Here is a 70,817-nt window from a genome sequence, read left to right on the forward strand (position 1 = left end):
AGGGGGAAATAAGTATGATATCAAGCGGGGATACATATTTGATGGACATAAAAAAGTATCTATAGTGAGATTAGTCTAATATATCAAGGGGCATACATATTTGATGGCCATAGAAAAAATATCTAGGGGGAGATTAGTCGATTATCAAGGGGGATACATATTTGATGGCTATAGAAAAATATCTAGGGGGAGATTAGTCGATTATCAAGGGGGATACATATTTGATGGTCATAGGAAAAGTATCTAGAGTAAGACAAGTCTAATATCTAGGGGGTATACATATTTGAAGGCCATAGAAAAAGTATCTAGAGTGAGATAAGTCTAATATCTAGGGGGTATACATATTTGATGGCCATCGAAAAGTATCTAGGGGGAAATAAGTATGATATCAAGCGGGGATACATATTTGATGGCCATAAAAAAGTATCTAGAGTGAGATTAGTCTAATATATCAAGGGGCATACATATTTGATGGCCATAGAAAAAATATCTAGGGGGAGATTAGTCGATTATCAAGGGGGATACATATTTGATGGCCATAGAAAAATATCTAGGGGGAGATTAGTCGATTATCAAGGGGGATACATATTTGATGGCCATAGAAAAAATATCTAGGGGGAGATTAGTCGATTATCAAGGGGGATACATATTTGATGGCCATAGAAAAAATATCGAGGGGGAGATTAGTCGATTATCAAGGGGGATACATATTTGATGGCCATAGGAAAAGTATCTAGAGTAAGACAAGTCTAATATCTAGGAGGTATACATATTTGATGGCCATTGAAAATGTATCTTGGGGGAAATAAGTATGATATCAAGCGGGGATACATATTTGATGGCCATAAAAAAGTATCTAGAGTGAGATTAGTCTAATATATCAAGGGGCATACATATTTGATGGCCATAGAAAAAATATCTAGGGGGAGATTAGTCGATTATCAAGGGGGATACATATTTGATGGCCATAGAAAAAGTATCTAGAGTGAGATAAGTCTAATATCTAGGGGGTATACATATTTGATGGCCATCGAAAAGTATCTAGGGGGAAATAAGTATGATATCAAGCGGGGATACATATTTGATGGCCATAAAAAAGTATCTAGAGGGAGATTACTCTAATATCTTAAGGGTATACATATGTGATGGCCATATAAACATTATCCAGGGGGAGATTAGTCTAATATCAAGGGGGATACATATTTGAGGCCATCGAAAAAGCATCTAGGGGGAGATTAGTGTAATATCTAGGGGAAGGGGTATACATATTTGATGGCCATAGAAAAACAAGAGGCCCAGAGGGCCTGTATCGCTAACCTGGTTTGTATTGCCATGTAATGTTCTGAATACAGGATCATTGTTTCACTTCTGAAGGAATTTAAAGATTTACCTTTAAATGCTCTACTCTTTCTACTCCAGAGGGTCAGAGCCAAAATTGATACAAACTCTGTTCCCATTCCCTCAAGGATGTTTCTGGCCAAATTTGGTTACATTCCATGTACAATTCTATGACTAGTAGTGATTAACAGGAAATGTTGACGGATGGACTGACGGGCGACGGAAGCCGCGCCATGACATAAGTTCAACAGACCTTCGGATCAGGTGAGCTAATTATCTAGGGGGAGATTCGTGTAATATCTAGGGGGGATACATATTTGGTGGCCATAGAAAAAGTATCTAGGAGATTAGTCTAATATCTAGGGGGACACATATTTGATAGCGATAGAAGAAGTACCTAGGGTGAGATTAGTGTAATATCTAGGGGGATACATATTTGATGGCCATAGAAAAAGTATCAAGGGGGATATTAGTCCAATATCTAAAGGGGGTACATATTTGATGGTCATAGAAAAAGCATCTTTTTCTATTTTGAACTCTTAATTATTATTTGTACACGTAATTAAGGATTGATTGTCAATTTTGTTGCTTGCATTGACTGATGAAGAAAGTTAATCTCGTGCAAATGAAGTGAACTGCGAAGCAGTTCATGTAACATTTGCACGAGATTAACTTTCTTCATCAGTCAATGCAAGCAACAAAATTGATAATCAATCCTTATATTTACGTTAACCAATTTAAATATCCCGCTTTTGAAAAAAGTCAAATTATATGTATTCGGTATAAGATTATTATACAATTTGCAACATTGTAGCAGTTATCGTACATGTATGTACAGCTACGGAACAGCCGCCAGTCAGTTCTTTTCGTCACCAAGGCAACATAAAATGTAGTTCCGAAAATAACTTCATTCTTTGCGCGTTGTTACAATTAAAAACGGCGATTTTGAAATATTGTTTTTATGTACAAGAATTAATGGCTTAAATTTTATCATAAAAACATGATCATGTAGCTTCAAATAAAAAAAATACTGCGCAGTACTAGCAGTGCAGTCAACGTGTAATCCGGTTGCTCGATTTAGCAGGGGTCCGGTTTTGAAGAAAATGACGTTTGTGGTGAAAATGCTGAATAGTTGGTATCTAAACATAATCAAATCTTTTAAAAATCAATTGCGATTGTTGTGGAATGTACCTGAATGTTGTATTTCCGTCTGGTAATTGTTTGTAGCTGGCAGTTAAATGTTTATTAACTAAACCTGTTGTGAAATCCAACCCCTGTGTCTATGGTATGCGATGCAGTCCAAGAACCATGCTTCAGGGGCTCAATAAAACGTGTTAAAATGTGGGATTTAGTCGCAGATCACTGGAAGACTTGTGTGTTATTCTTAAAATGTGATAACTTCTCTGTCAACTGGAGTTTTAGGATTAAAATTCTGTATAAAGTAAGTAGAGAAACATTGATTTGAAATGTTTGTGGTTTCCAACGACCCTCGAATGCCGTGGGTTTTTACACTCGCAGAATCGTTTCGTTAGGCTTATGTCACTGAAATCAGCCTGTTTGGTATTTGAGCGTATTTTTATGGAATCTATCGTTTCTAAGCTTACATGTATGTCACCGTTTCACATATAGATCTATATATTGTACACATTATCCTAACTATTTGCGTTCGATTATGCCTACTTCGATGAGTGATGAACATCGCTGCGCTCAGTAGCCTATGTTCAGCATTTTCCGGGGCTTGAGCCTAAGTCATCGTTTCTTCAAAATACGTGTAAAATATCTGTAATATCATATTACTAACAATTTCTAATATCACTTTATCAAATATTTCTGTCTGTGTTTCTAAATGTACAGCGATAGGCCACATCCCAGAAAGTTCATTCAAAACTGAAGCGGCGTAAAACTAGGTTAAAATGTAAACAATGTCAAAATGTATTCTCACGCCGGTCAGAGGTCAGCGCGTGACCAAGCATCATCATTGGGAAATGAAGTGATCGGAGTTTACTAGTTTCATTGAGGCGGAGCGAAGTGAAAATGTAAATATATTATGATAAATGCATTCCATAATTCTCAAAATATTGTTAACTTTTGGTGGTGAAAAACATATTAAAAGCTCTTCTTGATTCGTCAGTATGGAAAATCACAGCACATTTTTAAAGATATTTACTTTATTATCTCCTTAGGATATTTTATGAGCACCATACATGCATGTACAGTAGTATTTTAGTTTAAAGAGGATTTCATTGAAAAATGATAATGATTGAATATAATTAATTTTCAAATTCATTTATATATTATAGTAGATTGTCGGATGTTGACGCATCAAACACAAAAGACGCTGAATAATGTTATAAAAATTTGTAATTTTTAAAAACTCATATTGGCAGCTCAATGTTTAACGCCAATATCTTCTGTCTGCCTCTGTGTCTGCATCCATAAAATGCTAAAACATCATCAGGTCCCCACCTATTGTACTAAATGTTGTGTGGATGAAGATATCATACATCTATTTTGTATTTATGAAAATAAAATACTAGATATAGTCCTAAGCTAATCGCTGATAATTATATCCTTTCTTCTACATGCGTATTTCAAATTATATCAGTTATTGATCATGGTATTTTATTATGTATTTTATCTTGATCAATGCCTGACACTTTAACAAACTAATTGATCATTAAAACTATATACATCACATTGTATACACCATTTACTTGTTGGAAAATATTAGGTTTCCAATTTGCAATAACATTTATATCTGCATGCATGTTAATAATGCTTCATATTACATTAATGATCGAATCATATTGGAACATATATATCAGCATACCATGATATTAAAAAAAGTTTATGATTGTATTTAATTTAATTGTGTATTATTCTGTGACCACATTAAATTAGTTAAAGAATTTCAAACATTAGTTTTTAGATATTATCAATTCGCTTTAATCATTATTATTTTCTTAATTACTATATTACACTTATTGATAGAGCATGCAGTTAGTATGCACAGCTGTCACTTTAATTGTGCATACATGTACATAAAATGCAAGTTTCACAAAACATCTGTACACTAAAATGTATAATAATTATATTTTCAAAACAAATTTTATCTCATAGTTTGGTTTTGGATTGATGTTTATTCTCACTGTTGTGATTATGTGGTAGATACACACAGGTAATTTTTATAGGTGCCCTCTACCTGTATCAGTGTCAGGTGTGACTCCCACGGTGCTGTTATGTAATACAGGTAAACTAGGTGTAATTTACTACCTGTACAGTCACATTGTCACCTATATAGGCATATACTGCTGATTTTCTGGTTATTTTCTTATAACCTTACCCATCTTTATTTGGAAAGCATAAACAGACAATAGGGGATACTTTTTTGATAGAGGGGTGGGGTGACTTTTTTGGTATCCGGATACTTTTTTGATGGGGGATACTTTTTGATATGACACCGGGATAAAACCAAACAAGTTCAGGATGCCCTGAGATACCTATCAATGACCCATGACCTGCAAACTTGAGGCCTGCATACAGGGAATTTTCGAATATGGTTATTATGGCATACCAAATATACAGTTACCACTGTACTTCTAACTACAACACACACACACACAAACACACACACTTACCAATCCACGCAGCCACACACACACACACACACACACACACACACACTCACTAACACCCTATCAAACACACATTTATCAATAATTTAAAACTACAACATTCAACACCTCAAGATACTTACAATAAAATATGACTCCTCATCATGAACACACGACACCCGCGACCAATCGTGACGACACACACAGTGACGGTACTTACTTGTTGTATGAGTTATGTGATCTGTGGTATGGAAGGCAGTACTCTGCGATCGTGTCCAATGTCAATAGTCGATGTTGAATGTTCACGCCCTTGAATTACTTGTAAACCATAGAATAACACATCAACAGATTGACAATAAATATTTATTTAAGATGTTTGTAGTAATAAACAATAGACAAAATGGTTGGATTCTTTTTCATTCTGCGTTACAGCCAATCACTCTTCAGCTTTTTGTAATACACGTACGGCTCACTTCATAATAGGAACTATAGAAACATTTTTTTAATAAACATAGATACACGGTATATAAACATCAGTGCATTTTATCACAGGGACCTGGCACGAAAATTTTTAACCATTAGTATACATATATATATTATAGTATCAAGGGTATGAACTCGGCGGTCGAGAAAAACCGACCTATTTTTTTTAAAATCGTGATTATTTTAATAAATAGGTTTTATACAACATTGACGGATATCTTACCTTAAAGAGAAATAATTTATCTTTCCATTCAGTGTTTGATGAACAAAATTGGTCAAGTATTGACGAAGTTATGGCTTGATGAATCGGGAAATTTACGATAAATATGCTAGGTAGATATTTCCTTGTCCGGTAGAAATGTCGTCTCGGCTCTAATGGGTACCTCAAAAACCAAGCCAAAATCACAAAATCTACGCTTGTGGTGGTAAACAGTACCCATAACTGTGTTCATCCACAATCTCCTTTGGAGGTGTCATGACGTATCGTGACTACATTATGCAAATTATGTAGTGTTGTGCTTGTGAGTAAACTCGAGAAGCGTTCCGAAGAACAAATGAACATGGCGGTGACGGTTAAAGTAAGAGAGCTACACGATGTTTAAATGGTGTTTCTACAAAGTACGGATGATGACACCTGCAAAGGAGATTGTGGATGAACACAGTTATGGGTACTGTTTACCACCACAAGCGTAGATTTTGTGATTTTGGCTTGGTTTTTTAGGTACCCATTAGAGCCGAGACGACATTTCGACCGGACAGGGAAATGTCTACCTAGCATATTTGTCGTAAATTTCCCGATTCATCAAGCCATAACTTCGTCAATTCTTGGCCAATTTTGTTCATCAAGCACTCAATGGAAAGATAAATTATTTCTCTTTAAGGTAAGATATCTGTCAATATTGCACAGAACCAATTTATTAAAATAATCACGGTTTTAAAAAATAGATCCGTTTTTCTCGACCGCCGAGTTCATACCCTTGATACTATAATATATATATATGTATACTGTTAGTTTTAAAAAATCGTGCCAGGTCCCTGTGCATTTTATATAAATAGCAAGACAAGTATAATAAATAACATACATCATAACAAAGTGCCCTCCTGATACTGTGTGACGATCCTTCTCGATACTCCAGGGGATTCTATCACTGACATTATATCCACCCCTGGATTATATATCATAGTCAAACTGGAGGCAGTTCAGAGACTGACCAATTACATGCCTGCAGAGACTTCATTTAAGGACTCAAGAGAGAGACAGAGAGAGATATATAGAGTGACGCAATTTTTATGTATATCAAAAGACAAAATAACCTCTGTTTTTGTTTTTTTGTTGTTGTTTTGTTTTGTTGCCTACAGATTTACTATAAGTTAGTCCAGGGGTAGATAACACGATAGTGATAGTAACCTCACCAGGAGTATTTTTATGTAACATAATTAGTGTACCCACCACCCGCGGGTGCTTTGATAAGTTAAAAACTACATACCGAGGTTTATACCTACATACACACATAACGATACCTAACTATAGAAACACCTTTTACAACAACATTTATTTGTGCAGGTTTCTCCCCTATCACAAGCAATGCATCACAACAAATAGGTATCTACTAAATTAAATAAATATGAACCCCTATAGAACCAGTACACATCCCGTTGTCCGTACCCGGGTTTCTGTGGGTTTTTTTTTATAATTGTTTTATTTGTTTACAAATATATTAAGGTTTCTGTGTTAATGGCTGTGCCGTGTACGTTCATTTTGAGTTTTGGTTATAGTTAAACAATGACTGTATTCGTTCGCTCGCGGTGTTTGTGAATACAATACATTGACTGAACTCGTCATACAATAAACAATAAATGTCATCTCACTGTTTATGGTTTGAACGAACGATTGCAGACAAACAAAGGCACTGGATAAGCGTCAGTATAATACTTTCTCAAACGATTAATAAATGAAAATATATCGAACAATCAAGACAGCAAAACGACGTTAATTCACTGCCATTACCATTCTCACATAAAATGGTTAGATAAAACGACGTCAATCCACTCTCATGACCTTCTCACATGAAATGGTTACATAAAACGACGTCAATTCACTCTCATGACCTTCTCATAAAATGGTTACATAAAACGACGTCAATTCACTGTTATGGCCTTCTCACATAAAATGGTTACATAAAACGACGTCAATTCACTCTCATGGCCTTCTCACATAAAATCGTTACCTAAAACGACGTCAATTCACTCTCATGGCCTTCCCACATAAAATCGTTACCTAAAACGACGTCAATTCACTCTCATGGCCTTCTCACATAAAATCGTTACATAAAACGACATCAATTCACTGTTATGGCTTTCTAACATAAATTGGTTACATAAAACGATGTCAATTCACTGTTATGGCCTTCTCACATAAAATGGTTACATAAAACGACGTCAATTCACTCTCATGGCCTTCTCACATAAAATGGTTACATAAAACGACGTCAATTCACTCTCATGGCCTTCTCACATAAAATGGTTACATAAAACGACGTAAATTCACTGTTATGGCCTTCTCACAAAAATAGTTACATAAAATGACGTCAATTCAACGTCATGGCCTTCTCACATAAAATGGTTACATAAAACAGCGTCAATTCACTATCATGACCTTTTCACATAAACTGGTTACATAAAACGACGTCAATTCACTGTTATGGCTTTCTAACATAAATTGGTTACATAAAACGATGTCAATTCACTGTCGTGACCTTCTCATATCAAATGGTTACATTAAAAAGCGTCAATCCACTCTCATGGCCTTCTCACATAAAATGGTTAAATCATAAGACACAACATTTGGTACATGATGAGGAGGGAGGGACTCCCGGTCGCTGGTACTCCATAAATGTGTCATGGTTTGTGGACAGCAGTGAATATTCATCATTTTGCAATATCATCTGGGTCCATGAAAGTGCAGGATTTTCTAATTTCTGTGTTGGTTCCAGTTTTACCAACCAACCAAAACGTTCGCATCAGACCTTTCCCCTAAAAGCGAAAAAGAAGGTTGATAATCATATCGTGTTACTATTGTCAATAAAACGGACGTAATATCAAAGAGGATATAAGTGATCTATTAAAATGTAACAGAGATATTCCTCAAAAAAGTTTTGGGTCCTACCTAGGTATGCATTTTATACCTATCCTCAAAAGATAATAAAATGATTTTTAAGGAATTATATGAAATGTGCTTTAAAGGCTACTAAGGAGACAAAACCCTGACGCCCTTTATTTCTACTTCTCCCCTCTCCTCAATGTACTGACCTTTACCTCTACTTCTCCCCTCTCCTCAATGTACTGACCTTTATTTCTACTTCTCCCCTCTCCTCAATGTTCTCACCTTTATATCTACTTCTCCCCTCTCCTCAATGTTCTCACCTTTATATCTACTTCTCCCCTCTCCTCAATGTACTCACCTTTATATCTACTTCTCCCCTGTCCTCAATGTTCTCACCTTTATTTCTATTTCTCCCCTCTCCTCAATGTTCTCACCTTTATATCTACTTCTCCCCTGTCCTCAATGTTCTCACCTTTATTTCTACTTCTCCCCTCTCCTCAATGTTCTCACCTTTATATCTACTTCTCCCCTGTCCTCAATGTTCTCACCTTTATTTCTACTTCTCCCCTCTCCTCAATGTTCTCACCTTTATATCTACTTCTCCCCTCTCCTCTATGTACTAACCTTTATTTCTACTTCTCCCCTCTCCTCAATGTTCTCACCTTTATATCTACTTCTCCCCTCTCCTCAATGTTCTCACCTTTATTTCTACTTCTCCCCTCTCCTCAATGTTCTCACCTTTATATCTACTTCTCCCCTCTCCTCTATGTACTAACCTTTATTTCTACTTCTCCCCTCTCCTCAATGTTCTCACCTTTATATCTACTTCTCCCCTCTCCTCAATGTTCTCACCTTTATATCTACTTCTCCCCTCTCCTCAATGTACTAACCTTTATATCTACTTCTCCCCTGTCCTCAATGTTCTCACCTTTATTTCTACTTCACCCCTCTCCTCAATGTTCTCACCTTTATATCTACTTCTCCCCTCTCCTCAATGTTCTTACGTTTATTTCTACTTCTCCCCTCTCCTCAATGTACTCACCTTTATTTCTACTTCTCCCCTCTCCTCTATGTACTAACCTTTATTTCTACTTCTCCCCTCTCCTCAATGTACTCAACTTTATTTCTACTTCTCCCCTCTCCTCAATGTTCTCACCTTTATTTCTATTTCTCCCCTCTCCTCAATGTTCTCACCTTTATTTCTACTTCTCCTCTCTCCTCAATGTACTAACCTTTATTTCTACTTCTCCCCTCTCCTCAATGTCTCACCTTTATTTCTACTTCTCCCCTCTCCTCAATGTTCTCACCTTTATTTCTACTTCTCCCCTCTCCTCAATGTTCTCACCTTTATTTCTACTTCTCCCCTCTCCTCAATGTTCTCACCTTTATTTCTACTTCTCCCTCTCCTCAATGTACTAACCTTTATTTCTACTTCTCCCCTCTCCTCAATGTACTAACCTTTATTTCTACTTCTCCCCTCTCCTCTGCTCAATGTACTCACCTTTATTTCTACTTCTCCCCTCTCCTCAATGTACTGACCTTTATTTCTACCTCTCCTCAATGTACTAACCTTTATATCTACTTCTCCCCTCTCCTCTATGTTCTCACCTTTATATCTACTTCTCCCCTCTCCTCTATGTACTAACCTTTATTTCTACTTCTCCCCTCTCCTCAATGTTCTCACCTTTAATTTCTATTTCTCCCCTCTCCTCAATGTTCTCACCTTTATTTCTACTTCTCTACTTCTCCCTCTCCTCAATGTTCTCACCTTTATTTCTACTTCTCCCCTCTCCTCAATGTTCTCACCTTTATTTCTACTTCTCCCCTCTCCTCAATGTACTAACCTTTATTTCTACTTCTCCCCTCTCCTCAATGTTCTCACCTTTATTTCTACTTCTCCCCTCTCCTCAATGTACTAACCTTTATATCTACTTCTCCCCTCTCCTCTATGTACTAACCTTTATTTCTACTTCTCCCCTCTCCTCAATGTTCTCACCTTTATATCTACTTCTCCCCTCTCCTCTATGTACTACTAACCTTTATTTCTACTTCTCCCCTCTCCTCTATGTACTAACCTTTATTTCTACTTCTCCCCTCTCCTCAATGTACTGAACTTTATTTCTACTTCTCCCTTCTCCTCAATGTTCTCAACTTCATTTCTACTTCTCCCCTCTCCTCAATGTACTAACCTTTATTTCTACTTCTCCCCTCTCCTCAATGTTCTCACCTTTATTTCTTACTTCTCCCCTCTCCTCAATGTACTAACCTTTATTTCTACTTCTCCCCTCTCCTCAATGTACTGAACTTTATTTCTACTTCTCCCTCTCCTCAATGTTCTCAACTTCATTTCTACTTCTCCCCTCTCCTCAATGTTCTCACCTTTATATCTACTTCTCCCCTCTCCTCAATGTACTGACCTTTATTTCTACTTCTCCCCTCTCCTCAATGTACTCACCTTTATTTCTACTTCTCCCCTCTCCTCAATGTACTAACCTTTATGTCTACTTCTCAACTCTCTTCAATGTTCTCACCTTTATTTCTACTTCTCCCCTCTCCTCAATGTTCTCACCTTTATTTCTACTTCTCCCCTCTCCTCAATGTACTGACCTATACTCTATTTCTACTTCTCCCCTCCCCTCTCCTCAATGTACTGACCTTTATTTCTACTTCTCCCCTCTCCTCAATGTTCTCACCTTTATTTCTACTTCTCCCCTCTCCTCAATGTTCTCACCTTTATTTCTACTTCTCCCCTCTCCTCAATGTACTCACCTTTATTTCTACTTCTCCCCTCTCCTCAATGTACTCACCTTTATATCTACTTCTCCCCTCTCCTCAATGTTCTCACCTTTATTTCTACTTCTCCCCTCTCCTCAATGTTCTCACCTTTATATCTACTTCTCCCCTCTCCTCAATGTACTAACCTTTATTTCTACTTCTCCCCTCTCCTCAATGTTCTCACCTTTATATCTACTTCTCCCCTCTCCTCAATGTTCTCACCTTTATTTCTACTTCTCCCCTCTCCTCAATGTACTAACCTTTATTTCTACTTCTCCCCTCTCCTCAATGTTCTCACCTTTATATCTACTTCTCCCCTCTCCTCAATGTACTAACCTTTATTTCTACTTCTCCCCTCTCCTCAATGTTCTCACCTTTATATCTACTTCTCCCCTCTCCTCAATGTACTAACCTTTATTTCTACTTCTCCCCTCTCCTCAATGTTCTCACCTTTATATCTACTTCTCCCCTCTCCTCAATGTACTCACCTTTATATCTACTTCTCCCCTGTCCTCAATGTTCTCACCTTTATTTCTACTTCTCCCCTCTCCTCAATGTTCTCACGTTTATTTCTACTTCTCCCCTCTCCTCAATGTACTCACCTTTATTTCTACTTCTCCCCTCTCCTCAATGTACTAACCTTTATTTCTACTTCTCCCCTCTCCTCAATGTACTCACCTTTATTTCTACTTCTCCCCTCTCCTCAATGTTCTCACCTTTATATCTACTTCTCCCCTCTCCTCAATGTTCTCACCTTTATTTCTACTTCTCCCCTCTCCTCAATGTACTCACCTTTATTTCTACTTCTCCCCTCTCCTCAATGTACTAACCTTTATTTCTACTTCTCCCCTCTCCTCAATGTTCTCACCTTTATATCTACTTCTCCCCTCTCCTCAATGTTCTCACCTTTATATCTACTTCTCCCCTCTCCTCAATGTTCTCACCTTTATTCTACTTCTCCCTCTCCTCAATGTTCTCACCTTTATTTCTACTTCTCCCCTCTCCTCAATGTTCTCACCTTTATTTCTACTTCTCCCCTCTCCTCAATGTTCTCACCTTTATATCTACTTCTCCCCTCTCCTCAATGTACTAACCTTTATTTCTACTTCTCCCCTCTCCTCAATGTTCTCACCTTTATTTCTACTTCTCCCCTCTCCTCAATGTTCTCACCTTTATTTCTACTTCTTCCCCTCTCCTCAATGTTCTCACCTTTATATCTACTTCTCCCCTCTCCTCAATGTACTCACCTTTATATCTACTTCTCCCCTCTCCTCAATGTTCTCACCTTTATTTCTACTTCTCCCCTCTCCTCAATGTTCTCACCTTTATTTCTACTTCTCCCCTCTCCTCAATGTTCTCACCTTTATTTCTACTTTCCCCCTCTCCTCAATGTTTACTTTACCTTTATTTCTTTTCCCTCTCCTCAATGTACTAACTTTATTTCTACTTCTCCCCTCTCCTCAATGTTCTCACCTTTATTTTACTTCTCCCCTCTCCTCAATGTTCTCACCTTTATTTCTACTTCTCCCCTCTCCTCAATGTACTAACCTTTATTTCTACTTCTCCCCTCTCCTCAATGTTCTCACCTTTATTTCTACTTCTCCCCTCTCCTCAATGTACTAACCTTTATTTCTACTTCTCCCCTCTCCTCAATGTTCTCACCTTTATTTCTACTTCTCCCCTCTCCTCAATGTACTGACCTTCCTCTCCTCAATGTACTAACCTTTATTTCTACTTCTCCCCTCTCCTCAATGTACTAACCTTTATTTCTACTTCTCCCCTCTCCTCAATGTACTCACCTTTATTTCTACTTCTCCCCTCTCCTCAATGTACTCACCTTTATTTCTACTTCTCCCCTCTCTCCTCAATGTACTAACCTTTATATCTACTTCTCCCTCTCCTCAATGTACTAACCTTTATTTCTACTTTCTCCCCCTCTCCTCAATGTTCTCACCTTTATTTCTACTTCTCCCCTCTCCTCAATGTACTAACCTTTATTTCTACTTCTCCCCTCTCCTCAATGTACTCACCTTTATTTCTACTTCTCCCCTCTCCTCAATGTTCTCACCTTTATTTCTACTTCTCCCCTCTCCTCAATGTACTCACCTTTATTTCTACTTCTCCCCTCTCCTCAATGTACTAACCTTTATTTCTACTTCTCCCCTCTCCTCAATGTACTCACCTTTATTTCTACTTCTCCCCTCTCCTCAATGTACTCACCTTTATATTCTACTTCTCACCTCTCCTCAATGTACTCACCTTTATTTCTACTTCTCCTCTCTCCTCAATGTTCTCACCTTTATTTCTACTTCTCCCCTCTCCTCAATGTCTGACCTTTATCTACTTCTCCCCTCTCCTCAATGTCTACCTTTATTTCTACTTCTCCCCTCTCCTCAATGTACTAACCTTTATTTCTACTTCTCCCCTCTCCTCAATGTACTCACCTTTATTTCTACTTCTCCCCTCTCCTCAATGTACTCACCTTTATTTCTACTTCTCCCTCTCCTCAATGTTCTCACCTTTTATTTCTACTTCTCCCTCTCCTCAATGTTCTCACCTTTATTTCTACTTCTCCCCTCTCCTCAATGTTCTCACCTTTATATCTACTTCTCCCCTCTCCTCAATGTAATAACCTTTATTTCTACTTCTCCCCTCTCCTCAATGTACTGACCTTTATATCTACTTCTCCCCTCTCCTCAATGTACTCACCTTTATTTCTACTTCTCCCCTCTCCTCAATGTACTAACCTTTATTTCTACTTCTCCCCTCTCCTCAATGTTCTCACCTTTATTTCTACTTCTCCCCTCTCCTCAATGTTCTCACCTTTATTTCTACTTCTCCCCTCTCCTCAATGTACTCACCTTTATTTCTACTTCTCCCCTCTCCTCAATGTTCTCACCTTTATTTCTACTTCTCCCCTCTCCTCAATGTACTGACCTTTATTTCTACTTCTCCCCCTCTCCTCAATGTTCTCACCTTTATATCTAAATCTCCCTCCCCTCTCTTCAATGTTCTCACCTTTATTTCTACTTCTCCCCTCTCCTCAATGTACTCACCTTTATATCTACTTCTCCCCTCTCCTCAATGTACTCACCTTTATTTCTACTTCTCCCCTCTCCTCAATGTTCTCACCTTTATATCTACTTCTCCCCTCTCCTCAATGTACTAACCTTTATTTCTACTTCTCCCCTCTCCTCAATGTTCTCACCTTTATTTCTACTTCTCCCCTCTCCTCAATGTACTCACCTTTATTTCTACTTCTCCCCTCTCCTCAATGTTCTCACCTTTATTTCTACTTCTCCCCTCTCCTCAATGTACTAACCTTTATTTCTACTTCTCCCCTCTCCTCAATGTTCTCACCTTTATTTCTACTTCTCCCCTCTCCTCAATGTTCTCACTTTATTTTACTTTTTCTACTTCTCCCCTCTCCTCAATGTTCTCACCTTTATTTCTACTTCTCCCCTCTCCTCAATGTACTAACCTTTATTTCTACTTCTCCCCTCTCCTCAATGTTCTCACCTTTATTTCTACTTCTCCCCTCTCCTCAATGTTCTCACCTTTATTTCTACTTCTCCCCTCTCCTCAATGTACTCACCTTTATTTCTACTTCTCCCCTCTCCTCAATGTTCTCACCTTTATTTCTACTTCTCCCCTCTCCTCAATGTTCTCACCTTTATTTCTACTTCTCCCCTCTCCTCAATGTTCTCACCTTTATTTCTACTTCTCCCCTCTCCTCAATGTTCTCACCTTTATTTCTACTTCTCCCCTCTCCTCAATGTTCTCACCTTTATTTCTACTTCTACTTCTCCCCTCTCCTCAATGTTCTCACCTTTATTTCTACTTCTCCCTCTCCTCAATGTACTAACCTTTATTTCTACTTCTCCCCTCTCCTCAATGTACTAACCTTTATTTCTACTTCTCCCCTCTCCTCAATGTACTCACCTTTATTTCTACTTCTCCCCTCTCCTCAATGTACTCACCTTTATATCTACTTCTCCCCTCTCCTCAATGTACTAACCTTTATTTCTACTTCTCCCCTCTCCTCAATGTACTCACCTTTATTTCTACTTCTCCCCTCTCCTCAATGTACTAACCTTTATTTCTACTTCTCCCCTCTCCTCAATGTTCTCACCTTTATATCTACTTCTCCCCTCTCCTCAATGTACTAACCTTTATTTCTACTTCTCCCCTCTCCTCAATGTTCTCACCTTTATTTCTACTTCTCCCCTCTCCTCAATGTACTCACCTTTATTTCTACTTCTCCCCTCTCCTCAATGTACTCACCTTTATATCTACTTCTCCCCTCTCCTCAATGTACTCACCTTTATTTCTACTTCTCCCCTCTCCTCAATGTTCTCACCTTTATTTCTACTTCTCCCCTCTCCTCAATGTTACTCACCTTTATTTCTACTTCTCCCCTCTCCTCAATGTACTCACCTTTATTTCTACTTCTCCCTCTCCTCAATGTTCTCACCTTTATTTCTACTTCTCCCCTCTCAATGTTAACCTTTATTTCTACTTCTCCCTCTCCTCAATGTTTCACCTTTATTTCTACTTCTCCCCTCTCCTCAATGTACTCACCTTTATTTCTACTTCTCCCCTCTCCTCAATGTTACTCACCTTTATTTCTACTTCTCCCCTCTCTCAATGTTCTCACCTTTATTTCTACTTCTCCCCTCTCCTCAATGTTCTCACCTTTATTTCTACTTCTCCCCTCTCCTCAATGTACTAACCTTTATTTCTACTTCTCCCCTCTCCTCAATGTTCTACCTTTATTTCTACTTCTCCCCTCTCCTCAATGTTTCTAACCTTTATTTCTACTTCTCCCCTCTCCTCAATGTTACTCAACCTTTATTTCTACTTCTCCCCTCTCCTCAATGTTCTCACCTTTATTTCTACTTCTCCCCCTCTCCTCAATGTCTAACCTTTATTTCTACTTCTCCCCTCTCCTCAATGTTCTAACCTTTATTTCTACTTCTCCCCTCTCCTCAATGTTCTCACCTTTATTTCTACTTCTCCCCTCTCCTCAATGTTCTCACCTTTATTTCTACTTCTCCCCTCTCCTCAATGTACTCACCTTTATTTCTACTTCTCCCCTCTCCTCAATGTTCTCACCTTTATTTCTACTTCTCCCCTCTCCTCAATGTCTCACCTTTATTTCTACTTCTCCCCTCTCCTCAATGTACTAACCTTTATTCTACTTCTCCCCTCTCCTCAATGTACTCACCTTTATATCTACTTCTCCCCTCTCCTCAATGTACTAACCTTTATTTCTACTTCTCCCCTCTCCTCAATGTACTAACCTTTATTTCTACTTCTCCCCTCTCCTCAATGTTCTCACCTTTATTTCTACTTCTCCCCTCTCCTCCAATGTTACTTCACCTTTATTTCTACTTCTCCCCTCTCCTCAATGTACTGACCTTTATTTCTACTTCTCCCCCCTCTCCTCAATGTTCTCACCTTTATTTCTACTTCTCCCCTCTCCTCAATGTACTCTCACCTTTATTTCTACTTCTCCCCTCTCCTCAATGTACTAACCTTTATTTCTACTTCTCCCCTCTCCTCAATGTTCTCACCTTTATTTCTACTTCTCCCCTCTCCTCAATGTTCTCACCTTTATTTCTACTTCTCCCCTCTCCTCAATGTTCTCACCTTTATTTCTACTTCTCCCCTCTCCTCAATGTACTGAACCTTTTATTTCTACTTCTCCCTTCCTCTCTCCCTCAATATTCTCACCTTTATTTCTACTTCTCCCCTCTCCTCAATGTACTAACCTTTATTTCTACTTTCTCCCCTCTCCTCAATGTACTCACCTTTATTTCTACTTCTCTCCTCTCCTCAATGTACTAACCTTTATTTCTACTTCTCCCCTCTCCTCAATGTTCTCACCTTTATTTCTACTTCTCCCCTCTCCTCAATGTCTCACCTTTATTTCTACCTCTCTCTACTTCTCCCATAGTATTCTGACCTTCCCTCCTCAATGTACTAACCTTTATTTCTACTTCTCCCCTCTCCTCAATGTTCTCACCTTTATTTCTACTTCTCCCCTCTCCTCAATGTTCTCACCTTTATTTCTACTTCTCCCCTCTCCTCAATGTACTAACCTTTATTTCTACTTCTCCCCTCTCCTCAATGTTCTCACCTTTATTTCTACTTCTCCCCTCTCCTCAATGTACTCACCTTTATTTCTACTTCTCCCCTCTCCTCAATGTACTCACCTTTATTTCTACTTCTCCCCTCTCCTCAATGTTACTCACCTTTATTTCTACTTCTTCTCCCCTCTCCTCAATGTTCTCACCTTTATTTCTACTTCTCCCCTCTCCTCAATGTTCTCACACCTTTATTACCTACTTCTTCCCTCTCCTCAATGTTCTCACCTTTATTTCTACTTCTCCCTCTCCTCAATGTTCTACACCTTTATTCTACTTCTCCCCTCTCCTCAATGTACTAACCTTTATTTATCTACTTCTCCCCCTCTCCTCAAAGTAATCACCTTTATTTCTACTTCTCCCCTCTCCTCAATGTACTGACCTTCCTCTCCTCTATGTACAAACCTTTATTTCTACTTCTCCCCTCTCCTCAATGTACTAACCTTTATTTCTACTTCTCCCCTCTCCTCAATGTACTCACCTTTATTTCTACTTCTCCCCTCTCCTCAATGTACTCACCTTTATTTCTACTTCTCCCCTCCTTCAATGTTCTCACCTTTATTTCTACTTCTCTCCCCTCTCCTCAATGTACTCGACCTTTATTTCTACTTTCTCCCCTCTCCTCAATGTACTAACCTTTATTTTCTACTTCTCCCCTCTCCTCAATGTACTAACCTTTATTTCTACTTCTCCCCTCTCCTCAATGTTCTCACTTCATTTCTACTTCTTCCCCTCTACCTACTACCTTTATTTCTACTTCTCCCCTCTCCTCAATGTACTAACCTTTATTTCTACTTCTCCCCTCTCCTCAATGTACTCACCTTTATTTCTACTTCTTCTCCCCTCTCCTCAATGTTCTCACCTTTATTTCTACTTCTCCCCTCTCCTCAATGTTCTCACCTTTATATCTACTTCTCCCCTCTCCTCAATGTACTAACCTTTATTTCTACTTCTCCCCTCTCCTCAATGTACTGACCTTTATTTCTACTTCTCCCCTCTCCTCAATGTTCTCACCTTTATTTCTACTTCTCCCCTCTCCTCAATGTACTAACCTTTATTTCTACTTCTCCCCTCTCCTCAATGTACTCACCTTTATTTCTACTTCTCCCCTCTCCTCAATGTACTAACCTTTATTTCTACTTCTCCCCTCTCCTCAATGTACTAACCTTTATATCTACTTCTCCCCTCTCCTCAATGTACTAACCTTTATTTCTACCTACTTCTCCCCTCTCCTCAATGTACTAACCTTTATATTTCTACTTCTCCCCTCTCCTCAATGTACTAACCTTTATTTCTACTTCTCCCCTCTCCTCAATGTACTAACCTTTATTTCTACTTCTCCCCTCTCCTCAATGTACTAACCTTTATTTCTACTTCTCCCCTCTCCTCAATGTACTGACCTTTATTTCTACTTCTCCCCTCTCCTCAATGTACTAACCTTTATTTCTACTTCTCCCCTCTCCTCAATGTACTAACCTTTATTTCTACTTCTCCCCTCTCCTCAATGTACTAACCTTTATTTCTACTTCTCCCCTCTCCTCAATGTTCTCACCTTTATTTCTACTTCTCCCCTCTCCTCAATGTATTCTACCTTTATTTCTACTTCTCCCCTCTCCTCAATGTACTGACCTTTATTTCTACTTCTCCCCTCTCCTCAATGTTCTCACCTTTATTTCTACTTCTCCCCTCTCCTCAATGTTCTAACCTTTATTTCTACTTCTCCCCTCTCCTCAATGTACTAACCTTTATTTCTACTTCTCCCCTCTCCTCAATGTACTCACCTTTATTTCTACTTCTCCCCTTCCTCAATGTACTAACCTTTATTTCTACTTCTCCCCTCTCTCCTCAATGTTACTCTACCTCATGTTACTTTATTTCTACTTCTCCCTCTCCTCAATGTACTGACCTTTATTTCTACTTCTCCCCTCTCCTCAATGTACTAACCTTTATTTCTACTTCTCCCCTCTCCTCAATGTTCTCACCTTTATTTCTACTTCTCCCCTCTCCTCAATGTTCTCACCTTTATTTCTACTTCTCCCCTCTCCTCAATGTACTCACCTTTATTTCTACTTCTCCCCTCTCCTCAATGTACTCACCTTTATTTCTACTTCTCCCCTCTCCTCAATGTACTAACCTTTATTTCTACTTCTCCCCTCTCCTCAATGTTCTCACCTTTATATCTACTTCTCCCCTCTCCTCAATGTACTAACCTTTATTTCTACTTCTCCCCTCTCCTCTATGTACTAACCTTTATTTCTACTTCTCCCCTTTCCTCAATGTACTAACCTTTATTTCTACCTCTCTCTCCTCTCTCAATGTAGTACTGACCTTTATATCTACTTCACCCCTCTCCTCAATGTTCTCAACTTTATTCTACTTCTCCCCTCTCCTCAATGTACTAACCTTTATTTCTACTTCTCCCCTCTCCTCAATGTTCTCACCTTTATTTCTACTTCTCCCCTCTCCTCAATGTACTAACCTTTATTTCTACTTCTCCCCTCTCCTCAATGTTCTAACCTTTATTTCTACTTCTCCCCTCTCCTCAATGTACTAACCTTTATTTCTACTTCTCCCCCTCTCCTCAATGTACTAACCTTTATTTCTACTTCTCCCCTCTCTCCTCAATGTACTAACCTTTATATCTACTTCTCCCCTCTCCTCAATGTACTAACCTTTATTTCTACTTCTCCCCTCTCCTCAATGTTCTCACCTTTATTTCTACTTTCTCCCCTCTCCTCAATGTACTAACCTTTATTTCTACTTCTCCCCTCTCCTCAATGTACTAACCTTTATTTCTACTTCTCCCCTCTCCTCAATGTTCTAACCTTTATTTCTACTTCTCCCCTCTCCTCAATGTACTGACCTTTATTTCTACTTCTCCCCTCTCCTCAATGTACTAACCTTTATTTCTACTTCTCTCCCCTCTCCTCAATGTACTAACCTTTATTCTACTTCTCCCCTCTCCTCAATGTACAACCTTTATTTCTACTTCTCCCCTCTCCTCAATGTACTAACCTTTATTTCTACTTCTCCCCTCTCCTCAATGTACTACCTTTATTTCACTTACCCCTCTCCTCAATTACTACCTTTATTTCTACTTCTCCCCTCTCCTCAATGTTCTCACCTTTATTTCTACTTCTCCCCTCTCCTCATGTTCTACCTTTATATTCTACTTCTCCCCTCTCCTCAATGTACTAACCTTTATTTCTACTTCTCCCCCTCTCCTCAATGTACTTCTCACCTTTATTTCTACTTCTCCCCTCTCCTCAATGTTACTAACCTTTTATTTCTACTTCTCCCCTCCTCTCCTCAATGTACTAACCTTTATTTCTACTTCTCCCCTCTCCTCAATGTACTCACCTTTATTTCTACTTCTCCCCTCTCCTCAATGTACTAACCTTTATATCTACTTCTCCCCTCTCCTCAATGTACTAACCTTTATTCTACTTCTCCTCCTCTCCTCAATGTACTAACCTTTATTTCTACTTCTCTCCCTCTCCTCAATGTTCTCACCTTTATTTCTACTTCTCCCCTCTCCTCAATGTTCTCACCTTTATTTCTACTTCTCCCCTCTCCTCAATGTACTAACCTTTATTTCTACTTCTCCCCTCTCCTCAATGTTCTCACCTTTATATTTCTACTTCTCCCCTCTCCTCAATGTTCTCACCTTTATTTCTACTTCTCCCCTCTCCTCAATGTACTAACCTTTATTTCTACTTCTCCCCTCTCCTCAATGTTCTCACCTTTATTTCTACTTCTCCCCTCTCCTCAATGTACTAACCTTTATTTCTACTTCTCCCCTCTCCTCAATGTACTAACCTTTATTTCTACTTCTCCCCTCTCCTCAATGTACTAACCTTTATTTCTACTTCTCCCCTCTCCTCTATGTACTAACCTTTATTTCTACTTCTCCCCTCTCCTCAATGTACTAACCTTTATTTCTACTTCTCCCCTCTCCTCAATGTACTGACCTTTATTTCTACTTCTCCCCTCTCCTCAATGTACTAACCTTTATTTCTACTTCTCCCCCTCTCCTCAATGTACTAACCTTTATTTCTACTTCTCCCCTCTCCTCAATGTACTAACCTTTATTTCTACTTCTCCCCTCTCCTCAATGTTCTCACCTTTATATCTACTTCTCCCCTCTCCTCAATGTACTAACCTTTATTTCTACTTCTCCCCTCTCCTCAATGTTCTCACCTTTATATCTACTTCTCCCCTCTCCTCTATGTACTAACCTTTATTTCTACTTCTCCCCTCTCCTCAATGTACTAACCTTTATTTCTACTTCTCCCCTCTCCTCAATGTACTGACCTTTATTTCTACTTCTCCCCTCTCCTCAATGTACTAACCTTTATATCTACTTCTCCCCTCTCCTCAATGTACTGACCTTTATTTCTACTTCTCCCCTCTCCTCAATGTACTAACCTTTATTTCTACTTCTCCCCTCTCCTCAATGTACTAACCTTTATTTCTACTTCTCCCCTCTCCTCAATGTACTCACCTTTATATCTACTTCTCCCCTCTCCTCAATGTTCTCACCTTTATTTCTACTTCTCCCCTCTCCTCAATGTTCTCACATTTATATCTACTTCTCCCCTCTCCTCAATGTACTAACCTTTATTTCTACTTCTCCCCTCTCCTCAATGTTCTCACCTTTATTTCTACTTCTCCCCTCTCCTCAATGTACTAACCTTTATTTCTACTTCTCCCCTCTCCTCAATGTACTCACCTTTATATCTACTTCTCCCTCTCCTCAATGTACTAACCTTTATTTCTACTTCTCCCCTCTCCTCAATGTACTAACCTTTATTTCTACTTCTCCCCTCTCCTCAATGTTCTCACCTTTATTTCTACTTCTCCCCTCTCCTCAATGTACTAACCTTTATATTTATTTCCTCCACATTGTATTACTTTATTTCTACTTCTCCCCTCTCCTCAATGTACTAACCTTTATTTCTACTTCTCCCCTCTCCTCAATGTTCTCACCTTTATATCTACTTCTCCCCTCTCCTCAATGTACTAACCTTTATTTCTACTTCTCCCCTCTCCTCAATGTACTAACCTTTATATCTACTTCTCCCTCTCCTCAATGTACTAACCTTTATTTCTACTTCTCCCCTCTCCTCAATGTACTGACCTTTATTTCTACTTCTCCCCTCTCCTCAATGTTCTTACCTTTATTTCTACTTCTCCCCTCTCCTCAATGTTCTCACCTTTATTTCTACTTCTCCCCTCTCCTCAATGTACTCACCTTTATTTCTACTTCTCCCCTCTCCTCAATGTTCTCACCTTTATTTCTACTTCTCCCCTCTCCTCAATGTACTAACCTTTATTTCTACTTCTCCCCTCTCCTCAATGTACTAACCTTTATGTTCTACCTACTTCTCCCCTCTCCACAATGTTCTCACCTTTTATTATCTACTTCTCCCTCTCCTCAATGTACTAACCTTTATATCTACTTCTCCCCTCTCCTCAATGTACTAACCTTTATTTCTACTTCTCCCCTCTCCTCAATGTACTCACCTTTATATCTACTTCTCCCCTCTCCTCAATGTACTAACCTTTATTTCTACTTCTCCCCTCTCCTCAATGTTCTCACCTTTATATCTACTTCTCCCCTCTCCTCAATGTACTAACCTTTATTTCTACTTCTCCCCTCTCCTCAATGTACTGACCTTTATTTCTACTTCTCCCCTCTCCTCAATGTACTAACCTTTATTTCTACTTCTCCCCTCTCCTCAATGTACTAACCTTTTATTTCTACTTCTCCCCTCTCCTCAATGTACTAACCTTTATTTCTACTTCTCCCCTCTCCTCAATGTACTAACCTTTATTTCTACTTCTCCCCTCTCCTCAATGTACTGAACTTTATTTCTACTTCTCCCTCTCCTCAATGTACTAACCTTTATTTCTACTTCTCCCCTCTCCTCAATGTACTACCTTTTATTTCTACTTCTCCCCTCTCCTCAATGTACTAACCTTTATTTCTACTTCTCCCCTCTCCTCAATGTTCTAACCTTTATTTCTACTTCTCCCCTCTCCTCAATGTTCTCACCTTTATTTCTACTTCTCCCCTCTCCTCAATGTACTAACCTTTATTTCTACTTCTCCCCTCTCCTCAATGTACTAACCTTTATATCTACTTCTCCCTCTCCTCAATGTACTAACCTTTATTTCTACTTCTCCCCTCTCCTCAATGTACTAACCTTTATTTCTACTTCTCCCCTCTCCTCAATGTACTAACCTTTATTTCTACTTCTCCCCTCTCCTCAATGTACTAACCTTTATTTCTACTTCTCCCTCTCCTCAATGTACTAACCTTTAATCTACTTCTCCCCTCTCCTCAATGTTCTCACCTTTATATCTACTTCTCCCCTCTCCTCAATGTTCTCACCTTTATATCTACTTCTCCCCTCTCCTCAATGTTCTCACCTTTATATCTACTTCTCCCCTCTCCTCAATGTTCTAACCTTTATTTCTACTTCTCCCCTCTCCTCAATGTACTAACCTTTATTTCTACTTCTCCCCTCTCCTCAATGTACTAACCTTTATTTCTACTTCTCCCCTCTCCTCAATGTACTAACCTTTATTTCTACTTCTCCCCTCTCCTCAATGTACTAACCTTTATATCTACTTCTCCCCTCTCCTCAATGTTCAACCTTTATTTCTACTTCTCCCCCTCTCCTCAATGTTCTAACCTTTATTTCTACTTCTCCCCTCTCCTCAATGTACTAACCTTTATTTCTACTTCTCCCCTCTCCTCAATGTTCTACCTTTATTTCTACTTCTCCCCTCTCCTCAATGTTCTCACCTTTATTTCTACTTCTCCCCTCTCCTCAATGTTCTAACCTTTATTTCTACTTCTCCCCTCTCCTCAATGTCTAACCTTTATTTCTACTTCTCCCCTCTCCTCAATGTACTAACCTTTATTTCTACTTCTCCCCTCTCCTCAATGTACTAACCTTTATTTCTACTTCTCCCCTCTCCTCAATGTACTAACCTTTATTTCTACTTCTCCCCTCTCCTCAATGTACTGACCTTTATATCTACTTCTCCCCTCTCCTCAATGTTCTCACCTTTATTTCTACTTCTCCCCTCTCCTCAATGTACTGACCTTTATTTCTACTTCTCCCCTCTCCTCAATGTACTCACCTTTATTTCTACTTCTCCCCTCTCCTCAATGTACTAACCTTTATTTCTACTTCTCCCCTCTCCTCAATGTACTGACCTTTATTTCTACTTCTCCCCTCTCCTCAATGTACTGACCTTTATTTCTACTTCTCCCTCTCCTCAATGTACTAACCTTTATTTCTACTTCTCCCCTCTCCTCAATGTTACCTTTATTCTACTTCTCCCTTCCTCATGTACTAACCTTTATTTCTACTTCTCCCCTCTCCTCAATGTTCTCACCTTTATTTCTACTTCTCCCCTCTCCTCAATGTACTAACCTTTATTTCTACTTCTCCCCTCTCCTCAATGTACTAACCTTTATTTCTACTTCTCCCCTCTCCTCAATGTTCTCACCTTTATTTCTACTTCTCCCCTCTCCTCAATGTACTAACCTTTATTTCTACTTCTCCCCTCTCCTCAATGTTCTCACCTTTATATCTACTTCTCCCCTCTCCTCAATGTTCTCACCTTTATTTCTACTTCTCCCCTCTCCTCAATGTACTAACCTTTATTTCTACTTCTCCCCTCTCCTCAATGTTCTAACTTTATTTCTACTTCTCCCCTCTCCTCAATGTACTAACCTTTATTTCTACTTCTCCCCTCTCCTCAATGTACAACCTTTATTTCTACTTCTCCCCTCTCCTCAATGTACTAACCTTTATTTCTACTTCTCCCCTCTCCTCAATGTTCTCACCTTTATTTCTACTTCTCCCCTCTCCTCAATGTACTGACCTTTATTTCTACTTCTCCCCTCTCCTCAATGTACTAACCTTTATTTCTACTTCTCCCCTCTCCTCAATGTACTAACCTTTATTTCTACTTCTCCCCTCTCCTCAATGTACTAACCTTTATTTCTACTTCTCCCCTCTCCTCAATGTACTGACCTTTATATCTACTTCTCCCCTCTCCTCAATGTATTAACCTTTATTTCTACTTCTCCCCTCTCCTCAATGTACTAACCTTTATTTCTACTTCTCCCCTCTCCTCAATGTACTAACCTTTATTTCTACTTCTCCCCTCTCCTCAATGTTCTCACCTTTATATCTACTTCTCCCCTCTCCTCAATGTACTAACCTTTATTTCTACTTCTCCCCTCTCCTCAATGTACTGACCTTTATATCTACTTCTCCCCTCTCCTCAATGTACTAACCTTTATTTCTACTTCTCCCCTCTCCTCATTATGTACTACCTTTATTTCTACTTCTCCCCTCTCCTCAATGTACTACACCTTTATTTCTACTTCTCCCCTCTCCTCAATGTACTAACCTTTATTTCTACTTCTCCCCTCTCCTCAATGTACTGACCTTTATATCTACTTCTCCCCTCTCCTCAATGTATAACCTTTATTTCTACTTCTCCCCTCTCCTCAATGTACTAACCTTTATTTCTACTTCTCCCCTCTCCTCAATGTACTAACCTTTATTCTACTTCTCCCCTCTCCTCAATGTACTAACCTTTATTTTCTACTTCTCCCCTCTCCTCAATGTTCTCACCTTTATATCTACTTCTCCCCTCTCCTCAATGTACTGACCTTTATTTCTACTTCTCCCCTCTCCTCAATGTACTAACCTTTATATCTACTTCTCCCCTCTCCTCAATGTACTCACCTTTATATCTACTTCTTCCCTCTCCTCAATGTACTAACCTTTATATCTACTTCTCCCCTCTCCTCAATGTACTAACCTTTATTTCTACTTCTCCCCTCTCCTCAATGTTCTCACCTTTATATCTACTTCTCCCCTCTCCTCAATGTACTAACCTTTATTTCTACTTCTCCCCTCTCCTCAATGTACTAACCTTTATTTCTACTTCTCCCCTCTCCTCAATGTACTAACCTTTATTTCTACTTCTCCCCTCTCCTCAATGTTACTCACCTTTATTTCTACTTCTCCCCTCTCCTCAATGTACTAACCTTTATTTCTACTTCTCCCCTCTCCTCAATGTACTAACCTTTATATCTACTTCTCCCCTCTCCTCAATGTACTAACCTTTATTTCTACTTCTCCCCTCTCCTCAATGTACTAACCTTTATTTCTACTTCTCCCCTCTCCTCAATGTACTCACCTTTATATCTACTTCTCCCTCTCCTCAATGTACTAACCTTTATTTCTACTTCTCCCTCTCCTCAATGTTCTAACCTTTATTTCTACTTCTCCCTCTCCTCACATGTCATCTACTCCTCTCCTCAATGTACTAACCTTTATTTCTACTTCTCCCCTCTCCTCAATGTTCTCACCTTTATATCTACTTCTCCCCTCTCCTCAATGTTCTCACCTTTATATCTACTTCTCCCCTCTCCTCAATGTTCTCACCTTTATTTCTACTTCTCCCCTCTCCTCAATGTTCTCACCTTTATATCTACTTCTCCCCTCTCCTCAATGTACTCACCTTTATTTCTACTTCTCCCCTCTCCTCAATGTTCTCACCTTTATTTCTACTTCTCCCCTCTCCTCAATGTACTCACCTTTATTTCTACTTCTCCCCTCTCCTCAATGTACTCACCTTTATTTCTACTTCTCCCCTCTCCTCAATGTACTCAACCTTTATTTCTACTTCTCCCCTCTCCTCAATGTTCTCACCTTTATTTCTACTTCTCCCCTCTCCTCAATGTACTAACCTTTATTTCTACTTCTCCCCTCTCCTCAATGTTCTCACCTTTATTTCTACTTCTCCCCTCTCCTCAATGTACTAACCTTTATTTCTACTTCTCCCCTCTCCTCAATGTACTCACCTTTATTTCTACTTCTCCCCTCTCCTCAATGTACTCACCTTTATTTCTACTTCTCCCCTCTCCTCAATGTACTCACCTTTATTTCTACTTCTCCCCTCTCCTCAATGTACTCACCTTTATTTCTACTTCTCCCCTCTCCTCAATGTACTAACCTTTATTTCTACTTCTCCCCTCTCCTCAATGTACTCACCTTTATTTCTACTTCTCCCCTCTCCTCAATGTTCTCACCTTTATTTCTACTTCTCCCCTCTCCTCAATGTACTGACCTTTATTTCTACTTCTCCCCTCTCCTCAATGTACTCACCTTTATTTCTACTTCTCCCCTCTCCTCAATGTACTCACCTTTATTTCTACTTCTCCCCTCTCCTCAATGTACTCACCTTTATTTCTACTTCTCCCCTCTCCTCAATGTACTCACCTTTATTTCTACTTCTCTCCCTCTCCTCAATGTTCTCACCTTTATATCTACTTCTCCCCTCTCCTCAATGTTCTCACCTTTATATCTACTTCTCCCCTCTCCTCAATTTACCTTTATATCTACTTCTCCCCTCTCCTCAATGTACTCACCTTTATATCTACTTCTCCCCTCTCCTCAATGTTCTAACCTTTATTTCTACTTCTCCCCTCTCCTCAATGTACTCACCTTTATTTCTACTTCTCCCCTCTCCTCAATGTACTAACCTTTATTTCTACTTCTCCCCTCTCCTCAATGTTCTCACCTTTATATCTACTTCTCCCCTCTCCTCAATGTTCTCACCTTTATATCTACTTCTCCCCTCTCCTCAATGTACTAACCTTTATTTCTACTTCTCCCCTCTCCTCAATGTACTAACCTTTATTTCTACTTCTCCCCTCTCCTCAATGTTCTCACCTTTATATCTACTTCTCCCCTCTCCTCAATGTACTAACCTTTATTTCTACTTCTCCCCTCTCCTCAATGTACTAACCTTTATTTCTACTTCTCCCCTCTCCTCAATGTTCTCACCTTTATTTCTACTTCTCCCCTCTCCTCAAAGTAATCACCTTTATTTCTACTTTCTCCCCTCTCCTCAATGTTCTCACCTTTATTTCTACTTCTCCCCTCTCCTCAATGTACTAACCTTTATTTCTACTTCTCCCCTCTCCTCAATGTACTGACCTTTATTTCTACTTCTCCCCTCTCCTCAATGTACTGACCTTTATTTCTACTTCTCCCCTCTCCTCAATGTACTGACCTTTATTTCTACTTCTCCCCTCTCTTCAATGTACTGACCTTTATTTCTACTTCTCCCCTCTCCTCAATGTACTAACCTTTATTTCTACTTCTCCCCTCTCCTCAATGTACTCACCTTTATTTCTACTTCTCCCCTCTCCTCAATGTACTGACCTTTATTTCTACTTCTCCCCTCTCCTCAATGTACTCACCTTTATTTCTACTTCTCCCCTCTCCTCAATGTACTGACCTTTATTTCTACTTCTCCCTCTCCTCAATGTTCTCACCTTTATTTCTACTTCTCCCCTCTCCTCAATGTACTGACCTTTATTTCTACTTCTCCCCTCTCCTCAATGTACTGACCTTTATTTCTACTTCTCAACTCTCCTCAATGTACTAACCTTTATTTCTACTTCTCCCCTCTCCTCAATGTACTGACCTTTATATCTACTTCTCCCCTCTCCTCAATGTACTCACCTTTATTTCTACTTCTCCCCTCTCCTCAATGTACTAACCTTTATTTCTACTTCTCCCCTCTCCTCAATGTTCTCACATTTATATCTACTTCTCCCCTCTCCTCAATGTTCTCACCTTTATTTCTACTTCTCCCTCTCCTCAATGTTCTCACCTTTATTTCTACTTCTCCCCTCTCCTCAATGTACTACCTTATTTCTCTTCTCCCTCCTCTATTCCCTCTCCTCAATGTTCTCACCTTTATTCTCTTCTCCCTCTCCTCAATGTTCTCACCTTTATTTCTACTTCTCCCTCTCCTCAATGTTCTCATCTTTATATCTACTTCACCCTCTCCTCAATGTACTAACCTTCATTTCTACTTCTCCCCTCTCCTCAATGTACTGACCTTTATTTCTACTTCTCCCCTCTCCTCAATGTACAAACCTTTATTTCTACTTCTCCCCTCTCCTCAATGTACTAACCTTTATATCTACTTCTCCCCTTTCCTCAATGTACTGACCTTTATTTCTACTTCTCCCCTCTCCTCAATGTACTCACCTTTATTTCTACTTCTCCCCTCTCTTCAATGTATTAACCTTTATTTCTACTTCTCCCCTCTCCTCAATGTTCTCACATTTATATCTACTTCTCCCCTCTCCTCAATGTTCTCACATTTATATCTACTTCTCCCCTCTCCTCAATGTACTAACCTTTATTTCTACTTCTCCCCTCTCCTCAATGTTCTCACCTTTATTTCTACTTCTCCCCTCTCCTCAATGTTCTCACCTTTATTTCTACTTCTCCCCTCTCCTCAATGTTCTCACCTTTATTTCTACTTCTCCCCTCTCCTCAATGTTCTCACCTTTATTTCTACTTCTCCCCTCTCCTCAATGTTCTCACCTTTATTTCTACTTCTTCTCCCCTCTCCTCAATGTACTAACCTTTATTTCTACTTCTCCCCTCTCCTCAATGTTCTCACCTTTATTTCTACTTCTCCCCTCTCCTCAATGTTCTCACCTTTATTTCTACTTCTCCCCTCTCCTCAATGTTCTCACCTTTATTTCTACTTCTCCCCTCTCCTCAATGTTCTCACCTTTATATCTACTTCTCCCCTCTCCTCAATGTTCTCACCTTTATTTCTACTTCTCCCCTCTCCTCAATGTTCTCACCTTTATTTCTACTTCTCCCCTCTCCTCAATGTACTCACCTTTATTTCTACTTCTCCCCTCTCCTCAATGTTCTGTATATCTACTTCTCCCCTCTCCTCAATGTATTAACCTTTATTTCTACTTCTCCCCTCTCCTCTATGTACTGACCTTTATTTCTACTTCTCCCCTCTCCTCAATGTCATATTCTTTGAACATTTCCAGTATATCTTTGGTGGACTCAGATATGTGTATACAGAGTGCTACAAAACAATAATGATATTATGTGTGATACAGTCACTAAACTATATTCGCGCTAATTTGTGTTCAATAATTGTACTAATTGTCCCTTCCTACTGCTTTCATCGAGATGATACACTACACTCGTAATGAATAAGCCCCTTTTCACACATTCAAGGATGAGGCGACACGAACATCACCGGTCTGTGTACGCTTAATCAAGGTAATCTTCGCTTGTCTCCCGACAACCAACCGAAATATGCCGGATGATTCATGGACATTCCGGAGCACTACGAATTGTGCCGGTCTTTACACGATTATTTTACGGATGAACCCGGTGTCGATACGGATATTCACGGAAAATCACGATACTCAAACGTTATAGGTCAGTTATTACGGAAACACTCCGGGGGCAATCCGTAGATACTGTACCAGTGTTCTTCCGGAGGATACTTCGAAACCAACAAGGATACTTTGTTACCTACACGGACATCTCAGATGTTACACGGAGATACGCTGATCGTTTACGAATCAGTACGGACAATTTCTATCCGTGTAGGTCCGGCGAAAATATTAAACACGTTTAATTATTCTCCCGGACCAGCGTTACCATGCCGGCCGGTTTGCGCTTCCGACCTATAGACGGAAGAGCTTCCGGTTTGATGGTCCGTGTTAATCCGGTGCCTCATCCTTGAATGTGTGACAGGGGCTGACAGACACCTGTCTCATCTGAGATCTCCTTAGATGTGTTTAAAACATTTATTTTTATACATGATGCCATCTGTGACAATGTTTAAAGCCCTCCTACCACTAAACGTAACATTGTAATCAGATCTTAATCTGGTGTCAATGATATTCTAGTATACTCACGAATATTTATTTCATCGGACATACATTACCAATGAATAAGCTCACTGGCTATGTACACTAATAACACTATTATACCCAGATTTATCTACCAGGATAGCAAATCAATAGGTTTTAACTTGATTATGACTGAATTACCTTCGGATGTCGACTCCATCCTGGACGCAGTATTCACAGTGTCGCCAAACAGACAGTACCGAGGCATGGTCAGTCCGACCACTCCGGCCACAACTGACCCTTCAAACATATAACATACTGGTGTTTATGTTAAATTTCGAATGAGGATAGGGAGACGGAACAGAACACACTAGCCAAATTAAATATAACGTTCCAGATTTGTTTATTCGTCCTCCTGTATGATCGGAATCAGGACTACTTCTCATTTGCTTTTTAACCTACCCCCTTTTCGAGCTGTCATTAAATTTGCATTTATGTTACAACAAGCCAATTCGTGGAATTTATATCCCCCGCTTTTGTTAATCAAAGGGACATAACTCCACCAAATAGGGTTCAATGAAAGTGCCGATCGAACTTAAACAAGGCCCCGAGACATTTAACCATATTATGAATTTAAAGTTTCGAGTAAATACGGTAATATTTGCGTGAGTTATCGAACGGAAACAGACGAAAATGGTGCTTTACGTAAATCAAAGGGTCATAATTCTGCTAAAAAGAGACCAATCAAAGTCACGATCAAACTTGGACAAGGCCTTGAGACATTTAACATGCAAGTAAGTAATTTTCGAGAAAATTCGGTAATATTATCGATAGTTATTAAACGGAAACAGACGCAGATACTGTTTTTCGTTAATCAAAAGGCCAAACTCCGCAAAATAGGGTCCAATGAAAGTGCCGAGCGAACTCATCTGAGCCCTTGGAACATTTGACCATGTGATCGAGTTACAAAAAAAAATCGTTTCTGATTTGTGGCAGTTATTGCACGGAACCATGCGTTACAGACAGACAGACGGGCGGATGAACACAGGAACAGACCAAAATTGATACCCCCGTTTCCGAGAAAGCGGGGGATAACAAACGAATTGTTTACTACAAAGATATAAGGATAATTATCAAACCAATTACCAACTTGGTTCGTATTAGAATACCTAAGTGATAGCCGATCCGTATCTTTGATATGTTTGTTATAGAATACCTGAGTGAAGGGCGATCCGGATTTGATATAATTGTTTAAGATTAACTGAATGAAAGTCGATCCGGGTCTTTGATATAATTGTTTCAGGAAACCTGAGAGAAGGCCGATCCGGATTTTTGATATGTTTGTTTTAGAATACCTGAGTGTAGGCCGATCCGGATTTTTATATGTTTGTTTTAGAATACCTGAGTGAAGGCCGATCCGGATTTTTGATATGTTTGTATTAGAATACCTGAGGGGAGGCCGATCCGGATCTTTGATATGTTTGTTTTAGAATACCTGAGTGGAGGCCGATCCGGATCTTTGATATGATTGTTTTAGAATACCTGAGTGGAGGCCGATCCGGATCTTTGATATGTTTGTTTTAGAATATCTGAGTGGAGGCCGATCCGGATCTTTGATATGTTTGTTTTAGAATACCTGAGTGGAGGCCGATCCGGATCTTTGATATGTTTGTATTAGAATACCTGAGTGGAGGCCGATCCGGATTTTTGATATGTTTGTTTTAGAATACCTGAGTGGAAGCCGATCCGGATTTTTGATATGTTTGTTTTAGAATACCTGAGTGGAAGCCGATCCGGATTTTTGATATGTTTGTTTTAGAATACCTGAGTGGAGGCCGATCCGGATTTTTGATATGTTTGTTTTAGAAAACCTGAGTGGAAGCCGATCTGGATTTTTGATATGTTTGTTTTAGAATACCTGAGTGGAGGCCGATCCGGATTTTCAGACTGGTGTCTGGTAGGTGTTTTATAGAAAATGACTTGACAGTGTCGCGGATCTGCAGGGACATCTGGGCGATATTGCTTGCGTGTAGACTTCCGTTCCGGGTGGGTAGTCCGGACACTACCATGTAGGCGTCGCCTATCGTCTCGACCTTCCAGGAATTATACAACAGAATTTAGTAAATTAAAGGGATTCTAAATGAAAACTAAATAAAACCTCATAATCAGACATAACTGGAGAATGCGATGATAGTTGAACGTGCGAGTGAAATATACCGAATCACATATATATTAGGGCATATTTCGAACAAGTAATCTGAACTCCACAATCATTGAACACATCATCATTATTAGATGATGGCAATTAAAAAATTCCGCAAATCTTACCTTGTATACATCCAGTTTACCGATTACTTCATCAAAGCGTGTGTATAACTCGTTCAGCAACGTAATCACCTGAATAAACAAATATCATCATAACAGATTGTATACTAGTGTGTTTAACATGTATTATTTACTAAATAGGACACGTCATGATCAGGCGATTACGTCTCATTTGTAAGTAACTGGGGAAGATATTGAAACGTACGTTTTTGTCAGATCCTATGATTTTATTTTGTTACTGCATTATTGTGGATAACAAAAGACCTGGAATGTCTGTTACCATAATATGATAAATGAATTATATTCCAAATGTTTGTATGTTTAAATAGGTCACACAAAATTAAGCAATCTAATCGAGGAGGCATTGATGTCAATCGAACACCATGTTCCGGTACTGAGGATACTGTTATGTATATCAGAACTGTGCGGACAATAAATACTTCTGGTATGTATTTATGTGTGATCCGTAATTTGGATATCCGCGAATCATATATGACTGTACTTAAATTTTAATATCGCGGTGTACTCAATCCGTGTTCCGTTCCACAAGTTAAGTGAGGGATTCGGAGAAAATCACGGTCTTCACGAGTTGTCTGAGGACTCTTTGTAAACACGTGGTCAGCGCATATTGTTCTACAGGCTGCTGTGGTATGATGTAGACGTTCCTCCGAGAACCTTCAACTATGACCAAAACAAGCGTGAATCGTTATGGCTGGGTCACCTAACTAAAGGACAGCGTGAATCGTTATGGCTGGGTCACCTAACTAAAGGACAGCGTGAATCGTTATGGCTGGGTCACCTAACTAAAGGACAGCGTGAATCGTTATGGCTGGGTCACCTAACTAAAGGACAGCGTGAATCTTTATGGCTGGGTCACCTAACTAAAGGACAGCGTGAATCGTTATGGCTGGGTCACCTAACTAAAGGACAGCGTGAATCGTTATGGCTGGGTCACCTAACTAAAGGACAGCGTGAATCGTTATGGCTGGGTCACCTAACTAAACTTCGCATGTAAAGTAACGACCGATTCGTCGGTCCATCGTTGATTCGTTCCATGTAATGTCCATAGAAAGTGAAAGAACAGATCTACTTACACCATGACGTGTAGTTCAAAGTGAGCTTTTGTCTTTAACCACCGTGCCTGTCTCCGGCACTGACACGTGTCTGTTCCAGTATATTATTCTACAACCTGCATAACGAACATGTTTGAAAGATTTCTACATCTAGTGTAACCTGCGTCTGCATTGTTACCTGGACACGTAAGTACTCTAATTTGTATTGGACCCACGCGTCGCGACGTGACACTCTACTAAAAGTCATCCTGTATGTGCTATTTGAATGTTGTTATATATCCGTTGACGCGGACGGTTCACTCAGGAAGGTTCCATGTCGTAATTAATATAGAGATAGACTTGTATGAATCATTTTTTTCTGTATAGACACCTCATTAAATGTATTAACGCTACCATGAAGGTTTTTAAGTATTAATTTATTTCGCTCAGCATTACATTGGTGGCAGCGGTGTTTTTGACTTACATATTGAACGTATATCCGTACTCTGGTTGTTTTGATATCGCACTGTGAAATGAATGATGCAAAAGTAACTCTTATGAAAAACTACACTCGTATCCAGATATTCGCCAAGAGTTTAAATCTCAAAATAGTCGAAAGGCAGAAAAGGAGGCCCCGACACGACAAGGCCTTTGGGACTACCGTTGTCTGAACAAATGAATAGCACTCAATGTCGTATCGACGAGGAGATCCGTAAACGACGCGAGGAGCTGGCCAGAGAAACACAAAAGGCGAAGGAAGGTGTGTACGCCGGAGCAATTCCGACATACACGGATGGATATCGGATCAACTCTCGGATCACGATAGAGTGGATGAAAATATCAAATCAACGGATTTCTCACTACCGGCACCATTACAATAGATCTAACGGAAGAAGCAAACTACGGATCAAATCAGACAAGAACGAGGGAGAGATTCATGGATGACGGAAAAGATCAAGCGGGAAGCAGATCCAAACGGAGTCGGAGCCGGGGGTAAGGACAACCTGGGTAGATTGAAACAATCGGCTGAAGATGCGGCAAAATCCGTACCGGATCACCAGATTTCGTCGTATGGTCGGATTAAATCCGTAGCGGATGGGAGGGATTTGCGAATACCACCGCAGCATACGATCATTCCGAATATGGGGATCGAATCCGAGCCGGATCTTGCTGGTGAATCCGACCAATATTATTCCTCGGAGGGACCGGGAGGGGACATGCTATCCCAAGGAAGAGCTTGCACTGAGTAAGCGGAAGAGTATTCAGACGCGGATTCACGGAAGGGAACAAATGCGTCTAAATACGCGTCGGACCGCCGGATCAAGGTCGGATCAGCTCGTCGGATCAAATCCAAAGTGGACCACAGGAGGCCAAAGGTGATTCCAGAGACATTCAACGGAACAACAGCTTTACCAGATTACATCAACTACTTTGAGATGTGCTCTCGGATCAATGGATGGGATAATCTGCAGAAGGCGGAGTATTTGTGTGTGAGCCTTCGGGGACATGCACAGCAGACCATCGGGATCATATCAGCTGAAGAGATGCAGGATTACGGGAAGATTGTTTCCGCCTTAAACATACGGTTCCATCCACAGAAGAGAGGTGAACTATATCGAGCTCAGCTAAAAGCTAGAAGACAGGGAGAAAGTGAATCGGTCATGGAACTGAGCCTTTCCGTCAAACGTCTAGCTTTGGAAGCATACCCCGGAATAGATCATAGCATTCTGGATGTTCTAGCTAGGGATCATTTCGTCGATTCGTTAACAGATCCGAACGTTCGACTGTACGTGTTGCAGGCAGACTGTAAAACCTTGGATGTCGTAACACAGCGAGCTATTCAGTTTGAAGCCATTAAAATGGCCGAAAATCAGCGAACATGTTCAAAACCTGAGCGGGCAATCCGGCCAGCGGATATAAAATCTCGATCTAGGAACATCGGTCATCAAGGTCATTTAAATAACAAATTGGAGGAAGAAGTTAAGGAAATTAGAAGTCAATTAGAAGAGCTTAAGTCGTTGCTAAAACAGCGACATGAGGACAAGCCAAAATTTGATGGAAGGAGGTGTTACAACTGTAACAGGCGCAGACACATAAGCAGAGATTGCAAGGAGGAACGGAGGTAAACATATAAGAACGAAGGTTCGGAGTGTAATCGTAGGGGTCGACCGATTGCACCTACAGTGGGACCCAAAATAAGCGACCAATATTACGACGGATGCTTTGTTCCTTGTACGATATACTGTACTGACGCAGATTTTCTAGTAGATACGGGGGCTAGCGTGTCGATCTTGTCCAAGAAGGTTTATGAACGGATCCGGCATAAAACTCCTAACCCAGGTAGTGATCCATGGAACACTAAAGGCGTGAGGGGAGTAGTTACGCTAGAAGTTACCATGGGAGGGAAAAAGTACCAACATCTATTTCTTGTTGCCGAACTTAATTATGATGGCCTCCTGGGATTCGACTCCCTGAAATCGCATAAATGTAATGTCGATGTGCATTTGTCCGTTCTGCGTTTCCCGACCGATTCAAGCAAACATGACCATCCACATTGTACTGAAAGAAATGTTGACATGGAAACCCGGAGGATTAAAATTAGAGTCACTGAAGATGTCGTTGTGCAGCCAGGATATCAGATGATAGTACCCATCCGACCGGATGAATGATCTAAAGTCTCGGTGATTGTTGAACCAACAAGCAACTTCGTCCAATTCCATATTCTTATGGTATGTAAAGTAATTTGAAGTTGACTTGAAGTTAAGTCAATATACTGTGACATAAGCAAAGCATTTGATCGAGTTTGGCATCCTGGTTTACTATTCAAACTTGAAATGTATGGGATCAAAGGCAATCTCCTTAATTGGTTTAAGGATTATCTCTCAAACCGTAAACATAGGGTTATGACAGATCAGTCCTCGTCCCCTTCCTATTTCTTATATATATTAATGATATCACTGATTGTATAATTAATGAAAAAATATTATTTGCAGATGACACATCTATCTTTAGAGTAATACATACCACTCCAATCGATGCTGCCAATAGCTTATCCAGTGACCTAGTTGATATTGATGTGTGGTCCAAAAAATGGGACATTAAATTTAATCCAAATAAAACTGAGTCATTAACTTTTAGTCGTAAAAGGAACACAATTTTTCCTGATATCTTATTTCAAAATGAAAATGTATCAAATGTAACGTCACATAAACACCTCGGTATATTTTTCTCTGCAGATGGTAAATGGCATCATCACATTGATTATATTTATGATAAAGCATGTAAACGTCTTAATATACTAAAATCAGTAAAATATAAAATGAGCCGTAAAACACTAGTCACTTTGTATACCTCTTATATTCGACCTATTTTAGAGTATGGTGATATTATTTTCGATAACTGTACCCAAGAAGATGCAAATTTACTAGAATCGATACAAATTGAAGCTGCCCGCATTATCACAGGACTGCGTAAAGGAACTTCTCACTATAAACTTTACTGTGAACTTGGTTGGGACACCCTTGCTGCAAGATGGAAAAAACATAGACCAACACTCCTTTACAGAATTCTCTTTGAAACAACACCAAATTATCTTAATGAACTAATTGAGTCATACATTAATAGTGCCAATCCGTATATACTACGTAATGATAGAATGTTTACTATTCTACTATGCAGAACCAATATCTGTGCAAAAAAGTTTTATTCCAGCCACATTGAAAGATTATAATGAACTTGCAGCAAGGTATGACCTCACCAGTGTTACATCAATCTATCAGTTTAAAAAACTTTTTAAAATGTATTTAAGTGATATCAGATTAGAAAATGTTAATTAGAATTATTTCAATGCTAGCACCAGGAAAAACAAAATATACTCCTTTGTCAGTTAAGAAACAATATGAGCAATCTTAACTTTGACTTACACAGAGATCATCTTACTGAATCTCCAGCATGTACGTGTGGTAATGGCCATGAAACAGTAGAACACTTCTTCTTATCTTGTAGTAAATATGATGAACCCCGAAGAATACTAAGAGAGAAATTACTCGGTCTAAATCAAAATCATAATTATTATAACTTAAATATGCTTTTGTCTGGCTGTGAAACTTGTAATAAATTAACCAATTTAAACATATTTGATAGTGTCATTGAGTTCATTAGAGCTACCAATCGATTTTTACCTGTATAGATCTTAATATTATCCCAATATTGATCTGCGATCTGTTTTTTATATTTTTCCTTACTAAAAATAGCATTAATAGATAGCACACTTTATTTTAATTATGGTCACATACTCTACTCCCCCTTCTCCCCCCTCCCCCTCTTTTCTGATTGGCATGTAATTTATGGCACCTAATTTATATTGTTTAACATATTATAATGATATATTCAAAGTATCACATATGAAAGAATACATAACTGTTTGTTTATGTAATAAGTAAGGTTAGTTTATGAAATAAGTAAGGACAATATCAAGATTATGTATTTATTCAAAATTTCTTGAATCTAAATTAACTTCATCTCATTCAAATCCATTGATATTAATGATATATTCCAGCTTCAATGATGGTACAGTTGTTTTATTACTAAAACTTGAATATAATATCCTTGACTGGATCCAAAAATACATAGGTGGATGACCGCTGGCATGTAAGCCATTATGGACATTTAGGTCTGTATCCTATGTGTGGATGGATCCAGTCATTTATATCATATTCTAATCTCTAAATTATGATTATATATATTTTGAAAAACAATAAATTTCTCACAAAAGTATATTGGAGATGATATCTTAAATACTGTCCTTATCCCAACATTATTCATCAATACAATTGCTACAGTATTTGTTCATGAATATGTTCAAAATTAGAATTTTGTTGAATCATATGTATATACTCATTGTTACTAGGAGAAAACTAATATAGGCAATGCCTGTTGTTTAATCCTTTTTCGTTATTCGAAATAAAATTTGTTGAAAATGAAAATGTAAAGTAATCATCGACGGGATGTCGGAGCGAAGTCCGCTGAGGGTTATGAACCTTGGCTCGGAAACCAAGCTGATTCGAAAGGGCACTGTTGCGGCCGAAGCAGAGCCTATCGTTGATGTTTTGGAGACTAAGACTGCTAGTCTACAGCTGAAATATGTCGAGCGTGGAGCAGAACCCAAGGTAGCCACATCAAATACGACCGGCTGTACTCGTACAGAAGTCCCGTCGCACCTAGTACCTATTTTTTCAGGATTGTGAAAACAAACTGTCCGGAGGTAAGCTGGAAGAAGTGGAGCAGTTTTTGATCAAGTACTCTGATGTGTTCTCAATGACCGGCACTGATATTGGGATGAAGAATGTCGTTAGGCATCGAATCGAAACCGGAGATCAAATTTCGATAAAAAAATCATTAAGAAGAACTCCGACCCAGTTGCAACGTGAGGCGGATAAATAAGTAGAATCAATGTTGCAAAATAAAATCATTGAATCTTCCGACAGTCCTTGGGCTTCTCCTATCGTTCTGGTAAAAAAGAAAGACTGTACGATGCGGTTCTGAGTCGACTATCGTAAGCTTAACGCGGCAACCATCGAAGACGCATATCCCCTTCCGAAAATCGATCAAACACTCGACATTCTCACCGGATCAAAGTGGTTCACTACGCTTGATTTCATAAGCGGGTATTGGCAGGTAGAAATGGAGGAGGTAGACAAAAGTAAGGCCGCTTTTGTAACAAGGAGTGGTTTAATTCATTTTAACATGATTCCCTTTGGTCAGTCAAACAGCGAAAACACATTTGAGAGACTAATGGAACTTTAAGGTACTATTATGTAAACTAATAGTGTCCTTTTTATTTATAGGATGGGAAGGTAAAGATCAAGGTGGCCCCATATGGTGAAACAACTATGGAGCTCTGACAGCACGGTAAAATGCCAGGAATGTGGCGTGGAATTTTCGACATCATCGAATCTAAAACGACATGAAAGGACAAAACATCAGTCCGGATACCAACGGAAAGTGTCCGATCTGTGAAAGCACTTTCTCTAGAGCGGATGACGTGCTACACGTCATATCAACAGAGAACATAGCCGACGGGAACCTTCGCCGCGAAAGGAGATCAAGGAGAAGAATGCCGCAAGTGGGACAGTTAGGCCTAAGGATAGCGAGAGACTATCCTTAAAACCAGGATCTCAGGAAAGGATAGAGAGTGACGGTAACGATAGTAACGCGGAGGAGGAGACGTCTAGGTACCCCCAGATTCCAGACACCCCAGGGTTTCAATCGATATGTCGAAGTATCGTATTTCCCTTAAAGGTGAACATACCACGTTCAGAAGTGGTGGGAAGACTGTCAAGTCTAAGACGGTAGATACCTGGCAATTTAACCCAGAGACCAAGGTCTAATTTAAACAATTATTTCTTAAATTCGGAACGAATTTGTGAAAAGGGGTTATAATGTAGTGCTCGTGACATTGTGTTTGGGACAGTGAATGTCCCTAGTGGTGACGCGCAGTGGAGCACGACGGAAAGGGGTTTAGTTTTATTATGAAGAGGTCAGACAGGTCTCTGGTGATATAGCCGTTGCCGTGGACGGTTCACTCAGGAAGGTACAAAACGGTTCCATGTTGTAACTAATATAGAGATAGACTTGTATGGTTTTTAAGTATTAATTTGTTTCGCCCGGCATTACATATAATTATCAGCTTCTGTTGATGTTTTAATTGGTTTCCGCAGTTTTAGCCACCCGGTAAGCTATAGTGTATATAATTAATTATATGCATTTATCATTTTCGTTAACTGGCGATTTCCGGCCGTAACTGTACACACAAAGGGGTCTATCAGTTGTAAGGATTGGCCTACATGCACACACTTGTTATTGCCGTGCGAACGTATAGATAGGTTGGTCCCATGGGTAATTGGGCGACTTATGATCGAGGATGGCTTCATGTTAAATGCTCTAATCTTACCTGCATCGGAGTGCTTTGTGCTGCTATATTGGTGAAGCCGACGATGTCACTAAAGTAGATTGTGACACAGTTGTAGGTTTCCGGTAGTACATTATAACCCGCCTCTAACTGGTCAGCAACAGAGCTAATAAAACGGGATCATATCAAACACAATGATTGTAAACATCAATAACAAAGTTGGAGAACAACAACAAGCATACACAATAGAAACAATTGACTGAAAAAAATGGAGGTGTTGAGGGAAACTGCTATTGAGTAACCATTCATAGAAACTGATAACGATGCTGATATGCAGAAATAATTATAATCATCGATATTTGACATTATGTCGAAACTTTACCAGCAAAAAACATACGTAAGGGTTCGGTATAATGGACTTTGCCCTGGTATATTTATTATTTGTTTATTAGGAGTTGTAGCCAGTGTACTCACGGTGGTAATAGTCTATGCAACAGTTCCACAGCCTTCTTCTTCTCCTCTAAGTAGGCATCTGTTCGCTCCTGTACCAACGTCTCTAGGTTGTCGGCATATTGTTCCATTCTTTTCAGCAAGTTATCCATAATGTTACTCGAATTCGCACTAGAATAATATAAATGTCTGCATATCATATTTAATGCCCTGTATGCACATTGAAATCTGGGTGGAACACGATATAACGGAGGTATTAAGGTGTGACAGGACTTGTGTTATCATATATGCACCCTGGAAATAGGGAACATGTTTTTAAAGTAAACGTGAAAGGTATTTCTGAGGTTCATGACAAAACATCGCCGATAAACATTATTCATCGTTTTCCCCAAATTCCTCGCTTTTCCCAAATTCCTCGTTTTTCTCAAATTCCTCGTTTTATAATTATGGAGAACAAACTTAAATGTATCACATAGTATAACGTATAACGATATGTATTACCGATAACCAGACGGCAGTAGTGCAGTGACTCAATCTCGCAATATATACGACACAATCTGCGTTATTATTGGCAAATCTAAAATGATCATAAACAGAAATATGCAGGAAACAAAAATTCTTCGGTAATTTACAGTACCTTCACACTTCTCTTTTCATTTTTGATTATGGTTTTATATATTTTTTCCGATAATTATCTATGCTTATAATATGTCTTCCATGTAAATATTTGCTGCTGTGTAACCTACGGGTTGATCTTTTTGAATTCCGAGGCGATGGTGTCAAACGTGGGCCTTTGGTTTGGTGCCTCGTCCCAACAAATCTCAATCATATGGCGCAGTTTAGCACAGCAGCCGGCAGTGGATACATTGGGGCGGAAGGGGATAGTGGATACACACATCACTCTCTGGATAATATCTAGAAGGAAATACATCTACCTTAATCTATTTTTTAATCGCGAAGTGAATTTTGACCTAAACATAAAAAACACCTATTATATCAATAAATGTATGGGATATCGACAATAGAAAACACCTATTATATCAATAAGGGTATGGGATATCGACAACAGAAAACACCTATTATATCAATAAGGGTATGGGATATCGACAACAGAAAACACCTATTATATCAATAAGGGTATGGGATATCGACAACAGAAAACACCTATTATATCAATAAGGGTATGGGATATCGACAACAGAAAACACCTATTATATCAATAAGGGTATGAGATATCGACAACAGAAACACCTATTATATCAATAAGGGTATGGGATATCGACAACAGAAAACACCTATTATATCAATAAGGGTATGGGATATCGACAACAGAAAACACCTATTATATCAATAAGGGTATGGGATATCGACAACAGAAAACACCTATTATATCAATAAGAGTATGGGATATCGACAACAGGAAAACACCTATTATATCAATAAGGGTATGGGATATCGACAACAGGAAAACACCTATTATATCAATAAGGGTATGGATATCGACAACAGAAAACACCTATTATATCAATAAGGGTATGGGATATCGACAACAGAAAACACCTATTATATCAATAAGGGTATGTGATATCGACAACAGAAAACACCTATTATATCAATAAGGGTATGTGATATCGACAACAGAAAACACCTATTATATCAATAAGGGTATGTGATATCGACAACAGAAAACACCTATTATATCAATAAGGGTATGGGATATCGACAACAGAAACACCTATTATATCAATAAGGGTATGTGATATCGACAACAGAAACACCTATTATATCAATAAGGGTATGAGATATCGACAACAGAAACACCTATTATATCAATAAGGGTATGTGATATCGACAACAGAAAACACCTATTATATCAATAAGGGTATGAGATATCGACAACAGAAAACACCTATTATATCAATAAGGGTATGAGATATCGACAACAGAAAACACCTATTATATCAATAAGGGTATGGGATATCGACAACAGAAAACACCTATTATATCAATAAGGGTATGTGATATCGACAACAGAAAACACCTATTATATCAATAAGGGTATGGGATATCGACAACAGAAAACACCTATTATATCAATAAGGGTATATGGATATCGACAACAGAAAACACCTATTATATCAATAAGGGTATGTGATATCGACAACAGAAAACACCTATTATATCAATAAGGGTATGGGATATCGACAACAGAAACACCTATTATATCAATAAGGGTATGTGATATCGACAACAGAAAACACCTATTATATCAATAAGGGTATGTGATATCGACAACAGAAAACACCTATTATATCAATAAGGGTATGAGATATCGACAACAGAAAACACCTATTATATCAATAAGGGTATGTGATATCGACAACAGAAAACACCTATTATATCAATAAGGATATGTGATATCGACAACAGAAAACACCTATTATATCAATAAGGGTATGAGATATCGACAACAGAAAACACCTATTATATCAATAAGGGTATGTGATATCGACAACAGAAAACACCTATTATATCAATAAGGGTAATGGATATCGACAACAGAAAACACCTATTATATCAATAAGGGTATGGGATATCGACAACAGAAAACACCTATTATATCAATAAGGGTATGTGATATCGACAACAGAAAACACCTATTATATCAATAAGGGTATGGGATATCGACAACAGAAAACACCTATTATATCAATAAGGGTATGAGATATCGACAACAGAAAACACCTATTATATCAATAAGGGTATGTGATATCGACAACAGAAAACACCTATTATATCAATAAGGGTATGTGATATCGACAACAGAAAACACCTATTATATCAATAAGGGTATGGGATATCGACAACAGAAAACACCTATTATATCAATAAGGGTATGGGATATCGACAACAGAAAACACCTATTATATCAATAAGGGTATGTGATATCGACAACAGAAAACACCTATTATATCAATAAGGGTATGTGATATCGACAACAGAAAACACCTATTATATCAATAAGGGTATGGGATATCGACAACAGAAAACACCTATTATATCAATAAGGGTATGTGATATCGACAACAGAAAACACCTATTATATCAATAAGGGTATGGGATATCGACAACAGAAAACACCTATTATATCAATAAGGGTATGAGATATCGACAACAGAAAACACCTATTATATCAATAAGGGTATGGGATATCGACAACAGAAAACACCTATTATATCAATAAGAGTATGAGATATCGACAACAGAAAACACCTATTATATCAATAAGGTATGGGATATCGACAACAGAAAACACCTATTATATCAATAAGGGTATGGGATATCGACAACAGAAAACACCTATTATATCAATAAGGGTATGGGATATCGACAACAGAAAACACCTATTATATCAATAAGGGTATGGGATATCGACAACAGAAACACCTATTATATCAATAAGGGTATGGGATATCGACAACAGAAAAACACCTATTATATCAATAAGGGTATGGGATATCGACAACAGAAAACACCTATTATATCAATAAGGGTATGGGATATCGACAACAGAAACACCTATTATATCAATAAGGGTATGTGATATCGACAACAGAAAACACCTATTATATCAATAAGGGTATGGGATATCGACAACAGAAAACACCTATTATATCAATAAGTATGGATATCGACAACAGAAAACACATATTATATCAATAAGGGTATGGATATCGACAACAGAAAACACCTATTATATCAATAAGGGTATGGGATATCGACAACAGAAAACACCTATTATATCAATAAGGGTATGTGATATCGACAACAGAAAACACCTATTATATCAATAAGGGTATGGGATATCGACAACAGAAAACACCTATTATATCAATAAGGGTATGGGATATCGACAACAGAAAACACCTATTATATCAATAAGGGTATGGGATATCGACAACAGAAAACACCTATTATATCAATAAGGGTATGGGATATCGACAACAGAAAACACCTATTATATCAATAAGGGTATGGGATATCGACAACAGAAAACACCTATTATATCAATAAGGGTATGGGATATCGACAACAGAAAACACCTATTATATCAATAAGGTATGGATATCGACAACAGAAAACACCTATTATATCAATAAGGGTATGGGATATCGACAACAGAAAACACCTATTATATCAATAAGGGTATGTGATATCGACAACAGAAAACACCTATTATATCAATAAGAGTATGGGATATCGACAACAAAAAACACCTATTATATCAATAAGGGTATGGATATCGACAACAGAAAAACACCTATTATATCAATAAGGGTATGGGATATCGACAACAGAAAACACCTATTATATCAATAAGGGTATGGGATATCGACAACAAAAACACCTATTATATCAATAAGGGTATGAGATATCGACAACAGAAAACACCTATTATATCAATAAGGGTATGGGATATCGACAACAGAAAACACCTATTATATCAATAAGGGTATGGGATATCGACAACAGAAAACACCTATTATATCAATAAGGGTATGGGATATCGACAACAGAAAACACCTATTATATCAATAAGGGTATGTGATATCGACAACAGAAAACACCTATTATATCAATAAGGGTATGGGATATCGACAACAGAAAACACCTATTATATCAATAAGGGTATGGGATATCGACAACAGAAAACACCTATTATATCAATAAGGGTATGTGATATCGACAACAGAAAACACCTATTATATCAATAAGGGTATGGGATATCGACAACAGAAAACACCTATTATATCAATAAGGGTATGGGAATATCGACAACAGAAAACACCTATTATATCAATAAGGGTATGGGATATCGACAACAGAAAACACCTATTATATCAATAAGGGTATGAGATATCGACAACAGAAAACACCTATTATATCAATAAGGGTATGGGATATCGACAACAGAAAACACCTATTATATCAATAAGGGTATGGGATATCGACAACAGAAAACACCTATTATATCAATAAGGTATATGTGGATATCGACAACACATGAAAACACCTATTATATCAATAAGGGTATGTGATATCGACAACAGAAAACACCTATTATATCAATAAGGGTATGTGATATCGACAACAGAAAACACCTATTATATCAATAAGGGTATGGGATATCGACAACAAAAAACACCTATTATATCAATAAGGGTATGTGATATCGACAACAAAAAACACCTATTATATCAATAAGGGTATATGGATATCGACAACAGAAAACACCTATTATATCAATAAGGGTATGGGATATCGACAACAGAAAACACCTATTATATCAATAAGGGTATGAGATATCGACAACAGAAAACACCTATTATATCAATAAGAGTATAGGGATATCGACAACAAGAAAACACCTATTATATCAATAAGGTATGGGATATCGACAACAGAAAACACCTATTATATCATTAAGGGTATGGGATATCGACAACAGAAAACACCTATTATATCAATAAGGGTATGGGATATCGACAACAGAAAACACACCTATTATCGACACAGAAACATTCAAGAGTATGGGATATCGACAACAGAAAAACCACCTATTATATCAATAAGGGTATGTGATATCGACAACAGAAAACACCTATTATATCAATAAGGGTATGGAATATCGACAACAGAAAACACCTATTATATCAATAAGGGTATGGGATATCGACAACAGAAAACACCTATTATATCAATAAGGGTATGGGATATCGACAACAGAAAACACCTATTATATCAATAAGGGTATGGGATATCGACAACAGAAAACACCTATTATATCAATAAGGGTATGAGATATCGACAACAGAAAACACCTATTATATCAATTAAGGGTATGGGATATCGACAACAGAAAACACCTATTATATCAATAGGGGTATGGATATCGACAACAGAAAACACCTATTATATCAATAAGGGTATGGGATATCGACAACAGAAAACACCTATTATATCAATAAGGGTATGGGATATCGACAACAGAAAACACATATTATATCAATAAGGGTATGTGATATCGACAACAAGAAAACACCTATTATATCAATAAGGGTATGTGATATCGACAACAGAAAACACCTATTATATATCAATAAGGTATGTGTGATATCGACAACAGAAAACACATATTATATCAATAAGGAGTATGGGATATCGACAACAGAAAACACCTATTATATCAATAAGGTATGTGATATCGACAACAGAAAACACCTATTATATCAATAAGGTGGTATTGGGATATCGACAACAGAAAACACCTATTATATCAATAAGGGTATGGGATATCGACAAACAGAAAACACCTATTATATCAATAAGGTATGGGATATCGACAACAGAAAACACCTATTATATCAATAAGTTTATTGTATGTGATATCGACAACAGAAAACACCTATTATATCAATAAGGGTATGGGATATCGACAACAGAAAACACATATTATATCAATAAGGGTATGGGATATCGACAACAGAAAACACCCTATTATATCAATAAGGGTATGTGGGGATATCGACAACAGGAAACACCTATTATATCAATAAGGGTATGGGATATCGACAACAGAAAACACATATTATATCAATAAGGGTATGGGATATCGACAACAGGAAACACCTATTATATCAATAAGGGAGTATGAGATATCGACAACAGAAAACACCTATTATATCAATAAGGGTATGTGATATCGACAACAGAAAACACCTATTATATCAATATGGTATGGGATATCGACAACAGAAAACACCTATTATATCAATAAGGGTATGTGATATCGACAACAGGAAAACACCTATTATATCAATAAGGGTATTATCGAGAAACACCAAATTATATCAATGAAGGGTATGGATATACCGACAACAGATGAAAACACCTATTATTAATCAATAAGGGATGGGATATCGACAACAGAAAAAACAAATCAATAAGGGGATGGGATATCTGACCGACAACAAGAAACACCTTTTATATATCAATCAGTGATATGGTAAAAACGACAACAGGACACGACACTATTAAAATCCATAATGGTTATGGGATATAGACCACAGAAGAACACACCATATCAATAAGGGTATGGGATATCGAGAAAGATCAATAAGATATCGTCAACATGAGATATCGACAACAGGAACAACACCTATTATATCAATAAGGATTTATTGGATATCGACAACAGAGAAAACACGCTATTAGTATCAATAAGGGTGATGTGATTTCGACCGACAGAAAACAACTAATAGTATCAATAAGGGGTATTGGGGATATCGACAACACAACAGAAAACTAACCTATTATATCAATAAGTGGTAGAGCGATGATAACGAACAACAGAGAAACACCATAATAAGACAGAAAAGAGATATGTATATCGACAACAGAAAACACCTATTATATCAAATAAGGGTATGGGATAATCGAACAACAGACACACACCTATTATATCAATTAAGGGTATGAGATAGTCGACAACAGAAAAGCACCAAAAAAATAAAATCAATAAGTGGTATGTTGAGTATCGTGACAACAAGAGAAAAAACCTACCTATATCAATAAGGTGTAATGGGATAGCGACTGAACAGGATACACACCTATTATATACAATAGGATGGGTATGGGAGATATGCGACAACAGGTAAAACACCTATTATATGTCAAAAAGTGGTGGAATGTAGACAATATCGACAACTACAGGATCACACCCTATTAGATATGCAATAAAGTGTTGTGACAAGGATATAACACACAAGAAAACACCTAAAGTGTATTATAATCGACAACAGAAAATCGATATTAGGGTAAGGTATGAGATATCGACAACAGAAAACACCTATTATATCATATAAGGGGTAATGTGATATCGACAACAGAAAACACCTATTATATCAATAAGGGTATGGGGATGATCGACAACAGAAAACACCCTATTATTTCAACTAAAGGGTATGGAGATATCGACAACAGAAAAACACCTTATTTATAGTCAATCAAGGGTGATTGGATATCGGACAGAACATAAAACACCTATTATATCAATAGAGGGTATAGGGATAACGACAATCGGAGAAAACAACCTATTAAATCAATTAAGGGAATGGGATATCGACAACAGGGAAAACACCTATTATATCAATAAGGGGGTATGTGATATCCGACAACAGAAACTACACCTATTATATCAATAAGGGATGTGGTATGAACATCGAACAACAGAAAACACTCTGATAATTATCAATAAGAGGTATGGATATCGACAACAGAAAAACACCTTAATAGTATCATTCAGGTAAAGTGAGAGAGAAATCTACAACAGAAACACCACCCTATTATATCAATAGTGGGTGTGGGGTATAGTGTGGATATCGACAGACGGAAAACACTAAGATAGTAACATCAGGGGGTATGAATAGGGGATAGTCCGAGACAATCATAAACCACCATATATAGGTCCAAAAATACGGGCATTGATAATCGGACAACAGAAAACGTACCTATGTATATCAATAAGGTGGTTTGGGGATAGTCGACAACAGAAAACACCTATTATAATCAATAAGTGGTATGGGATATCGACGAACAGAAAACACCTATTATATCAATAAGGGATATGAGGGATATCGACAAACAGAAAAACACCTATTAACTCAATACGAGTATCGTGATATCGACAGACAGTAACACACTCATTAAAAATCAATAAGGGTATGGGATATCGACAACCGAAAAACAACCTATTATATCAATAAGGTATGAGATTTCGACAACCAAAGAAACACACCAACAGGGCCCGCCATACACAACTACCTATTATATCAAATAAGGGTATGTGATATCGACAAACAGGAAAACACCTCATTATCAAATCAGTGGAATAAGACAAACAGAAAACACCTAAAATATCAATAATGGGATGAATATCGACAACAGAACAACACCTATTATTATCAATAAGGGGTATGGGATATCGACACACAGAAAAACACCCTATTTAAATCATTAATTTGGGTATGTGATATCTGACAACAGAAAAACACCTATTATAATCAATAAGGGTGTATTGGGGATATCGACAACAGAAAACACCTATTATATCAATAAGAGAGTATGTGGATATCGACAACAGAAAACAAAACCTATTAGTATCAATAAGGCGTATGGGATATCGACAACGAGAAAAACACCTATTATATCAATAAGGGGTAAATGTGATATCGACAAACAGAAAACACGCTATTATATCAATAGATGGGTTAGGTATGTAGTGAAAAACTATTATATAAATATGGCGTATGGGACAGAAAACATGTAATAACACCTAGTCTATTTCAATAAGGTATGAGATTATCGACAACAGAAAACACCTATTAATACAGTAACAAAATAGGAATCGACAAAAGTATACACCTATTATATAAATAAGGGTATATTGGAGATATCGACAATCAGAAAACACCTATAAAGTATATCAGATTAGGGTTATGAGGATGGGATATCGACAAACTAGATATCAATCACCTATGGGATATAAAGAAAAATCACCTATTATATCAATTAGGGTATGTGATATCGACAACAGAAAACACCTATTATATCAATAAGGGGTATGGGATCGAATCAGAATAACCATTAACAATAGAAACACAGAAAACCTATTATATCGAGTAATAGAGTTGTGGGATATCGACAACCGAAAACACCTATTATATCAATAAGCGGTAAGATTCGACAAACAGAAAAAAAACACATTATTATATCGACAAGGGTATGGGATAAAACAGAAAAACCTATTATATCATACAGGGTATGGGATTAAAGGAAAAACACTATTATATCATTAAGGGATGAGATATCGACAACTGAAAAGGCACCTATTATATCAATAAGGGCTATGGGATATCGGACAACAGAAAACACCTATTATAATCAATAAGGGTTGGGACTATAAGAAAACAGGATATTCGACAACATAGTAAATCGACAACAGTAAATATATCATATTAATAAGGGTATATGTGATCATCTGGTCAACAGAAAACACACTCATTATAATCAAATATAGGATTATCGTCACAGGACCTATTATATCTGACAACATACAAAAACCACCATTATTATATCAATAGAGTGTATATGGGATATTCGACAACAGAAAACACCTATTATATCAATGGGTAATATCGACAAACAAAAAACACCTATTATAGCATTTATATCGAGTACAACAGAAAAAACAACCTATTATATCAATTAAGGTGTTATGGGATATCGACAAACAGACAAACACCTAATATTATATTCAATAAGGTATATGAGATATACGACAACAGAAAAACACTCTAATATATATATCAATAAGGGATTATGGGATTATCGACACAGGAAAACACCAAAATTAATAATCAATAAGGGTTTATTATGGGGAATATCGACAACAGGGAAAACACCTTATTCATTATCCCATATAGTGGTATGTGATATCGACAACAGGAAAACACCTATTATATCATCAATTAAGAGTATGGGAGTATCTCGACACACAGAAAAGACACCTATTAGTATCAAGTTAAGTGGTATGGCGGATAAGTACGGACAACTCAGAAAAACACCTATTATATCAATAAGGGTTTATGTGATATCGACAACAGAAAACACCTGTAATATCAAATAGGAGGGTAAAATAGTGGGAAATCGACAACAGGAAAACACCTAATATATAGACAATTAGAGGAGTAATGGAGGATATCGACAAACATAAAACACCTTTTATATCAATAAGGGTCATATCGAAAACAGAAAACACCATATTGTATCCAATAAGGGTATCGATATCGACAACAGATAATACAGCATATATAATATCAATAAGGGTATGGGATAGTCGACAACGACAGAAAAGCTACCTATTATATCAATTAAGATGTATGGGGATATCGTCAACAGGAAATACACCTTAATTAGATCAAGTAAACCCCTAAATAACTCAAAAAAAATATCGAAAACATGGTCGGGAACACCTACACCTATTATATCAATAAGGGTAATGGGAAATCGACAACAGAAAACACCCTATCTATATCAATAAGGGTAATGGGATATCGACAACAGAAAAAACACCTATTATATCCAATTAAGGGGCATTGGAAAGTAAACGACAAACATAAAAACAACTCTCTAATTATATCAATAAGGGTTAAATTGAGATGAAATCGACAACTGAGAACACACAAAATATACACAAAAATGAGGTTTATGTGAATATCGACCAACAGAAAACACAAATAATATGCAAAAAAGGAAGTATGTGATAACGACAACAACAAAAACACCAATTAATAATCAAATAAGGTTAAATGGGAATAACTGACCAACAGGAACACACCGTATTAATATCAATAAAGGTAAGGGATATCGACCAACAGAATACTCATAATTCAAACAAAAGGGTATGGCAAATATCGTCCAACAGAACACACCTAATTATATCAATAAGGGGTAGGGATACTCGACCAAACAACAGAAAAACACCTATTAAAACAATATAAGGAGATGTGGATATCGACAACAGAAAACACTATTAAGATCACTAAAATGTGATGTGGGTATAAACGACAACAGAAACCACCTATTATATCCATAAAAGTGTTAATAGGAGTATCGACAATCATAAAAAACACCTAATATATCAAATATAGTGATGTGAGGTAAAATCGACAACTGAACACCTATCATATCCAGTAATGGATGGGAACTCGACAACAGGAAAACACCTATATAAAGTCAATAAAGTGGGAAAGGGAAATCTCGACAGACTCGAAAACAACCAATAATATCCTGCAAATAAGAGTGATGAGATAATCGGTACAACAGAAACAACCTTATTGATATAACAAAAACGGGGGTAAGGGTATATTTCGACATCCGATGGACACACCTATATTATAGTCCATTAAGTTAATGGATATATCGACATACAGAAAACACGCTATTATAATACAAAAATGGATAATATGGAAATCTATAATAGAAAAACACCTAATTAAAGTCAATAAGTAAAATGGGATATTCGACAACTGCCCAGAGACACACCATTTTTATAATCAAATAAGGGTTATGGGATAATGCGACAGACAGAAAGACCCCCAATTAAATCAACAAGATGTAAATGGTGATAAGCTCGACACAGAACACACATTATATATATAAAGACTGAAAGGGAAATCCGACAACAAAAAAACCAAAAATATGAGTATGGCGAAAATCGTGTACAACAGAAAACACCTAGTTGAATCATTAACAGGTATGAGGAAAGTCGACACCGAGGCATACCACCTTAATAAAATCAATACGATAAGAGGATAACGACAACAGAAAACACCTATTATAATTAAATTATATCAGTAGTAATGTAGTATTGGAGATATCGACAACAGAAAACACCTATCTTATAGATCAATTAAATGGTATGGGATATAATCGATCAACATGAAACACCTAAATTAATATCAATAAGGATGTGGCGGATTCAACGACAACATAACACTCACCTGATTAAATCAATTAGCGGAATGAGGTATATTCGACAGACATGAGAAAACACGCTATTATATCAGGTAAATAGTATGGGGATGATCGACAACAGAAAGACACCTATGTATAGGCAATAATGGGCATGGGAATAATCGACAACTAAAAACACGCTATTATCTCAATACTGGTGGCTATGAGATAATACGACAACGCAGAAAACAACGCACTAATCTCAATAACGGGTTATTGTAGTGAGTCGTGACACAGAAATCACTCATTTATATCAATAAGGTATGAATAGTCGACAGACAAAACACACCTATTGTAAATCAATAAGGGTAAATGTAATATCGAACAACAGAAACAAACCTATTAAATCAATATGAAGAAATGAGATATCGAATAGATAGAAAGCAACAAAATAAATCAATTAGGGTATGTGATATCGTAAAACCAACTAGAGAAACATACCCATTGATATCAAAATTAAGGTAAGTGAAAACGACAACAGAAAACCCCAAGGTTAGAAGTCAGTAAGAGGAAAGTGTAAATCGATAATAAGAAAACACCTCTTATATCAAAAAAAGGTGTTAAAGTAATAACCGTACCAACAGAAAACAGACCTAGAAAATTAACAAATAGAGAAATGTGGGCAATCGACAACGAGAAAACTAGCATATTATAATCATAAGGAGTAATTTGTGATAACGACAACCGATACACCCCATAAATAACGACTCCCACAGTTGTCCAAGTGGAGAACGAACAACCGAGAAACAACCTATTCTCTTCAAAAATGAGAAGTATAATCGCGATAAATAGAAAACACCGTATATATATCAATAAGAGGTGTATGGGAAAACCGACAACCCGGAAAACACCGTATACTATCCTATCAGGGTAATGTTATAACGGACAGACCCGAAAACACCTAATTTTAAATCAAAAAATGAGAATGTTAATATCCGACATACAAAATAAAACGTAATATATATAACAATTAAGAGTAAAATGGAGCTACTCGTACAACAGAAAACAAACACCATTTATATCACTAAGGGGTAAATGGGATATAGCGAATAATAGAAACACCAATTATATCAATAAGGGTATGGGATATCGACAACAGAAAACACCTATTATATCAATAAGGGTATGTGATATCGACAACAGAAAACACCTATTATATCAATAAGGGTATGTGATATCGACAACAGAAAACACCTATTATATCAATAAGGGTATGTGATATCGACAACAGAAAACACCTATTATATCAATAAGGGTATGTGATATCGACAACAGAAAACACCTATTATATCAATAAGGGTATGGGATATCGACAACAGAAAACACCTATTATATCAATAAGGGTATGGGATATCGACAACAGAAAACACCTATTATATCAATAAGGGTATGGGATATCGACAACAGAAAACACCTATTATATCAATAAGGGTATGGGATATCGACAACAGAAAACACCTATTATATCAATAAGGGTGATGGGATATCGACAACTGAAAACACCTATTATATCAATAATAAAGGTGATATGTGATATCGACAACAGAAAAACACCTTATATCAATGAAGAGTTATGGGATATCGACAAACAGAAAAACACCTATTATATCAATAAGGGTATGTGATATCGACTAACAACAGAAAACACCTATTATATCAATAAGGGTATGTGATATCGACAACAGAAAACACCTATTATATCAATAAGGGTATGTGATATCGACAACAGAAAACACCTATTATATCAATAAGGGTATGGTGATATCGACAACAGAAAACACCTATTATATCAATAAGGGTATGTGATCAATACAGAAAACACCTATTACTATCAATAAGGGTATGTGGATATCGACAACAGAAAACACCTATTATATCAATAAAGGGTATGGTGATATCGACAACAGAAAACACCTATTATATCAATAAGGGTATGTGATATCGACAACAGAAAACACCTATTATATCAATAAGGGTATGTGATATCGACAACAGAAAACACCTATTATATCAATAAGGGTATGTGATATCGACAACAGAAAACACCTATTATATCAATAAGAGTATGTGATATCGACAACAGAAACACCTATTATATCAATAAGGTATGTGATATCGACAACAGAAATACCTATGATTATTGATATCAATAAACTGTGATATCGACAACAGAAAAACACCTATTATATTCAATAAGGGTTGGGATATCAAAACAGTACTTGTAAATAAGAGTATGGGATTATCATCACTCTAATAAGGGTACTATAGATATCGACAACAGAAAACACCTATTATATCAATAAGGATGTATGTGATATCGACAACAGAAAAACACCTATTTATATCAGAGTATGTGATTCGACAACAGCTAAACACCTATTATATCAATAAGGGTATGATTATCGACAACAGAAAACACCTATTATATCAAATAAGGGTATGTGATATCGACAACAAAACTACCTATTTATATCAATAAGGTACTATGTGATATCGACAACATGAAACACCTATTATATAAGGTATCTTTGATATCGACAACAGAAAACACCTATTATATCAATTAGGGTATGTGATATCGACAACAGAAAACACCTATTAATATCAATAAGGGTATGGTGATATCGACAACAGAAAACAACCTATTAAGATATCAATAAGGGTATGTGATATCGACCCAACAGAAAACTAATATATATATCAATAAGTATGTGATATCGACAACAGAAATCACCTATTATATCAATAAACTTGTGATTACCCGACAACAGAAAACATCCATATTAATCAAAGTCAAAGTAAGTGTATATCGAAACAGAAAACACCTATTTATGGTAAAGGGAATGTCGATAACACACAGATAAAAACACCTATTAGAATCACCTATTAGAGGGTATTGGATTATCGACAAACAGAAAACACCTATTATATCAATAAGGGTATGTGATATCGACAACAGAAAACACCTATTATATCAATAAGGGTATGTGATATCGACAACAGAAAACACCTATTATATCAATAAGGGTATGGGATATCGACAACAGAAAACACCTATTATATCAATAAGGGTATGTGATATCGACAACAGAAAACACCTATTATATCAATAAGGGTATGGGATATCGACAACATAACTACCTCTAATTCAGTAAAAATTACACTAACTACACTCTATATATCAATAAACTTTGATTATGTGATATCGACAGTACAGTAAAAACTGCTAAACACCTATTAATCAATAAGGGTACTTGTGATATCGACAACAGAAAACCTCTATTATATCAATAAGGGTTGAGATTATCGACAACAAAAAACACCTATTATATCAATAAGGGTATTTATCGACAACAGAAAACACCTGCTATATATATAATGATAGGGTATGGGATATCGACAACTAAAAATTGATATCTAGGGGTTATTGTGATTCGACTGTCTAAGTTACCAATCATAATAATAAGTATATTTTAACAACCACTCATATATCAACAATAAGGGTAAATGAGATACATGTAAAACGCTAACTATCTATAAATAAGGGTGTTGTTATTTTCAATAAGGGTATTGATATCGACAACAGAAAACACCTATTATATCAATAAGGGTATGTGATATCGACAACAGAATAACCTATATATATAATAAGGGTATAATATCTTGACAACAAAAACCACCCGTAAAAACACCTCTAAATTATAGATATTTACAACAGAAAACACCTATTATATCAATAAGGGTAATGGATATCGACAACAGAAAACACCTATTATATTCTCCAATAAAAAGTATATGGGATATCGACAACAGAAAACACTCTATTAGATCAATAAGGTATGTAAATACTCGTGACATACTTAGAATGACAGAACACCTATTATATATCAATAAGGGTATGTGATATCGACAACAGAATAAACATACCTCTAATATCAAGTATGGATATCGACAACAGAAAACACCTATTATACAATCAATAAGGTATGTGATTATCGACAACAGACACAAAAACACCTATTATATCAATAAGGGTATTGATATCGACAACAGAAACAAACTACCTATTATATATCGACAACAAAATAATTGTGATTATGTACCTTATCGACAACACTTGTGAAACACCTATTAAATATCAATAAGGATATGTATTCGACAACAGAAAACCCTATTTATATCAATTAGAAGGCATATGGTGATTATCGATAAACAGAATAACACCTACCTATATATATCAATTAAGGGTATGGGATATCGACAACACGGAAACACTCTAAGACCTATTTATATAAAAGACCTATAACAATAATGTTTAGATATCGATACAACAGAAAACACCTATTAATCAATTAGGGATGTAGTATAATTTAAACTAAACACCTATCTTGGGGATAACAGACAAAACACCTATTATATCTAATAAGGGTATGGGATATCGTGAAAACAACTATATTAGAGATATGAGATATCGACAACATGATCAAAACACCTATTATATCGCCAACAAAAACACCTATCTAATATCAATAAGGTATGGTGATATCGACAACAGAAAACACACCTATTATATCCAATAAGGATTTGGGTATTTCGTGAATAACAGAAAACACCTATTATAACAGTTATAGAAAGAGAAAAAAGCGACAACAGAAAACACCTATTATATCATTAAGGGGTTATGGGAAATATCGACAGACAAAAGAAAACACATATTATATCAAAAATGCAATGGTGATAATCGACTAAGTACAGAAAACACCTAGGTAATATCAATAAGAGTAAAAAGGTGATATCGACAAACGAGAAATGTCACATATTATATCAATAAGGGTATGGGATATAGCGGACGACGAGAAAACACCGTTAATAACGATAAATGTAAATGTGTGATATTCGACAACAGATCAACCACCTATTATCTCTGTAAGTGGTATGTATATCGACAAAAGAAAAACAAACCTGTTAAAAATCAATTAAGGGTATAGGGATATCAGACAACAGAAAACAACTTATTCAATGAATTAGATATGGGATGAGATCCTCGACAACAGAAAAACACATATTGTATCAATAGAATAGTATGGGATATCGACAAACAGAAAACACCGCTCGTTCTTTTTACGAAAATATCTAATAAGGGATTGAATACTCGCCAACAGACTAAACACCTAATATAATCAGTAAGAGGATGTGATATCGATAACAAGTAAAATCACTCATTTTAAAACAATAAGGGCGTATGAGTTATCGACAACAGACAAACACCTATATATAATCAAGTAGGGTATATAGGATAGTATCTGACAACAAGAAAACAGATTTTATTATAGACAATTAGAGTGATGAGACAATCGACAACGCAGAAAAACACCTATTATATCAACAGTAAGATAAATGGATATATCGACAAAAATGAATAACACTTGATTGTGATTCAGATAAGGTCAAAATGGGGATAACGCACAAGAAAAAACACCTACGTATATCAATAAGTGGTTAGTGTGATGAACGCAAGACAGAAAGAAAACACATATTATATTCAATAAGGGTATAGGGATAACTGACAACAGAGTAAAACCTATTAGATCAATAGAAGGGTATGTGATTTATCGACCAACAGAAAAACACCTATTATAAACAAAAAGGTGGAATGGGATATCGACAAGACAAAAAACACCTATAAAATCAATAAGTGAATGGAGATTATCGTGACAACAAACAACCTATAATATCAATACAGTTTATGAGATATCGACATCAGAACACACCTTATAATATATCAAAAAGGATATGGGATCGCGACAAACAAGAAAACATCTAGTAGATATCAATTAGAGTATGAGATATCGACAACAGGAACAGACACTAATATATCAGTAAGAGTATGATTAATATCGACACCAAATAAACCATTATAATATAAAGGGTATGTGAAATCGGACCACGAGAAACACCTATCAGTCAATAATGGATGAGATAACGAGACAATGCGAAAACACCCAAATATATCAATAAGCCCCCCCCGATATCGACCTCAAAAACCCCTCCGCCGGTCAATAAGTTCAATGGAAAATCGAGAACAAAAACACCCTTAAGTTATAGTCCATCAAGGGTATGTCGACCACTCGACTAAGATAAGACTCCTATTATATCAAAAAGGGATATCGGGATTATAGACAAATAAAAAACTACTAAAATAATATCAATCAAAAGTGTACTGTGAGATCGACAACAGGGAAAACACATATTATAATGAATAAAAGAGGTATGGGGGGGACGGATAATCGAGCACAAAAAAACAACCTATTAAATAGTCAATAAAGGGTATGAGATCACGACAAACAGGAGAAAACTACCAAATAAAATTCATAATAGTTGATGTTGAAAACTGACAACAGAAAGAACACTATTTATCTTTCAAATTAGGGAATGTGTATAAATCGATAACAGAAACACTCCTATTTATATCAATAAAGGTATATGGAATCGACAACAAGAAAAAACAAACCTATTTATATCAAAAGATTATGGGAAATATATCGACCAACATAAAACACCTTATTTAAATCAATACGGGGATAGGGAAATCGACAACAGAAACACCATTATATCAATCAATAAGTTATGAGATATCGACATGACAAAAAACACCTATTATTTCCAATGAAGGGATGTGTGGTTATCGACAACAGAGTACACCTATTATACTAAGTGATTACCTGATATCGACAACAGACCTAGTATGATTGGTAATATAACATGCAATAAGATGTAATGGGATTCGAATAATCGACAACTAATCATTTACACAGATAAGGGTATGGGATATCGGACAGATCAGAAAATTACCTATTAGATCAATAGAAGGGTATGGGATATCGACAACAGAAAACGACCGTATCATATCAATAATGGAATGGGATTATCGACAACAGAAAAACGACCTATTATAACTAAATAAGGGTATGGGATAAAACCGACAACATAAAGGTCACCTATAATATCCAACTAAGCCGGTCATGGACGATCCCCCCCACCCCCAGCACCAGACAGAAACCACCTATTATATCAATTAGGATGTATGTGGATATCGACAACAAAAAAACACCTATTATGCTCCACATTCACCTGAGTTGAGATATGCGACGTGACAGATAAGCACCTATTTGATAACCAATAAAGGGAAATGAGATATCGACAGACCAGACACACGATAATTATATCAATTAGAGTTTGAGATATCGGACAACAAATAAACCATATATTATATCAAATAAGGGTATGGGATCCCTGACAACACGGAAACACAAACTGGATATCAATAAGGGGTGGATGAGATATCACGAACAACAGAAAACCACCTAAATCTATATAATAAGGGTATGGGATGTAGTCTGACAACAGAAAAACACCTGATATATTATCAATAAGGGGTGGGTTATCACGTACATACGAGAAGAAACACCTATTTAAATCAATAAGGTAAAATGGGAATACCGACATGACAGTAAAACACCTATTATAACAAGTAGGGTATTGAGGATATCGCGACGCAAACAGAGAACGCACCTATGTATATCCCAATTATTAGTATCGTTGGTATCGATCAACACGAGAAAGACACCTATTTTTATCAATTAGAGTATGGATGTCGACAACAGAAAACAGCACAGAATACTCAATTAATAAAATGAGATATAGTGACTAATTTTGTGACAACAGAAAGACACCTATTATATCAATTAGAGTTTGATGGATATCGCGCATCAGAATACACATATGATATCATCTAAGGGTATCGAGAATCGAAACAGAAAACACCTATATATATCAATAAGGTTATGTTATGTGAGTCGGACTAACAGGAAACAACACCATCTATAATCGCAATAAGGGTTGTTTATGGTATATCGAACAACAGAAAACACACCTTGTATATCCAATTAAGAGTTATGAGATATCGACAAAAAGAACAACACTCCTAATATAACAATAGTGGGTATGAGCAATATCGACAACAGATAGTAAACACGTATTATATCGCAATAAGGCATGAGATTATCGACAACAGAAAACACCTATTATATATCAATTAGGGAGTATGATAATTATCGTCAAACTATAAAAACACCAATTAAATATCAGGTAAGGGTTGGAGGTAATCGTACAAACAAGAGACAACACCTAGTTATATGAATTAGAGTATGAGATATCGACAACAGAAAGACACATATTATATCGATAAAGGGGTATAGGGATATCGACATCCGAAACTTCTTTCAATTATGCAATTGAGTTATGGAGATATCGAGAAAGACGGTAGAATGTGATCAACCTATTTATATCAATAATGGTTTAATGTGATATTCGACAACAGAAAACCACCTGAATGAAACTCATCAATTAGAAAATGGGAAATCGGACATACTAGAAAAACACCTATAATATCACAATGGTATGTGATTTTAATAATCGACAAAACAGAAAACTAGCCGTATTTATAATCAATAAAGGGTTATGTGAGATATCGACAACCAGAAATAGACACCTAATAATATCAATTAGAGTATGTGATAATCGACAACAGAAACAACTACCTATTATAACAAGTACGGTGAAAAGGTAATAATCGGACGTGGAACAGAAAACACCTTGTTAACATCAAATAGGGTAATAAGATATCGACAACAAAAAAACACCTATTATATCAATAAGGGTTAGGGGATATCGACAACAAAAACACCCCCTTTACTTTATATCAATAAGGTTATTTGGAAATCGACAATACCAGAAAAAGCATCCTATTATAAACATTCAGGGTTAAGGGTTATCGACAACATAAAAAAAAAACAACCTATTATTCTGAATAAGGGTCATGAGATAACTGACAAGAAAGAAACATCTAAATATATCAATAAGGGTAATTGGATATTCGACAAGACGCAGAAAAGCACCCTATTATATCTATACGGGTAGATGGGATCACGACTACAGAGAAACAACCTTAAATTATAATCTGATTAGGGTAAGGGATAGCTGACAACAGATAAACGTACCCTAATATATCATTAAGGGTGAGGGAGTATCGACAACAGAAAACACCTGATTATATCAATAAGGGTGTGAGAAAGATTCGACCAACAGAAAACAATCTATTAATATCAATAAGGGGTATGAGGATGTGATCGGGCAATAGAAATACAGTATTATATCATATAAGGGGTGGATTTCGACACAGCTAAAGACTCTATTATATCAACTTACAGAGTATGGAGAGTATCGACAACGAAAGCACTATTATATCAATAAGGGTATGGGATATCGCGACAACAGAAATTCACTAATTTATTCAATAAGGAGTATGGGAGATCGAAACAGAAACCCTGATGATATCAATAAGGATGTGTGGTTATCGACAACAGAGAAACGCCTTATATATTATCAATTAGTGATGTGTGAATCTGAGCAACAGAAAGACACATAGTTATATGAAATAAGGGTATGGAGATATCGACAGAACAACACTTTATATATTGAAAGTATGGGATTCACTTAAGAACACCTACCCTGATATCAATATAGTACAACATAAAACACCAATTATCAAGGGTAGTATTGAATCTGACTAACAGAAAACACCTATGTGATATCAATATAGGGTTTGTGGGATATCGACAACAGAAAAACACCTATTAGTATCAATAAGGGTATGTGATACATATCCAACATAAAACACCTATTAATCAATAGGGTATTTGTAATATCGATCTCTAATAGAAAACACCTATATATCAATGCTAGAGTGGTATGTGATATGACATAACAGAAACACCTATTATATCAATAAGGGTATGTGATATCGATAAATAGAAACACCTATTGGCTGAGTTGTTATGGGATACGACGACTAACAGAAAACACCTATTATATCAATAAGGGATGTGGGATATGGGGATAATGTGCTATATCAACTAATGGGATTAGACAACGGGATACCTTGATTATACTAAATGTTACTATTACGACCTCTCATGAACTTTTTGCATTGAGTATTGTATTCTTATTGTTGTGCAACTTCAAGATATTTGTCTTGCTAAAGCATTAGTCAATCAATACTTTGTAGTAAAAGGTACTTAATTAATATATGGTAAATTACATTGTTTTGTAAATACACGTTATAAGCTAACACGATTTTATCTGAAATTGTTTCTGTGGGGATTAGCGCATTACGAAGTAATTATTTTATACTTTATTTTATAAAACAGCGCTACGAGAACACGATCACAACATGTCTATGAAATGCACTATGATATGGTACGTGTGATGAATCCTTTTCAAAACTCAGAATTATGTACTTGAAAAAGGTTACCACTGGATTTAAATTCATATCATGAGTATGGTGTGCTCCGTGACTATGCACTGATACCAAGATCCTACACGTCTCCCTTTTCTGGTCACTATGGGTTGAGATTGTGTTCAGTTCTGATTGACGTCCTGTCTAAGCAGTTCTGGAGCAGTACAGTAAGCTTAGGGTATGTTAAATGAAAACATATATTCTAAATCTATCCATGTAAATTAACAGTTAAACTAAATGTCGTAATCTTTTAATGGTCTTGTAACTAAGACTTCCATCTTCGATTCCTTTTATACGTATAACTTATTCAATCCTGCAAGCTTAACTACCTTTTCTTATAAATACATACTGTAAGACCACTCGCGTGCGGATTTGTTTCCGCGAAAAGTTACTCTCCGATATAATAATTAACATCCACATCACTGATACTGATAAGATTACAATGTAATAAGCCATGTTGTTGTTGTTTTTTTTTTAAATCCGCGAATGTTAATCTCCAGGAACTCGCTTTTAAATTGAAATCGCGAAATTTATTAGCCGCGCGAAAATCGGTTTATGTACAGCATTTGGTAAGGCCTCACATTAGAGACAGAATCTTCTGATCCGTATCATTCAAACATACAAGATGAAATGTAAACCAATAAAGGACTCACTGTAGTAGTTGATGTCCTCTGTTTTACAGCAGGTCGTCGCTCTTCGAGTATATTACGGGCGATTACCAAACTCAGTCAGCTACAGCATAAATCGCTTGTCAATCAACAGTTCGTTCAGACTGCACACACGGCCGTGGTATTTCAAGGGCACTTTTCTCAATATACTGGGCATACCCTAAATAACACAGACAATAAAACAAAAGTTTACAGAAACATTACATAATTTTATCGCGGCCAGAAACAAAATGAAAGGGAATTTAGTCATGTATTTACCCATTTTACTATAGCATAAGACAAAGGTGATAGTCTAATAAACACTTTCTATATATAGTATCGGTCAAGTAAGACAAGGCTGATACAAAAACATAAAAACAAATTAATATTATACAAACAACCAAGACTAGGTCATTAGATCAAGGTGCTTCAGAAGAATAAGCGTCTCCCTGCCTTCATCAAATATGTAATCTAATTATTGGACTCCAGTTCATTAACAGTAATAATTATCTCACAAATGTGATATTTACGATACAGGTTAAATATTTTACAGTACAGTATTTCCTATTGTCTTCACAACACGGACATAAATATCTGAAATACACGTGAAAATGAACATCTTGTGACCGACAATTCAAGTGATTGACACGATACCATAAGGTGTCCCCTGAGATAAACTCATAAAATTACAAAGAAAATATTTACCTTCACGATATCCAGGATTAATGAAATCCCTTTGAAAGTCCTAGTCGAGGTTGATTGTCATCGATTTTCTATATATATCCTAAAGAAAATCCAATTTAACAGAAGTAAGAGTAATTACATATATGTACTTGTGATATACCTGCTAATTTCAATACCTCAAGATAAGTTACTTGTGATCCGCTACCTGCTAACTACCTCTAGTATATTAAGATAGTACTTGTGATTAACCTGCTAACTACCAAGGACACCCAAACCAAGCTGAAGTCCTGCTAAGATAGTACTTGTGATTACCTGCTAACTGCCTCTAAGATAGTACTTGTGATTACCTGCTAACTACCTCTAAGATAGTACTTGTGATTACCTGCTAACTGCCTCTAAGATAGTACTTGTGATACCTGCTACCTGCTAACTACTAACCTCTAAGATAGTACTTGTGATTACCTGCTAACTACCTCTAAGATAGTACTTGTGATTACCTGCTAACTACCTCTAAGATAGTACTTGTGATTACTGCTAACTACCTCTAAGATAGTACTTGTGATTACCTGCTAATTATGCAAACTACCTCTAAGATAGTACTTGTGATTACCTGCTAACTACCTCTAAGATAGTACTTGTGATTACCTGCTAACTACCTCTAAGATAGTACTTGTGATTACCTGCTAACTACCTCTAAGATAGTACTTGTGATTACCTGCTAACTACCTCTAAGATAGTACTTGTGATTACCTGCTAACTACCTCTAAGATAGTACTTGTGATTACCTGCTAACTACCTCTAAGATAGTACTTGTGATTACCTGCTAACTACCTCTAAGATAGTACTTGTGATTTACCTGCTAACTACCTCTAAGATAGTACTTGTGATTACCTGCTAACTGCCTCTAAGAATAGTACTTGTGATTACCTGCTAACTACCTCTAAGATAGTACTTGTGATTACCTGCTAACTACCTCTAAGATAGTACTACTTGTGATTACCTGCTAACTACCTCTAAGATAGTACTTGTGATTACCTGCTAACTACCTCTAAGATAGTACTTGTGATTACCTGCTAACTACCTCTAAGATAGTACTTGTGATTACCTGCTAACTACCTCTAAGATAGTACTTGTGATTACCTGCTAACTACCTCTAAGATAGTACTTGTGATTACCTGCTAACTACCTCTAAGATAGTACTTGTGATTACCTGCTAACTACCTCTAAGATAGTACTTGTGATTACCTGCTAAACTACCTCTAAGATAGTACTTGTGATTACCTGCTAACTATCTCTAAGATAGTACTTGTGATTCTGCTAACTACCTCTAAAAGTACTTTGATTACCTGCTAACTAACTCTAAGATAGTACTTGTGATTACCTGCTAACTACCTCTAAGAATAGTACTTGTGATTACCTGCTAACTACCTCTAAGATAGTACTTGTGATTACCTGCTAACTACCTCTAAGATAGTACTTGTGATTACCTGCTAACTACCTCTAAGATAGTACTTGTGATTACCTGCTAACTACCTCTAAGATAGTACTTGTGATTACCTGCTAACTACCTCTAAGATAGTTCTTGTGATTACCTGCTAACTACCTCTAAGATAGTACTTGTGATTACCTGCTAACTACCTCTAAGATAGTACTTGTGATTACCTGCTAACTACCTCTAAGATAGTACTTGTGATTACCTGCTAACTACCTCTAAGATAGTACTTGTGATTACCTGCTAACTACCTCTAAGATAGTACTTGTGATTACCTGCTAACTACCTCTAAGATAGTACTTGTGATTACCTGCTAACTACCTCTAAGATAGTACTTGTGATTACCTGCTAACTACCTCTAAGATAGTACTTGTGATTACCTGCTAACTACCTCTAAGATAGTACTTGTGATTACCTGCTAACTGCCTACCTCTAAGATAGTACTTGTGATTACCTGCTAACTACCTCTAAGATAGTACTTGTGATACCTGCTAACTACCTCTAAGATAGTACTGATTACCTGCTAACTACCTCTAAGATAGTACTTGTGATTACCTGCTAACTGCCTCAAAGATAGTACTTGTGATTACCTTCTAACTGCTTCTAAGATAGTATTTTTGATTACCTGCAAACTGCCTCTAGGGCAGTATTCCATTAGTATAGCACAGTTCTCAGGCTCGAGACAGGCGCCGACAAACCGGACAAGATTCTGGTGTGTTACACTGTATAGCTGGACAAACATGGACAAACACAGACACATTAGTGAGCATCAATATCGTCAAGACGCTCAACAATAAACGACAAATATATCACATACATAGTAAAAACGATTAACTATAATATGAAAGTTATAACTAAATGTTTTACTTTACTAATAATATCGTTTTTCGCTAAGTAAATATTTTAATGCAACATTTGTGTAGGATTATGACGTTTCAGATACATATATCATTAGAAGGGTTTGAATTAAATGTTCTTCTTTTAATAAGTATTTTTTTATAGACAGAAGTAAAAACATATCTTTATTAATGCCCGCGTCACACCGTCCCGATTTTGATGGACACACGAATATGGAATTTTCGATTTCGGGTGAAAATCGTCCCTAACATGGTCTTCCCCGACGTCTGCACCGAAGTGTTAGCCGATGAAAACACGATGCCTGAAGAAGGCCACACGAATATATCCTAATCAAACACAATATCAACGCGAATATGTGCTTTATGAGGATGTAGATACGAAGGCTGAAATAAGAGCACATGAATGCTGAGCGATGGCAACACGATGGCTATACGTTGTCTTGTAAATACGATGCGCTTACGAAGACAACACGATGGCTATACGTTGTCTTGTAAATACGATACGCTTACGAAGACAACACGATGGCTATACGTTGTCTTGTAAATACGATACGCTTACGAAGACAACACGATGGCTACACGAATGCTTACGAAGACAACACGATGGCTATACGTTGTCTTGTAAATACGATGCGCTTACGAAGATACGATGGCTTACGAAGACAACACGATGGCTATACGTTGTTTTGTAAATACGATACGCTTTACGAAGACAACACGATGGCTATACGTTGTTTTGTAAATACGATACGCTTACGAAGACAACACGATGGCTATACGTTGTTTTGTAAATACGATACGCTTACGAAGACAACACGATGGCTATACGTTGTCTTGTAAATACGATACGCTTACGAAAGACAAACACGATGGCTATACGTTGTTTTGTAAATACGATACGCTTACGAAGACAACACGATGGCTATACGTTGTTTTGTAAATACGATACGCTTACGAAGACAACACGATGGCTATACGTTGTCTTGTAAATACGATACGCTTACGAAGACAACACGATGGCTATACGTTGTTTTAAATACGATACGCTTACGAAGACAACACTGATGGCTATACGTTGTTTTGTAAATACAGAATACGCTTACGAAGACAACACGATGGCTATACGTTGTCTTGTAAATACGATACGCTTACGAAGACAACACGATGGCTATACGTTGTCTTGTAAATACGATACGCTTACGAAGACAACACGATGGCTATACGTTGTTTTGTAAATACGATACGCTTACGAAGACAACACGATGGCTATACGTTGTCTTGTAAATACGATACGCTTACGAAGACAACACGATGGCTATACGTTGTCTTGTAAATACGATACGCTTACGAAGACAACACGATGGCTATACGTTGTCTTGTAAATACGATACGCTTACGAAGACAACACGATGGCTATACGTTGTTTTGTAAATACGATACGCTTACGAAGACAACACGATGGCTATACGTTGTCTTGTAAATACGATACGCTTACGAAGACAACACGATGGCTATACGTTGTCTTGTAAATACGATACGCTTACGAAGACAACACGATGGCTATACGTTGTTTTGTAAATACGATGCGCTTACGAAGACAACACGATGTCGTCCTTCCTGGAAACTAAAAGCAGACAATGGAATGCAATAAAATATCGTTTAAGCACAACCAAATAGATTGTTTTAAGCACATGTTGATAAAATTTTAGCTAAATCAAATTAGCAATTAATATTAAAAGTGTTCAAAAAGAATTTGCGGTAGAACTATTTTGAAATGTCAAGCGTTATTAAGATGAAGGCGTAATCTGGAATCAGGTTAGGACGTGTGCATAGACACTTTATATCAACTAAGATATGTTCAAATAAGAAATGATATATAGGCATATAACAATCACAAGTTTAAACAGGGCCTTAACCCTTAAGGATCTTTCAATTATTAATTAGATTAAACAGATATCTTCAAAGACTCGAAATAGATAACTAAAGGATTTATCTGCAATAAGTTTTGTGCCTGCAAGAGTTGTTATCCTTTATTTATTATCATAACATGTCATTTCTGTATTTACACAGGATAACTGAGGAAGATATTCTGGTGCTGTGTTTTATATAAGTCTTCATGTGAGCGACTGAAATTACACCATCTTCGTTAGCATCGTAGTTCTATCGTGATGACATCTACTATGATACGATGTCATCACTACAGCCTT

At 37.1% G+C, this 70,817-nt stretch overlaps 2 protein-coding genes across 4 annotated transcripts in view; both read right to left on the reverse strand.

Moving 5' to 3' along the window:
• Window positions 1–5,871, reverse strand: part of LOC138316339 (toll-like receptor 4) — a 23,184-nt gene extending 17,313 nt beyond the window's left edge. The window contains exons 1-2 of one of the 3 annotated variants that reach the window (XM_069258027.1): window positions 5,659–5,871; window positions 5,173–5,270 (exon numbers count right to left, since the gene is read on the reverse strand). The gene's annotated coding sequence lies outside the window, so the exon portion shown is untranslated. Of the gene's footprint in view, window positions 1–5,095; window positions 5,271–5,658 lie in introns of those variants that run through there. The other 2 variants (XM_069258028.1, XM_069258026.1) reach the window with 2 other exon arrangements.
• Window positions 5,872–30,315: 24,444 nt separating this feature from the next.
• LOC138316817 (atrial natriuretic peptide receptor 1-like) lies at window positions 30,316–42,289 on the reverse strand. Its single transcript, XM_069258475.1, has 6 exons — window positions 41,962–42,289; window positions 41,530–41,653; window positions 33,529–33,597; window positions 33,119–33,293; window positions 31,402–31,500; window positions 30,316–30,419 (listed from the first exon to the last, which is right to left on the reverse strand). Exons 1-6 carry the CDS (start codon window positions 42,135–42,137, stop codon window positions 30,316–30,318), a joined length of 747 nt encoding a protein of 248 aa, XP_069114576.1. The 5' UTR covers window positions 42,138–42,289.
• Between the last annotated feature and the right edge of the window lie 28,528 nt (window positions 42,290–70,817).

Source organism: Argopecten irradians, chromosome 2, assembly GCF_041381155.1.
Source record: "Argopecten irradians isolate NY chromosome 2, Ai_NY, whole genome shotgun sequence".
Taxonomy (NCBI): Eukaryota; Metazoa; Mollusca; class Bivalvia; order Pectinida; family Pectinidae; genus Argopecten; species Argopecten irradians.

Excerpts from the sequence above, each read along its gene's own strand:
- LOC138316817 (XM_069258475.1), bottom strand. The coding sequence starts at position 42,137 with ATGATATGCAGACATTTATATTATTCTAGTGCGAATTCGAGTAACATT. Across the intron at positions 41,654-41,961 it reads TTGCATAGACTATTACCACC|CTCTGTTGCTGACCAGTTAG; the intron begins GTGAGTACACTG and ends CCGTTTTATTAG. Across the intron at positions 31,501-33,118 it reads CCGGATCGGCCTCCACTCAG|GGTCAGTTGTGGCCGGAGTG; the intron begins GTATTCTAAAAC and ends ATATGTTTGAAG.